This window comes from Uranotaenia lowii, chromosome 2, assembly GCF_029784155.1.
Source record: "Uranotaenia lowii strain MFRU-FL chromosome 2, ASM2978415v1, whole genome shotgun sequence".
NCBI classification, from domain to species: Eukaryota; Metazoa; Arthropoda; class Insecta; order Diptera; family Culicidae; genus Uranotaenia; species Uranotaenia lowii.
In genome coordinates, this window is record NC_073692.1 from 252,737,701 (window position 1) to 252,809,789 (window position 72,089).

General features: G+C 37.2%; 1 protein-coding gene across 1 annotated transcript; it reads left to right on the top strand.

Moving 5' to 3' along the window:
• The first annotated feature begins 3,553 nt into the window (after positions 1 to 3,553).
• Positions 3,554 to 52,965, top strand: LOC129745884 (neurogenic locus protein delta). The gene is made up of 6 exons (XM_055739256.1): positions 3,554 to 4,636; positions 14,695 to 14,997; positions 19,700 to 19,763; positions 34,551 to 34,799; positions 42,403 to 42,463; positions 49,631 to 52,965. Exons 1-6 carry the CDS (start codon positions 4,577 to 4,579, stop codon positions 51,387 to 51,389), a joined length of 2,496 nt encoding a protein of 831 aa, XP_055595231.1. The 5' UTR covers positions 3,554 to 4,576; the 3' UTR covers positions 51,390 to 52,965.
• Positions 52,966 to 72,089: the final 19,124 nt, after the last annotated feature.

The window sequence follows — 72,089 nt, forward strand, 5'->3', positions numbered from 1 at the left end:
TGTGAAAAACAATCTGAAAATGAAGTTCTTTTGCCCCCGTGGGTATGCAATTTTCGAATAAACTTCTAACAAAAATTCCGTGACGTTTTTCGTAGAGCATAAGATTTTTGTTCATTCACTTCTATGAATTTTCCAGCGACACAAAACATCCAGAAGGTTAATAAGTTTCTATACACACCACTCGGCAATTGAGTTTTCTTCAAGTTTTTGAGATATTTACAAAAGAAAACATACTAAATATGATTTTTAACAAAGAGCTAACGACTTTTTCTGTAATTAATTGTCCACACAAAGTAGTGTAAGATATTTTCTTAAAATTTATTTTTTTTGTAGGTATATTATCTTATTTGTATGAAAGTGGAATCATTCATTTTTTATTCGTCATCCAAAGGGTACACCGGAAGTAAAACGATATTAGCATCAATCATGAGCATCGCCAAAAAAAAAAACATCTTGCTTGATGAATCTAAACTAGAAAAGCGGATTTCCGATTCGGATCGAAATCGGATTCGCAGCCGGAAGTCCCGGGCATCTTATTGGGCTTATAAATAAAACAGGTAGCCGAACCCGGAAAATCCTAACAAAGGCCCTGAGAATCAAATCAATGCCATGCAGCACAATCTGTCTGCACCTTTCTCTAATCAACAAGTTTCTTTCACATATGTGCACCGGATCCTTTCTCGATTTTTGGTCTATTTTTACTCTTGATCGTATCGTTCCTGTGAAGTGTATATCTTTCTTTTTTTTTGCCCGAAATCAAGAAAGGAAGGAGATTCAAGAGGATATGGTGCAAACAACAAGAGGAATAAAGCATACCCACAAAATTCATTTCCGCACTTTCAGCAGCGAAACAGTCGGTCTTCGTTTATCGTATTGCTGTTGTTAATAAATGTATGCTTTCCCATGCGTGGAATATGCACTGCATGCACATGGGATGTGGATGTGGGAGAACGACGAGATGGTGCTGCACAAAGTGTGGTGTGTATCGTTGCAGTAGCAGCGTGGGTTCACCAGTTCAGGTCCTTTTTCCCAAACAACTTGATTCGTTTGTTTCCTTTGGATTATAATCTGCACCGTTTACGAGGAAGATGGGGAGGGAACGAATGTAGACGCCCCACGTACGTACCTATCCGATGGTTTTAGTCCATCAACAGCAGCATCCTGAAACAGAATCTTGTGGTAACACGGCAGAGGAAATCAAAACCCTGAGAATCACAAACACTATTTCCGCTGTTTGCCTCGTCAGTTTGAAACTCAATAGAGAAATCTTTAAATTTATTGTTTGTTAAATAATATATTTTTGAATGTATATTTAAATTTATAATTAACACTGAATTTAAATAGTACTGGATTTGAGATCCAATTTTCGAGCAACATGCCTGCTGAAGGACCTTCGAAGCGGAAGTAAAAAGATACCTCTGCTGTCACTTGCCCTGCGTAATATCCGGAAAGGAGATGAATGCTCATATTTTAACTGACATTCCATCCAACTAGGAGATGTAACTCGAGATCAGAGCATTTGTTCTGTGCCGGCATCATTTATGCATGATTCGATTTGCATCTGTTTAAGGAAGGTTTGTGTACCACTGTGTCGATGGCTTGGTTTTAAACCTACTTTCCTGGTTCATAAGAACAAATATATAACTGTCAAGTCTTTTAGAAAATGGTTTTTCAACAAGCTAGCATTTAAACTTAACAGGTTGAGAATAACTATTCAACTCTAGTATTTTAAGTTTTGGTGCTAGATTCTGAATTCTGATTCTGAATCCTGATTCTTATTCTGATCTTATCTTGTCTGATCTTATTCTGAATCTGATACTGTATTCAGTATTCTGATTCTGATTCTGAATTCTGATTCTGTATTCTGATTCTGAATTCTGATTCAAAATTCTGATTCTGAATTCTGAATTCTGATTCTGAATTCTGAATTCTGATTCTGAATTCTGATTCAAAATTCTGAATTCTGATTCTGCATTCTGATTCTGAATTCTGATTCTGAATTCTGATTCTGAATTCTGATTCTGAATTCTGATTCTGCATTCTGATTCTGAATTCTGATTCTGAATTCTGATTCTGAATTCTGATTCTGAATTCTGATTCTGAATTCTGATTCTGAATTCTGAATTCTGATTCTGAATTCTGATTCTGAATTCTAATTCTGACTTTGAATTCTGATTCTGATTTCTGATTTTGAATTCTCATTCTGAATTCAAATTCTAAATGCTTTTTTTTTTTTTTTTTTGTTTCGATTATAGTCGTTTTACCATCTTTTATGGCATTCGCGACTTTATTAACGTTACAGTTGGCGGATCGTTATTGAAAAACTATCCGGTACAACCGTGTTCGATGTTTACTCTTGGGCTCGAACTCACGGACATCGGCTCAGGAGACAACAGACTTGCCAACTGAGCTATATCACAAGCCCATTCTAAATGCTGATTGCAACCAAAGCTTAATGAAAAGGCAATTTTTGCAGAAAAAAGAAGATTTTTGAAAACTAATTGGTTTAAACTTTACTGCATAATACTGTCCCTTTTTCATATTTTAGCAAATTGGTCTCACCGCCACTGGATTTGGTATTTCTCGTCTTTGCCGCACAGAAATAAGAGCGCTAAAATCGTTTCTATATCACGAGATATTTTACAGAGGTGCCAGGTCGTTTTGTCAAAAATCAGGACACCGCGAAGAAAAAATCAGGATTTTTCAGGACACCCCCAAATTGCTGAAAACAAAATGCAGTTCTGCTTAGATTGCATAACTAAAGGCGAAATATAGGTGCTCAAGACGCCTCGAATTATGCAACTGAAGCGAGAATAACCTTGGCTGGCCTGCAGCTAATATCGAAAAACCTCATTTTAATGTAATTTGAATCAAAGAATCTCATTGGTTCAACTGGTTAAACTATTTTATTTAAGATTTGTTTGATGTTCTCATCATTTAACAATCAATTTAGTTATGATTTGGATATTTTTTAAAAATCAGGACAAATCAGGACATTTTAAGGGTCATTTTTCAAAAATCAGGACAATTCAAGCGTTTTTGAAAAATCAGGACGGTCCCTCAAAAATCAGGACAAATCCTGATAAATCAGGACACCTGACACCCCTGATATTTTACAACTTTTTTCTCCCTAAACTCAAATGAATGCTCTGGGTCTCTCTGGCTTCTGTTAATGGACGAATACGACGAAAACACAAAAACTAAAAATTCAGACCAAAATCATCACGGCAGATGCAGCTGCTTGCTTTGCTTGTACTCAAAACGCTCCAAGCAAGCCATCTCAAATCAACAAGAAGAGGCTTCCTCATAAAACTCGGAAGCACCTATCTCGCTTACACTACTGTACGGTATGGTAAGAACCATGCTGGTCTGCAGCTGTCAGTTGAGCATAAATGGACTGACAGCACAGACAGTACTCCTTTTGGCTCTCACCCTCTCACAAAACAACAAGAGAGGCTCTCTCCGGTCGGCCGCTTCGCTCCGTGTGTGGTGAACGGGAATGGAAATGGATAGCCAAAGGATCAGGGTCCAGTTTAGCGTCTAGGTCTCAGTGGGTTAGTTTGAAGGAAAACGTTGCGCGGTTCGGAATCATACGGTGACGGAGTTAGTTCTTTTGCTTGATTTCAGAAAGAATATTTTCTTTGGATGCGGGAACCCGTGTGCGTGTGGTTAATCTGAAAAGCTAACAGCATCTTTCTGATAAAAATATAAATTTTATCAGCTCGTGGAAGGATTCAGTGTTAGTGAAGGATTGCAGAAAATCGGCAAACAAAAACCCACTTTACCACGAGGTCGATTTAACCTTTGGCATTGTGCATTCAGTGAGGGCTGATAGATAAATCTCAACGAGTGAAGATTGTGATTTACCTGTTTCCAGTAATAATTACATCTGCCAATCGTGTGGATCTTAGGTGCTGTGTAGAATATTGGAATAAAATCGTGCCTATGAATTAATTGCAGGCAGGATTGGCCGGATTCTAGATGTCTGGAATCGCGTATGCCTAGCCGGTAAAAATAATAAGAGGAGAAGCAACAAGCCGTGGGAATAGTGAAAGATTATATCCCATCCGCTCTCTCTTTCGCATCTAAAAAGTGTTCAACAAATGCACAGTGCCGGTCATTTTTATTTGTACACAAAGGGAAAAAACTACGGTTTAGATCGTTAAAGTTGTGTCCGAATTGTATAAGCGAAGAAACTCGGTCGCAACTGGAAGAAATATGTCCCAGTGAACAAAAGAAAGGAAAAGATAAAAAAAAACTAGTGCGTAACTATCAAGGTGTGATTATCGTGATGATTTCCTGATAACAAATTTGCCATGTTGCAAAAATCAAAATAATCCAAGAAGAGAATTGGTGCCAGTGTTTTAAGTGCTGCACTACCCATATGCATTTAAGTAATGAAGTGCAACAATAAACGGTTTTTATAATCTGCCCTCTACACTGCCGGATTTATTACTACTTTTCTACTACAACTACTACTACTGCTTTCCAACACAGCGGCTTACTGATCAGCCTGATCCTTCGTGCTAATCCCGAAGGACGCAGCGAAGAAGATACAGAAAAGGTGCCCGGCACAATGAATAGGATATACCTTTTCACCACGTTATGCATTGCATCGATGTTTCTCATTAACCAGGTAAGATTTCGAGAATTTCATTGGATTATTTTAATATACATATCTCTTATTATGTCTGCTACTCGGCAATTTATAATTTCGAAAAAGGCCGGATTCAAATTTTATAACATGTTTGTAAATTCTTGGACATTTCGTCCTGTATTTATACATTTTTAAAAATATGTAATGAAATACTACAATTATTATGATAGTTTTTGTGGTTTTTATAGTGTTAAATGTTGTATGAATCCCTGAAAACTTCTTTTTTTAAAACATTTGAACTTGTATTCGATCATGATAGTTTTTGGGCAAACTAATCACTTAGTGCCCTGCCTGAGGTGGTGGGATCAAATCCAATTCCTACATCTTGATATTGACTTAGTACATTCTTACTAGCAAAGCTTATGGTGTCTAAAATTTTCTAGCCTTGAGTTAGATCACTAGTCCTAGCCGAAGCCAAAAAATATTTTAAATATTAACAACCACGAAAATATATTTAAGCTACTCAACTTTATTAACATTCCCTTAGACCAGGCGTGTCAAACTGGGGGTTCGCGGGCCGCATGCGGCCCGCCGTCTATGTCAATGCGGCCCGCGTAGCCCCGTCTCAAATTGTCGCAAAAAAACACCACTGATTTTTATGTAAAATATTACTGCAAAAAAAACTAAAGCTGAATGTACCGATTTATCTGATTTTGGCTGCGGTCCTCTACGTCATATTTTTTTTTTAATGCGGCCCGCACACCTAAACGAGTTTGACATGCCTGCCTTAGACCCATAGGGGCATAAGTGCAAAAATTATCAATTTTCAGTTAAGAGACCCACACGATTCTTCATATCTCAAACTATATTTGGTGATTTTTGCAGATTTTTAGAATTTTATCAACTTACTTTTACTCTTCAAAGAAAAATAAAAATAAACATTTTCAAAAAATATATGTATATCTTGTTATCTCGAAATAAGCTTTTATGCATCTATACCCATTTGACTCCAAGGGCCTCATATTAAAATTGTTACAACATTAGACGGGAATAAGGAAGGGAATAAATTATTCCTATGACCCCATTCAAAAAATTCAAATGCATTTCCTTTGGGTCATGAAGCACAACATCAATTTCAAATAAAAAAAAAAACAATCCTTTAACATTTATTGAACTTTGGATTTATTACTGAATTTTCTTAAATCTAAACCATTACGATTTTTTATGTAGTATGTAACTAAGCGGTAAACCAAATTAAAATAATGTTGTTTCGCTCAAATTCTTAAATTGGGGTGATTTTTGGACACACTTTTTAAGAAATCTTAGTACAAAGAAAAATAAATAATATTTTAAATTGTATCAGGCTTATCAATTCAGCTTTTGTGGCTAGAATACCTTTTAGGTGGGCTTTAGTTGGTGACTGTGTGATAGCAAGGACACAGATTTAATTCGCTTCAATATGGACGTAACCAAAGATCCTTCCGCTACTGGACGCCATCTATTGGTTCGATTTTTTCTTATAGAGACAGACTGTGGCAGAAATACCGGTGGTTGCAGATTGGTGGAGGATGAATCTACGTCATTTTTCATAACAGGTCACAGAGGGAAGAAATCTCACGGTGCGCGGATATGCATATAGTATACCTGTAGCTGGGGGTTCAGGAAAAAAGAGAGTGGTAGCAGAAAAAGGCAGCAGCTGGAAATGCAGACATGAACGGAACCTTACACGCCGGAGAAAGGTTGTGCCTGACTTGGTCGAACTGGGAATTAGGGTGCTTCTTCATTCCAGTTATCATTTCACTTCTTTTCCTTTGCATACGTACCCGACTTCGAGATCGCGGATCCTCCATCGCTGAAGAAGAGAGTGTATGAAGAGAAAGAGCACTTCACCCACCTTGTGCACATACCTTTTTTCTACACCTTTTACCTTAATACCAATATCCATTCCGTTTCTTCTGTTTCGTTTGTTTTTTATCTGTTCGCTCGATTCCGAACATTCGACGGATGCTTTACCCCGTACTCACACCAACAACAACCATCGAAAGATGATCATGAGTAATCCACACATTCAAGCATCGATTGGGACGTATATTCTATTTTGCGATCGAGGGATGATCATTTTTTCTAGAAATATTATTTATTTCATTTTGATAACTATCAAGTTCAAAATTTTAATAGAAGATGATGAGGATTTATCAAGGTCAAGATCCTTATCACTACATAAGATCTATCAATATTTACACCATTGCTGAACCCCTAGCAGCGGATACACTTGAAGCGCTCCATCGAATACTCTTTTAATAGTCTCTCCCACCCAGGCCAGGTATTGAGTACGATCGAACAGGCAGACTCTCAATCAGAGCCTGCTATGTTGTGCTCCTTCGTCAGGCATGCCATGATGTCGAAAAAAACATCGGTAAAGCCAGCAATAACAACAACAAGCCGCGCCTGCCTTGGACATCCGAGCAGGCTCCAGCGATCGGTACGTGTGGTGCTTTTATTGATGTTGCTTATACCCGTTGCTCGTCCATCAAGGCAAGGCATGCTGCTGGTGCTCTGGAGTAGAGTAATATCAAACATCACAACTCCACAGACACATACAGAGACGAAAACAGCTCTGCGGACCTGCGGACTGAATGAGTTCGGTGCCAGCTTAAGTGAGCGCGAGAGAGCGAGCTATCACGGCACGTTATGATCAGGCACATCACGGGTAAAGAGTAAAACGCGCGAGGTGTATGTATGGAGAAGAGGCTTTAATAAAAAAAAGAAGGAACGAATTGTTTTCCCACGGCACATGATTCGCCGGTCAGCAGGCTGGGTTGTGCTGCAGCTAAGCTTTGGTTACCGACCAGGCATGGGCACAGGGATGACGAACGGCGAGGAGTAAGCAGTGGAAGAAGACTACGATGCAGCAATGAAACGAAAAAACCGGTGACTTCAGCAGTTCACTGGTACTGCTGCCAGAGGTATAAATTTGTATTAAACGCACGAATTAATTTAATTAAATGAATTTTGCATATTCTCGAGTTTCTTCTGTTTTACACACGAGTCGACGAGCTCACAAGGTGTGCTCGGGGTGTGTACAGATAGACCCATTCTTGGTATTGCGCTGGATTAGTATTTTGTCAGCGAAATGAGACTATCGGTAAATATTTAGTTTCTCACTGTAAGTCGCCGTTTTTCATTGGAACTATGACGCATGCAATAGAAAGAAGAACCCGTCAGCCAACCCATCCTCCTAGAGGCAGCAGCTCTTCTCGGCGGAGGAGGACGGTATTTACTTTGCATTCAGTAAAGCCAAATCCCATGCTATATTGCAACACCCAAGGTGGGTGAAAGGAATATGTGATGGAATAAATACCCATACCGTTTAGGAATAATTTATGTCTATCTTCACTATCCGTTTAGAGAAGGTATGCTAAAATGCAAACACACATACAAACACCTTCAGATGCAATATATTTTCCCCATACACTTGCATCCGTCCCACGAAGTAATGGGTATTATACAGCCTCAGCGCTGTGTCTAGGAAATGGAGTTTGAGCTTACTCATCTAATTGATTAATAACATATGCATAACCTTCACATCTACTGACACCGATCTCACTTTATCGAGAAACTTTCAAACCGCTATAATAATGATTTAGGGAGGCAAAGAAGAAGATTGCTAGATTACTAATTTAGTTACTTCCTCTTTGATGAATTCGAAAACCAAAAACAACGATTAGGAAATCTTTACTGGCGCTACTGATTTAGTTCAGTTTTTGTTTTTTTTTTGTTTTCGATTCACTAACAACAGAGCTGCTAATTAAATTTATTTTTGAAGTGATTAAAATAATGATGCTCTTCTCCAGTCGAACGTAACTTCTCGTAGTTTCATCAGATACCTAGCTCTTTCATTTAATTGCGTTAATTTGATATAGAGTTAATAAATTGCTTTATTTCTTCTTACCCTTATGAAGCAACGTGCTCAGATTTCGTAGGAGAAGTGCTTCACTATAACTAGTTTTCAACCAGCCAGTCGTTTCAGATTCCTATATGTGTGCAAAGGTAATAATCGAATCGAAAAAAAACCAAAAACTGCCCACTCAACTTGAACGATTCGTTGAGGCGTTACAAAGCAGGGTAAATGAAGAAAAAGCTCAACTCAGGTGCAATACCGCCGCAAGTCGTCCTCGTTGATGGCTATTGCTTTTTACTTAGCAGTTTTTTTCTCTCTAGGCGAGCAACGCCGACACCAATCTCACATACGCCGTTGTCGTCCATTAGGGTTATGTGTTGTTGGTATAAGCCAACCAAAATGCCTCGGAACCCGTACTTTGGCATGAAATAACTTTATTGCTTTCTCTATTACGTGTAGATCTTATTAACGTTGGCTCGATGGCTCCAGCTTCAAAATGTTAGTAACGGTGTTCATGAGACGTTGAATATCTAAAAATTCCTGTGGAAAAAGTCCAATTCATTCCGAAACACTAATCATATGAGAAGCAGACAGTTTTGTTTTCTCAATATCATCCCCATGGCACCAAAAACTAAAGAATTTGCGACTTTCCTAATGATCATTCAAATTTCCAAAAACACAACCTCTATTTATAGACACTCGGCTCGTCTTATGTATGCCTTCTTCTACCTCCAAACATATGATCACGTTTTGATCTAAGCTATGTTTGAGAAGCACCACCACAATTTGAACGTGTCAGGAAAGACACATTCATGTGTGATTTTCCCCCTTTTCTGATTTTAGGTGGCATATGCATGCACGCACAACCTACCGTATGGTGTGTTTTCGAAACTCCGGTGGATATCTTTCAACAACTTCGACCTTCAAGGCAAGATACTGCCAAAGTTTACCTACATTCAGGTTCATCGTATGAGTGTATAAGTAGTTAAGAAATTAATTTAAACTATGGCAACGAAAACTGTTATTTAAAAAAATCAACTTTTCTTTAGTTGATCATTTTTAACAAATTGCTGGTTGTTTCCGATCTTATGCTATACATCAATCGATATTAATTATACTTTAATTACATTTTCGTTTTGTGTTATAACGCCTTATTTTTGTGACTTCAATTATCTTTATGTAGTGGCTGACGCGTGTTTTTTGTGTACTGTCGGTATTCGATTTCATACTTTCCCCAAAGTGTAAAACTTGATTCGTCTTGGAATGGAAATCTCAATACAGACGAGGCCGAGACGCGACACGTTAAACAACGAAAAGCAAACTCCTAGTGTCAGACTGCGCAGCTGGATGGAACCAAAACATCTGGTGCTCATTTTTCAATTATTAATATTTTTCGAAAAATGTACGTTTCTGTCACCGCTTCAGACCGGCGTATTTCTTATGCTGAGTTGTGTCCTACAATGATTGCGATTTCAAACAAAAAATGCATCGAATGCTGTGGCTTGGGGGTATAATATGTCGTATATCGAGATGATTATGATTATCGGACTACGCTCGCTCCCGCCCTCGCATGTAGAGAGATCAGGGCGCACAAGTTAAATAGAAAGCGGTAGATTAAGAGGTCGTTTCCGTTTGTCACGTTCGTTGCTCTCTTACTTGAAATTTAAAAAAAATGGTTCGACATTTGAAAATGAGTTCATATTTATCAAATAAACCGTATAGAGATATAAGACTTAAAAATTAGTGCAATGCATAATTCCAATTCGTAATAAAATTTTGAAACGAAAAAAAAAAAGAATAAGGTGAAAACAAGTGCAACGGAAACATCCATTTGATATTTTTCTGACGATTTGTAGTGGTTAAAGTCCATCGAAATATGTATGTGCAATACGAGAGCCGCCGCTATACGTTTAGGTCATCACTCAGCTTGGCAATATTGACCAAAATAAAAATAAACAGCTATAAAAACGAGCATCACAGAGACGAGCAGCAGCACCATTTCCAAAGAAAAAAACCGGATGGACTGCCGAAACTCATCAATTAATTCTTACCAGGTGATGGGTTTCACGTTGATGTATATCTTGCTCGATCTCAATTTTCGGAAAACACAGTTGCGAAAATTACATTGTTGTTGTTATTTATTTTTCGGTTTCATAATGAATTTCGAACTTTAAAAAAAAAAATTTAAAGTGGGATTTGAAAAGTTTGAAACGAATTCATCCTTAAATCGTCCCAGAAAATGGTATAGAATAAAATAAACAGTTTCGAGAGGCAGATAAAACACTATAAACCAGTCGAATGGCGGCAGACGTTCGTTGCATTTCATCATCATTTTTCTTTTTGGCATTGCTCCACGGAGAGTTGGGCGGTTTGGTGTTGATGATGGTGCATTTGTCAAAACAACTGATCGAGGTTCATTTTTCAGCCAAACACATCATGCGAGAATGGATGTTTTCCTGGATAGCTATTTTTTATTAGTTTTTTGTTACTTTTTCAAATTTGATATGAGATCGAAAAAAAAATCGACCATCCACTATTGTTACAAACCTAGAGTATTTTTTTCAAAAACGGAAAACAGGTTCCAAAATTTGAAAACTACACCTTTTAATAAAAAAAAATCCTTTTTTCGATGAAAACTTTCAGTTCATTGAAAACATTTCTCAGTGTTGATTGATGAAACGAACAAATTTAGGATCGAGTGGGGTTGAAAATGTATTTCCTAATTCGGGCATAGCAAACTTATTCTGTTGGACTATTTCGAATATGTATATTGAGATAACCTTTTTTGATATATGTATGTATGTATGATTTTTACAAAACTTTTACGACACCTGCAATTATTTTAATTAAACCGAATACTCCCATCATTTGACAAACGATTCGATAACATTAAAACAGAAAGCAATTTAAGTTATTGTCAATACTCAATAAAACACAAGATAAAAATCGATGATGATGCCAGTGTATTAGTTTGAAAATATAGGTTCCTAAGCCTCAGGTACAATTCAAGGAACTTAAGAACCCAACGAGCGAATGACGGCCCTAATAACAGAAAGATTGAAAGCGTCCGCTTAACCACTTGTATCAGCGAATGCTGGATTTGAAGGACTGCGACTGTTGGGCAGCACAGGGGAAGGAGATGGAAGAGACGAAAACCCATTCTTAAGAAGGACCTCAACAGAATGCAACAGTGGGGCTCTTTTCTGAGGTACTGATGGCGACTACAAAGCCGACCGAGCGAATAAGAAAATCGTGCAGTTTTTCTGGTTTAGCCAACCTGGTTTGTGTTTTGTTCCCATGATTGAATACATCTTTTCCAAAAAAAAGTGTTTTATTTTCGTTGTTTTCTTCGCCGGCGTGTTTCGTGTATTCGGGAACCTGAAACCTGGAACTCGACCAGAGTGATGATACCCGCTATCAGCGAATTATGCTCGCTCGAGAGGATGTGAAGAAGCGAACAAAATGGAAAAGGTTATAAGAAGGAACGATCGCAGAAGAAAGGTCGATGATGCTGTTTGTGGCACATATTGGCAATGAAAAAGGCTCCACAGCTGGAGCCTTTCGGTTCATATGGAAGATGGTGCAAGCGAGTGGAAAATTCTGAAAAACGGTGAAGGATGTATGTTGCGAATCTTGTAGAACCGGAACACGGCGTATAGATAGAGGCTCTTGCGTGTCAGTGAAGGCTACTGATTGACCAGACGCTACTTTTTGCCTGTTGCTGCATCTTGTGTTTTATCTGATGCACCATTCAACGTTCATTCAGAACTTCTGATCATGGGAACTCTGAACGAGTTCTTAAATTGATAAGTAATTATGCTCTTCCTTCTTTTCTCGTAATTAAATTTATAAACCCTATCGTATAGGATTAGACACAATTTTTAGCAAACTACTAGAACTTAAATCAGTTTTTTTGTGTATAAGTTTTGAATGCCTCATCATTTGCAGTGTACCTTGTTTTAAAAAAATAAGACGATTGACGCCTGCAGTATCGTGCTATCCCTAACTTGTAACAGCAGGGTACAGGCGCCTCCGTACCAGTTGCCGGCATCATTCCGAGTGGTACAATAAGAAAAAGAAAGTGCGTCTTCTGGCATTTGCAGTCGGCGTCAATGTTGCCAAGACCTGGCGACGGAAAAATTGACGCTGATAACTGTTGTGTTGTACCGAATCGACGTTAAATCATTTGAGCAATGCCGCGCACATGCTGGACATCTCCGACCGGAGACCAGATATTGAAAGTTTTTGATTTGTTCCTATTCCTCCTGGCGACTGATAAAGAAATGTGGTGCCAGAGAGCAAACGAGCAGGCAAACCTGTCTGCATAAAGGTTGTTTTTGTTGCGTGTTTACCTGGGAAGCGCACCGCACAACATGGACCAGTAAGTTGGCAAAAACTGCTGATCGTTTCCGATGCTTTTATTTTTTCGAATCGTAATTATATGATCGTTCTTTTCTGTGGTTTCTGCAACGAGCTCGGCAGTATTTTACTATCGTTTTGCAAGATTTTTACGTGTTTGCTGAACTCTTCTATCTACACATTTTGACGTATTCATGAATATTTTTAACGAAGCCACAATTCGTATACGATTTATGTTCATCTGCTCACACAAACAGCTGAACGGTATCGAACAGATGATGTTAATCGCATATTGATTATTCTAATCTATAATTACTGCTTAACCAAACATTCCGTTCGAATAGCATCGCAGCCTCCCCAATCAACCGCCACATAGATCTTAGAGATAGATTAATTTAGTTACGATCGTTTCGTTTGATTCAATGCAAACACACACACACACAATCTGTGTGTGTTTTTTTAATGCTCGTGGCCATTCGAAAGATTCCACGCTGACTCCAGCTAAAACACTCGCCAGGTGACGTCCTAAACACCTAGTTCTTTCTTTTTATGCTTTTTCTTTATTGTTCGTGCGCTTGCTGGTTTTTTCGTACAACTGCCATCGATACGGTTCGGACAAAGGCAACCGGCGGCCCATATGCTGATATCGCCGTCTCCAGCTGTGAACGGTTGTTTCGGAAAACGTAATAGAATGTTGGTATGATGCTGAGGCTCCGGGCGATGACCACCACCTAAGAGCACACCATCATAATCATCATACTTGAGCCAGTCCTCCAGCAGACCCGCGCGGTTTCTCAAATCGTCGTGTGCGTCTAGTTTTTTCGAACTTTAATAACTCCATCAATTTTGGTCGATAATTTTTCGAATTTGTGGACACGAGGAAAAGGGAGGAAAATAGCTGAGAAGATTATTTCGTTCGGTGATTAATGAGTGTTAAACGTACGGGCCATGTTCCGAAATAGTTTCTATTTTATCCCCTTGCAAAGATCGGACATTGGGGCGTGCGAACAATGTGAATGGAAAGTTTTTTTCTCTCTATTTTAAGGCGCATTTGATTTACCGGGACAAACTGTTGCTCTTGTTTGCCGACAACCAGTTGTCTCTTTAATTATTAATTATGATAATGAGTTTTGTTTTTTCCCCAATACCTGGAGATATTTTATGATGATTGTTCCATATAGAGAGATCAAACTCAAACGCGGAAACGAAGCGCTGTGATTCCAAAAGATACAGATTCATTCTTTCTTCTGTGTTTTTTTCCTCTCCGGTATGCCTTAATCTTCTGATAGAGCCCTGGCTGTGCGACATGAAAGACGATAGTGGTGATCTAGAGCTACCTTAAATTTTTCTCACATAGTTCCCATCAGCAAAAGGAAGAGACACCCAAAAGAAAACGCGGGGAAAAATGTAATTAAATATATTTTTGACTTTAAGTTTTGTTTTATTCATTTCTCGGAATCTTTTTCCTAATTAAGACTGTTTTATAAGTAGTCTCTGGTACTTTTAATCGTCTTGTTGGGTGTTAAGGGCAAAAGTCAAGTATATCATCTTGTCTCTGAAAACGCTTGCGTGATTCAGCGCCCTACTTGATACTCAGAGGCTGCGTTCGGTGGGTTCGGTCCACGCGGCCCAGAGATGGGATGGGATGCTGCAGACGACCACAGTAATTCACATCAAACTGAAATCTGCGATATGTTGCTTGCCTGCCTCATAAACTGTTTATTTTATATGAGCTTGTTTCTGGGTGGAGATAAACGATGGGTGTATCATAAAACAAAGCAAAAAATGCTCAACGGCTCTAATCGGAACAATCTACTTCTTTCATTTCTCATTTCAGATCGAAGGCACTGGACTGTTTGAGCTAAAGCTCAAGTACTTCAAAAACGAACGGGGAGTGGATAATGAGGGTGCCTGCTGCTCCGGAAGGTCCGATTCCAATGGCAACTGTATCGGGGCGTGCAAAACCAGATTTCGTGCGTGCTTAAAGCACTACCAAGCCAAAATTGATACCTCATCGCCATGCACGTTCGGTGATGTTATTACGCCGGTTCTGGAAGGAAATTCATTAAATCTCACCGAAAAGAGTTGGCAAGAAGGATTCGAGAATCCGATTCGCTTCCCGTTCGAGTTTGTCTGGCCGGTAAGTCATAATTTTATTTTTATTATTAAGTGAATTGGATGGAATTTTGCATCAACATTTTTCGCTGAATTTTTGTCGGCCTATTTCGAAATAGGATTCTGATAAAATATATTTTCTGTTTTTAAGTCAAAATCTTTACTGCTAATCAATTTTCGTCACGCACAATATGCGTAAATTAGAAAGGAATAATAAAACCATTCATCACCCTCGGCTAACGGTTTGCCGGTTCTATTCCTTTTTCTGATAATTATAATGATTTTGGCGTGCGTGTCAACACGCTTTACTGGTGCTGGCTATTGAGTTATTGAGTTTGTTGCGTATAAAAGCTCTACTTTTGCAATTGGTTCATGAAACACTCCAAAATCCATTCAGGTCGTACATTGACGCGTTGACCCGACCCTTTTTTTCTGTATAGCCAGCCGTTCGTCGCCATTGCGCGTCTTAATACAAACTGGAATGACAATAATCTGACTTCGAAAAATTACTTTTCATTAATGAAACGCAAAACATGATAGCACACTGATGGTGACGACTTCCACCTCTACAAACCATATGCAAAAAATTGTGCGTATTCTTTTTCCACTGCAACCATTTCTTCGTAACTCGCAACAAGCCAAACGACGTGAAAGAGCAACGAGGAGAAAAACATCTGCCATTCAGGTTTTCCTGCTGACATGTATGTGGAATGATGTACAGACGAAGCTTGTCGCGCAGGTTTTTTCACTGTGTGCGGAGAACCGATGATCGAACGCGTTTTTTAAAAGTACCCCCGCTTGATTCTTGGGCTCATAATAATTCCTCGTTTACCCTTCCGAATCCTTTATGATTCCACTTTCGACAAAAACGCCTGACGATTCCTGAGAAATGTGAAAGCTGCTGCTACATACCTAGTTGTTTTTTTTTTCAATGAAATTTTCAAATATCCTTGAAAATTCACGCATACACATAACGTCAGCACACGTGCGAGCATAGGTGAGGTTTTTAAATACCATTCTAGGCACATGTTACGCGCAGAACGAAGCCAGAAAATACAAAAAATAAGTATACTGCTGGCTTTCGGTCATTCCCTACATGTTTAATCGTCATCGTGTTCTTCAAACTAATGACGAAATAACAGTAAGGAGGGGAACTCCCCAGAAAGAGGATATTACCATTTCCCGGTACTTACCATAGAACAAACGAACGTTGTATCAGCGCGCGCGCCTCTGTAGTGGTGTAGAAATTGAAGCCGTTTCGTAAAAGCTAGGGGACTCTAGACATCCGTTTAGTTAGGTAGGCACTTGGTTTGGGCAAGGCAAAGCAGCGCGCAGCGCACATCAAATTTGTGTAACGATTTTTTGCCCTACAAACACCAATACTTGCACCCTTCCTTCGAACCCACACGTGTTCCGAACTCGTTAAGCGGCGGACCCCGCAGTAGCAGCAGCAGCAATCGTCGCGGAGGGTTTCCTGCTTATTTTTGCCAAACACCCTGCACCGGTTGTTTTGCCGTTGATGATGTTCAGGATCGACTAACGTTTTTTTTCGTTTTCGTTCGTTTTGCTATTGAAGAATTGCATTCCTCACTATGTTATGATTATGCACGTTGTTACCACCAACAACTTGTCTTATTAAAGGTGATGTTTTAAAACCACCGATGCACACGCATGTTTACACGTGCGGCTCATAAACTGTGCTTAGCCCTGGAAGACAACAATAGGGTGAATCAAAGCTTTTTTTTCAAGAAATATCGTTACTAGTTAACATATTTGCATAGACGGATTAAGCTGTCGACATTCACATTACTTTTTAGAAAAACCTAAAATCTCAGCTCGACTTTAAAAAAAGAAGGTTATTTCCGTTATTGAACATAAATGAATCTTCCTAATAATCAGAGGTCTCACAAGTTACAACTTGTTTACATTTCAAGTGTTAGGATTTAGTAAATGAAAAAGTGTACTAGGTACATATTTTTTTTACCTGTACATACTTAGGATAATGAATAGTCAATGTTTGACACGGTGTAGCCCTAGCGAACTTGCGCAAAATGGTATATATTGTAAGCGGTTAGGTGTTAATAAATGCATCAAATTATCAAAAAAAAATCCAAACAGCCTTGCTCGTTTCCAAAACAAGTCATTCAATTTTGAATGAGCATTATCTGAAGTTTTTTTTTAAATATTTTTCACACAATTTAGTTCAACTATCCAACTAACGCTCTACAAAATTTGAAGACTTTACAAGGATTGGAAACAAAGATACGGCTGTTTCCGTAAAAGAGAGAAATTTGGATTTGCTTCGCTAAAATCGCTGTACCATTGACAATTTTCATTGAAAAATCTTGAAATTTGGGCTACAGATGTAAAAAATGCATGATCTTGTTTACCTGGCCAAGTTTCATCAAAATCATTCACTCGATCATAAACGGTGCCGGTTTGAAAAAAAAATTAATTATCGCCCAACAGACGATTTTTTTTTGACAAAAAAAAAAAACAAAACAAAAAAATTAAAATACAGCGAATTTTGCGAAATAATTCCAAATTTCTCTTTATTTACGGAAACAGCTTTTTCCAGTCAATGTAAGTAATTCGAAATTTTTTGGTAAGTTAGTTGGATAGTAGAACTAAATTGTGTGAAAATTTCATGAAAAAATATCAACCGAGAGAAATGGCAGCTTGTCAAACTTGAGAGAGAGTGCGCAGCTTCACGAGATTTCATTTTTTTTAACGCAACTGTAAATCTCAGGATGCCAAAATACAAAAAAATTAAATCAACTTTCAAATTCACTTTTTAAAATTTTTCTACTGTTACTGAAACAGCTTTGGCGGTTGATTCATTAAAAAGTACGGTTTTTACATTTTTTGTGGCCATGATCTAAAGAAATTTAAAAAAATATTCCCATACGTGTTACATTATAGTTTTTAACTTCTGCTTTCTCAAGAACTAAGTGTATTTTTTTTTCGAGCACTTATTAACTGACTTACAGCCTTTTTCCCGGAGCATGTTTTTTAAGATTTTTTTCTTCTTAGGCTGTGAATAACTAAAATAAATGATTGTAGCGGAATATTTGAGTAACGTTACAGACTTTCCAAAACTATGAATTTTGTAAAAATCGGTTAAGAAACAAGAGAGTTTTGGCGGAAAAAGTTTTAGGGGTCATTTGACTTACCACATACGTTTTTCGAAATCCACAATTTAAAAAAAAATTATAATCCTAAAAATACGTGCATATTGAACATGAAAAAATTTTTGAAGAAAACTTTCCAAAAAATCTATTAGTATAGGAGTTCAAGTCATTTGAAGCTTAAAAAATGTCATTTGACTCCCTCCGCTATGTTTAGTGTTAAAAATCCTCTGTTAAAAAACGACAATACATATACCTTTTGAAGTTCATTGTGTGGCCCTGATCTGTACCGTCTGGTCAACTTTGAGCAAATCACTGGAACTTTTTTGCCTCTTAAGTGAAGACCAGCCTCAAATAACCTCCAACTGAGAATGTTGAAAAACTACACCGCGTGTCAAAAAACGATGACTTGGAGGCGAGGCGACACATAATCGCGACAGACGCCTCACAGATGGTGTTTCGTCTGCCTTAACAGTGTCTGCTGATCTGACATGATCCTTGCACTCGATACACTGTGAAACAGTCGCTCTTTCGATACCAGCCATACCGAAATTTCCGTTTTTGTCGCGCTACCAACGACTATTTGAATTAACATCGAAAGCAGCATTCCAGCATTAACATTGCTGGAATCATGTTACTATTTTTAAACTGTTGATACTTTTTTTTGCGACCTTGCGAATAATATTGTAAGTCTTATTTGATCGAAATAACCATGGGAAGACAAACTTGCATCAAATGGTGGTCTCAAATGGGTTTGAAAGTCGGCAACATTGTGTTGTACTTTATGTAGGAGCTACTTTTCATTTGATTCAGCTATCTGTGATGTTTCATGAAAGAACCATCTTTAGTGCCGCATTTCTCGATCTTGAGCTGTCGTTGAATTTCGAGACGATTCGGTATTTGAATACCACGTCTTTCGCTGCTCGTTTTGTTACGGTTTTCAATGTCAGACACATTCCTGATTCGGAAATATATCACACGCGCTTTATAAAACTAGACTCCGTTGTCTAGTGCGTCGATTGAAGTTTTGCATGGATGTGAGCCGTAGGTGCTATTTTCGTCACGATGAAAGCGCCCGGAAAATGTATATGGCAAAAAATAAATTCCAATACCATATTCACACTCGCGGAACAAAGCATATCGTTTTCTCGTTTCCCAAATAAACAAACTCAATTTGTTTATTTGTTTGTTTGTGGTAAAGTGAAAATGAACTGTACTCGTTGTTTGATTTGTAGCGCATCTCATCGCGTCCCTTCTCGTTGTTTAGTAAACAAATCTCTGACACTAATGAGAGTACAACGTCAGTGGGTATTTCATCTCATCAATTTTCAGGCATCGCGAAAATTTGCTCATTGCGTTTAATAATATTGCACTCGATGCTCCAGTTCGAAAACGAAGCTGCTAATTTATGTCCTCCATAGTCCGTCCGTCAATTCAGTCGTATTTTCGAAAATTTAAAATGGTCAGAAGTTTTCGGAATGGGTTGAATTTATTTTCGAATCAGAAACTTAATCATTCACTTATTTATTCATTAGTTCCTTTCATGCTCTCGGGATCTGTCTAAAGCCATGCACTAATTTGGATAATTTCTTGTTTCAGGGAACCTTTACGCTTATTGTGGAAGCTTGGTTGGATACGAACGAAACGACAACGAGATCACCTGGTAAGTGTTTTTCGTGTTACTGTGATTAATGTTCAGCTTTGAACAAACACCATTTTGTTGTTAGTTTTCCCAATCGTGTATGTAATATGCGATATCCAAACCTGAAAAATAAAGTCACAAGTCAGCAGCAAAAGTTAATCCTGAATAATGATTAAATCTGTCAGTTTAAGGCACCTAATCCCCGGAACTTCGATTCCGTTCCAGCATTTGCCAACGTTTAATCGCATTTCCTTCGCAATAATCGGGCTATCCAAGCAAAATTGTTCCGGTTGCGCTAACTATCGTAAGGATTCTTCTTCCATGCCCTTTGATTCGGAATCAAAAGATTCTAGAACACAGCTCATGCTTAAGGCCTTGAAATCGGACTGGATCGAGCGAGAGACCATCCGAATCGAAAAGCAAATAAACGAGCGTGCAAAACGGAAGAGCGGGGAATTGCATAAAAGTGATTCCTATTGTGTGGCGCCTCAGAATAACAAAAGAGATTCCATTTCAAATAGAAAAATGTCATGTATAATCCCTTTTCTTCCGCTTCATTCTTCATGGAAAAGCGGGGAGCGTGTATCTTCATTTTTTCCTCCATTCTTTTCGCTCCGGATATCAACCGCCAACGTTGTCGACTCGAATCGGGTTCCGATAGTCGTCCGCCATGCCGGTATTGGCACAACGCTCTGTGCCATGCCCGATAAAGACATTTGGCCTGTGCTCTTTTTTTAGGGTCTGGGTCGTTCCCGCCAATGCAACGTTTTAACCTCCAGAGCGTGTTACAGAACAAAACTTTTCTCCAGTGTTACAACAATACACACGTGAGACGGTATGATGATGATGATGATGCGCCCTAAACAAGATGGAGAAAAGGAGGGATGCCAAAGCTCCGCCGTATCCATGGATGGATGAATTGACCGAAACGAGAGGAGCAGGAAAATCGTTTACGTTTCGTTGCAGTTGCTCGTGAAATTTCCGGTCTATAGTTATTATTTTTCTCTTTTATATTCTACGTTCTTGACGACGCTTCTCGGTAAAGAACGGAGCAAAATATAATATTCTTGTGCAGCCAGCCTTTAACTTCGTCTAATTATTCATTCATTTTTACATATATTTCCGAAAAATTAACTGAAGCGTGATATTAAGACTAGCTCGTCTTAGTTGCTGCTCGGAGCAAGCAAAATAAACTGCAGAAGCATGCAGCGAGGAAGTAATCTTAAAATACCAATAAATTACCAGCCAAAGCAAAATGGGTTACATCCAAAAGGTAGGGAAAATACAAAGCGTCCCGTGGCAGGTAGACTGTGATTTGCTTGCGGTCTATCAGGTTACAGTTCTGTTCAGATTATGCCAGCTCGCTTCCATCCGCTCCCTTAGGAAGTCCTACATATTCCGCTTAGCTAGTATTTTCCATTGTTTCCCCAACTTCCTCTGCTCTTTTTTGAAATTTTGAAGCACCGAAATCACTTGTGCCCTTCATGCATCAGCCCACACATCATTACGCAGCTCGATGCGATGTGTACAATTGCAGGAGGAAACTTCCTTTCCGCTACTCTTATGTCGTTGTTTTCAAAATGAAAATACGGCAGCTGACCTGTTTACATTGAACACATGGCCCCTGAGTTGTTTTTTTTTTCAAAACTGCGGCAAAAAAGGGCGAAAAGCAAGGAAAAATTCAAACTTTGAGGATGAGCGTCTTAAGACATTCTACCACTCAAGTGTAGGAACCTACCTACCTTGGAAAGTTACTACGAAAAATTAATACAACAAACGATGATCTATTTTTTCACATTCAATTGCATCAAACTGCTAGAACAGCGGAAACGGTCCCCTCTTCTAGTCTAGTATCTTAAGTTTATGAAAGATGAGTGACATCTTGCTTCGACGGATGATCAATTTTGTCCCTTCCCATTCCGCTGTTCATGATCGCATCTCATTCTCGAAACTAGAACCGGATGTGCCCAAAGATGATTTAGGTAGGGAGGGGTGGTATTCGTTTTTTTCCTGATCCTGATCTACAGCCATGTTAATCCATCTTTTTCTTGAAGCAAGATATTTTTTTCTGTTTTGAAATTAAGGTACCATTTTTTTTTTTCATAAGACGCATACTCTAAGCTGTCGAAGTGGTTTGATTTTAGAGTGTATGTGTTGTGTAGGATGATGCCGAAATAGAAAGACATCATTCGAACGGTAACAGATGTTCAACTTATTACCAAAACTTAACAGAAGTGTTTCGATTCAATACTCGATTTGTTCAGTTTGTTGATTTGAATTTCTCTTCCCCGCAAATATAGCATCGCACCAATGGGCAAAAGTTAATGAATGCTCGAAGCGGTAAGATTGATACTTCATCGCATTCCAGAGAAAAAACACGGTTTCTTCTTATCCTTGTGTGCTCTACCTTTTTCCACGACTTGGGCTTCTTGGCGAATGTATCGTTTAGCCTTCTCGCTGCATACTTGTTTTAGTATGTTGCTGAAAAAAAAACGGCAGACAAGAGTTTCTGGTACAAAACGTAACCCTCGAGTGCGCCGACACTGCCGTATACATTTGAGGAATCTCGCCACCCGGCCGAAACGTGGGCTCCCCACAGTTTGTTTGGAATGCTTATTCGCGTCCGACTCATGCTCTCGCTAGATGCTTTCATCTTTATTTTTGTATAAATACTTGGGTTGAACTTTTCAGCGATCGATGGCAACCAGATACATTGTCGTTATTGACCAAATTATTGGAGTTGGAAAACCGGACGAAATTTTGCCATCGAAAGGCAACAAGTCAAGCAACAGCAACGAGATATCGATTCGCCAAATAAAATTTGTAAATATTTGAGAAAATGTATGTATTGCTGGTTCTGCATTGCAAAGAGCGAAATAAATCTTTCCCTTGCCAGTCCTTGTAAAACCTGTAGCGGAGTGGTATAAAAAATAGCATATGCACTGTCAGCTTAGTCCTCAGCCTCACAGCACAGTAGCTTCTCAGGGCTCTCCGTCGAGTTTTTTTTTCTTCAGATATTCAGCAGAGGTAAAAGGGGGTAAGGTTATCCCTGCCACGACATTCCAACCATACCGGTACACGAGAAGAAGAGAGAGATCGATGACATACTCCGTCCGAAGGAGAAACCTAAGTATGGGAGGCAGATCCACAAGTTAATCGTTAAGCTTCTCCTTCTTCATTCTTCGAAGCCGGTTAACCAGATCTGGCTGGGTACACTTAGCCACCCCACAAGTACACCACGATCAGACGCTACAGAACCGATCCGATTTGATGCCGGTCCCATTGAGTTTCCTCGTTACCGCGCGCTACCTGACCTAGATGAGCCGTTGCCTCTCTCTCTCTCCCTCGGACTGATCAGTTGCAACACTTGACATGTTTTCTGCATACTTTTGCACAATGCATAAACATAGCTACCTACAATAACACTGAGTCCATAACCAATTCATACGTACTTAGTTGATACTACACGAAGCAACGGTCAGAACTGTTTTTAAATATAACTTGCTTCAACATGTGCATTTGATTTTAAACTGCAATCGAACGAGTTTTCTGTGAGCAATTTTGACGTTCCACTTGCTTCGTCTACCTACACTGACGGAAAAAAAGAATTCGACATTTTGATGTGAATAGATTATCGGAAATGTTCTTTATCTAAGGGCATGAAATTTCCTCAACTCAACTCTTCTTCCATAAGAAGGAGAGAATAAATTAAAAAACGAAAATTTCAACAAAACACTGAAAGTGTCGAATACTTATGTCCATCAGTGTACATGCTGAAGTCCACTTTTTTACGGGCACAATTTTCACGATAGATTGCGTGGATTGTTTTCTCAAACCCCTACATACACTCTTAAGGCTTTTCACGAATTGCTGAAATTATATGTAAGACGACATTTAATTGAATAGTAAAGCCAAGTCCAACAGAAATTCACTCTATCGAAGAGGACACGTGGTGGATTCACCCATCCATAAAGATCCGTTTGAGTGAGCAGCACAAGATTCTTTCGTTAACTTCACTTAAGTGAATATAATGGAGAGCAAGGTGAATGAGCACATATGAGCACACATACAGCCGTCCTTCCTACGCAGGTATATGGATACTCATTTCGAAAAACTCCTGATTAAATCAACTGGTTGATACTGTTGTCCAGTTTTTTTTATCAACCCTCATATCCCATGGATAGTAAGATAAAAAGATAGTTGGCACAGCCAAGCGATGGTTTGGCAATAAAAAAAACAGTCTAATACTGTAAAAATTTCCCAACTCCGCGAGCCGTCGTCCGTCATTCAATAACAACTTCGATAGTACATACTTATCGCATGGAATTTGATTTGTGAACCTCGCAACCGGTTGATGGTGATGGGACGACTCTAAGCGATGGCAATCAATAATGCGCTTCTGCCGCTGCGTCGCTTATGGGTTTCAAAATTTTGTCCGCTTCATCTACATCCATCAGAGCTTGACAGATTGATAGATTTCGTCCGCAGTTACGAATGGTGACCGACCATGTATCGGTAACAAAATCCTATCATTCAACGCCCACCACCTGCAGGTGAGTGGTAGCCAAAAATGGATAAACTGAATTAAAGGTTGAATAATTTTTGGGGAGCCTCTGTTAATACACAGCATCGCCCAGTGATCCAACACTCGAAAAATCCAGCGAACAAATTTTGATTCGTCAACTTTTTCTCTGAATCTTATAAAAATTGTTCAATAATCATGATTTTACTGAAAACAACTGATAAATTCGTATTTTAATTGAAATAGTTTTTTATTTTAATTTTCACCGTAAGAACTTGAACATTTTAGATAGCTCAGCGAACTATTTACTGAGCTATCTAAAATGTTCAAGTTCTTACGGTGAAAATTAAAATAAAAAACTATTTCAATTAAAATACGAATTTATCAGTTGTTTTCAGTAAAATCATGATTATTGAACAATTTTTATAAGTTTCAGAGAAAAAGTTGACGAATCAAAATTTGTTCGCTGTACTAAATTTTCTGTAATAAAATTTAATGAAAACAGATTGACATGGCAACGCTCTGGTGCTGAACACTTTTCAATTTTTCATTAATAAACGAGTCAACATAGAAATTTTATGTTAGATGAGAACTTTTGAATAATTTCGCAAATACTGATCAATATTTTAAAATTAAGATATGTAGATTTTTTTCTCAAATTGATTTTTGATTTTGAAGACTTCCGTCCTTCATTTTTCTTTTCAACGTAATCTCTGTTACATTTCAATGGCATTGCAGAGATTACTTCATGTACAATAACTTTATATTAAAATCATACAAAGCAAAAGTCTAAAAACGTAAAAAAAAGTTGGATCTCACCAGACAGGTTACCGTCGACAGAACATATTCTTCGCTGATTCTGAACCATACATCTAAAGTTGGTAGGAGCCAGACTGATAATGTTTTGATATCGGAACCTACTGAAACAGAAGTTTCTGAAGATGATTTGTTTTTTTCCCACATCCTATATTTCTCTTTCCAGAGCACACTTCATAATTCTTTACGCTTTTGCGGGTTTTTCAACTGGATTCGGCGTTGATTCTTCCTTATTTAAACTATTTTCTTCCTTAGTTAAAACGACTTTTTTACGGAGCGAAAATTTTTGACGTTCGCGCGAGTCAACGCCTACTCGAACTCTATTCTAAATGGTTTTTTAACACAAAAAACTTCATTAAAATTAACACAAAAAAAAAAACATTTAATGTTTTTTTAAATTTTTTTTAAGGTTTGCTTTATTTTTTTTTATTTTTTTTTTCATATACTAGGTATTTAAAAAAAAATACCGTTAAAGTTTCTTAATATTTTTAAACTTTCAATTGGTTCTCATGAATTTTGACCAGCAAAAAGTTCCTATGATTTGACCATTACTCAGAAAATTTTTTGAGAAACCGTAATTTAATGTTCCGGGAGTTATTCCTGATAAAAAAAACACAGAAATTCATATTAGGTATTCCTGATAAAAAAAATTCACAGAAATTTATATTGATAGAGCTTCAAAATATGATATAAATGTTTTATGAATGATTTTTTTTAGAAAACTGAACCTGAAGATCCAATAAAATCAATTTAGTCCGTAATTTTGGAGGTTATTTGCTTAGAAGTCTAATTTGTCTAAAGTCTAAAAAGTGGTCCTACTCATCGAAATCGTTCTTCAAAAATGGCTAGAAAACGCAGCCCAATTTATTTTTTAGTCCAGAAATGTGGGTCTATCTTTCTTATCTCTAGTTGAAGTTTTAAAACCTAAAAAAATATCGCGTTTTGCAAGTAGATTTCATATAAAGAATTTCAACTTCATCCCTAAACACTAGTTTTAATTGAATTAGGTAGGTATAAAATATGCATTACAAAAATACAGAAACCATTTTAAAGCAAACTTCATTCGCGATTTTGTCATCCATTCGTCGTTCAATGTAAGCTAATCTTTGCGAAGATTTAAAAAAATATGCTAACTTTTCAAGAACTCCTAAACGGGTAAACTTATGAACAAGGTTGCCGAAATCACAGAAAAATCTGTAATTTCACAGAATTTTAAGCAAATTTTCATCACAGAACCAAGAATTTTGAAATATTATTTCACAGAATTTTTAAATGGATTCCAAAATTATATTTTTTTGGCCAATTTAAAATTTATATTTCTTACTTTGAATTAGATTGGTAATGTTATTTGAATTTTCCCAACTAAAATGTAACAAAGACCCAATTTATCATGGATTTTCAATGAAATTAAAGTAAATCGAATCACAGATAACCATCACAGAATTTTTGGATAAAATTACAGAAAGTCTGATTTTTTTTCTCAAAAACACAGATTTTTTTTTGGCAACCTTGTTTGTGACTATCAATTTTATGGTTTCATGTAAAGAGACTGTAAACGAAGAGACGCCATCTGATCCCTTTCAACGTAATGAGCTTGCAACCCTGCTGTAGGGCTGCCTTTAAGACTGCTTGGTTCTGCTCGATTGGAATGACACTTGACAGAAAAGCAAAAATTCCAAACGTGACATTTCGTCTCTTTGTTTACTATCACCCTTATTCTTGTTTTCGATCGAATGACATTCGTTCGAAAGTTTTGCTATTTTGTATTCTTGTTTTCGTTCGAACGAATGCGAACAGTTCGATCTTTCGAACATAGTTCGTACGAATAAAACGTAGCATTCCGGTTTTCGATCGAACGTATTTTTACTACCACTTAACAAACGCAAGTCTACTGCTGCGAATGCCAGGCGTTTTATGCAAAAAGGATCCTTTACCACCAATAAAATTAATGAAAAGTAGAAAAGTACCATTGGGCAATGTTAAAGAATGAAAATAAACGATTTTTAAAACCATTTTTTAGAATTAAGCATAATTATTTTTATTCCAAATGTTTCTTTTTACATTGGATTTCTGCCTTTATTTATTTCTAACACTCAAACCTCCTTCGGTGGGTCAGCTTTTTTTCCATCAAGGGATTTTTAGCATCCATGGCTTATTCTTCCCGATATGGGGCAGGTTTTCAGAAGCAGCAGCAGCACACCTACCACCGATTGGAATCGACTCCGGTTCGTTAAACAATCGAAGCTCAAATTCGACCGTTGCGAAATTTTTCCGGGCCAGAACCGATGGCTATAAAATGTCCTTGTTTCTCCGATCCGGTCTAGCCTGCCAGGGTTTGTTCAGCTCCATATTCTTCTGAACTTTTGACTTCAATTGACGAATTCTGATTTTTTGTGTCCGCCCGTTTCCTATTCAGAGACCGGCCCGATGGATCGAAAGTGAGACTTGAGTATTCCGCTTCATACAGATTTCAAATCCGACCTCCCTAAATTTCACTGAACTACAAAAATAAACAGTTGTTTACGTTGTGTTGTCATGGCGAAATTTGTTTGTTGACACATTTCTGTTGTTCGAAATTTCTCGTTCGATCTGGTAACACCAACATCGAACGTATCACGTTCGAACGAAAACAAGAATACCTTTTTCGAATTCGATCGAAAGTATCCGTTCGAACGAACGACAGATACGTCGTAAACAAGAATAAGGGTGTATAGGCTCGTTAGTTTCATGTAGCCTGAATGTACAGGAAGTCCAGGAACACGATGAAATGTTTGAATTGATAATTTTAAGTGCTTCAAAAATCGACTTTCTGCCAGTTTTTCTGGGTATTGGACCACTGTGCGTCGCCTGCATATCTAAGGCTATCAGGTATCAGGTATCAGAATGGGGGTAGGCTTAATAGCGGCACGTTATCCAAACATACGGGAAAATTGTGCCTAGCCTTTTTTTTATTCAAGATTTCATCATTTACCTGAGAAACCTGAAAAACCTATAAAAGGAAGAAATAAATTCAATCTATTTAAGATGGCATAAAGCCTTTCCACTAGGGATTATTAGCATTAAAGCTCTTTTCTACATTCGGTAAGGAATGATAGAATGTTTTTTAAGTTTAATTTCTTAAACTCAGATTCGCTTAAAGCGTAAGATCCCAGAGTACGAAAACGTAGTCTGGCAAATGAGGGACAGTTACATATAAGATGGAAGGGATCTTCCACATCTGATTCACAACTACCACATACTGGAGATTCAGCACGCTGAATGTTGTGCATGTGATAGTTGAGTTTACAATGACCGGAGAGTGCTCTGATCAAGATGCTGCAATGAGATTTATTTAAAGTTAATAAGTAACTCGATATGATTGGAGATGGTTTTTCTAAAAATAATTTAGTTTGACGACAGGTGTCCAACTCTTCCCAGTATTGTTCATGCTGGTTAGAGGACCAAGTTTGAATTTGGTTTCTGAACCAACATGGTGATATTGGGACAGCCGGCTCTGGTCCGTAAAATTCCTTTTCCGACCCAGCTCTAGCGAGTTCGTCGGCGCATTCGTTTCCAAAAATTCCCTTATGTCCGGGTACCCATAGAAGGTTTAATCCATTGCCTTCAGCAAGTTCTTCGATTGCTTTCCGGCATGTGATTACCAGTTTTGATCTAGAACTGGAAGCACTGAGTGATTTGATAGCTGCTTGGCTATCTGAACAGAAATAAATTGTTCTGAACATTATCTTCTTTTGAAGTGCAATTTGCACTCCATACATAATAGCATATAGCTCAGCCTGAAAGACTGTACAATATTTTCCTAGAGGTTGAGCATATTCTATGTTCAACTCGTGACAGTAAATTCCTGCACCTGCACGGCCGTTTGATAATGAACCGTCAGTATAGAATACAATATGAGAGGACATTTGGTCCTCTACGAAACCTGATAACCATTCTTGAGGAGAAGGAAATTTGACTTTAAACCCCATGTAGGGAAAACTACTCGAGAGTGTTAAATCGTTTGGCGCTAGATTAAACTTGTTTAATCTAACTAATTCAGGCCACACATTTGTATGACTCGATGATCTTTCGATATTTCCTGACAGCCAGAGACCAACTGCCTGTAGACGAAAAGCACATGAGAAGGCTTCCTGTTTTAGGAACAAGTGTAGAGGTTTGATTGAAAACAGAGCCTCTAGTGCTGCAGTAGGAGTTGTAGTGAACGATCCGGACATCCCCAAAAGACACATTCTTTGAAGGTGATTTAGTTTAGTCCGAACTGTTGCAACTTCTCCTTTCTGCCACCACACTAGACACCCATAGGCCAGAATTGGTCTTACTATTGTGGAATAAATCCAGTGAATATGTTTGGGTTTGAGTCCCCAGTTTTTTCCGATTGCACGTCGGCATTGTCCGAAGGCCATGCATGCTTTTTTGATTCTGAATTCGATGTGATCAGACCAGTTTAATTTGGAGTCAAGAATGACACCCAAATATTTAACTTGATCAGACACGGTGATTTCGGAACCATAGAACAGCAGAGGGCGCACCCCGCGGGTGATACGTTTTTTAGTAAATAAAACAATATTAGTTTTTAGAGGATTAACTGAAAGTTCTACATGAGAACACCATCGTTCAACAGAGCGCAGAGCTTGTTGCATTATATCAAATAATGTGCTTATACACAAACCTCTTACCAGCAGAAGATAATCATCTGCGAATCCATAGGTTGGTATTCCACGGTCATTGAGTTTTCTCAACAAGCCGTCTGCAACTACGTTCCACAAAAGAGGTGATAGTACACCTCCCTGTGGGCAACCACGTGTGCTAACTTTTGTTATTGAAGCCTGTCTCAAAGACGAATGAAGATTCCTGTTACTTAGCATTGCGCTAATCCAGTTAGTTATAACACTAGGCACTCCATGAAGTAGTGCCGCATCCATTATTGATGTAAACGAGACATTATCAAATGCTCCTTCTATGTCTAGAAATGCTCCTAGACATGATTCTTTCTGTGAAAAACTATTTTCAATATTATGTACTACGTTGTGCAGAAGAGTTAATGTTGATTTTCCTGTTTGGTATGCATGTTGTGTCGCATTAAGCGGATGTTGGACAAGGCTTTCTTGCCTGATATGATGGTCAATTAAACGTTCAAGTGCTTTTAATAGAAATGAACTTAGACTAATAGGACGAAAGCTTTTGGCTTCGTCGTATGATGATCGTCCCCCTTTAGGGATGAATTTCACGGCTATCTGCCGCCAAAGTTTAGGAATATATCCATGAGCAAAACTGCTTATCATTATTTTTCTTAATATGTGTTTGAAATGATCGAAACCTTTTTGAAGCAAAACTGGAAATAAACCGTCACTTCCAGGAGATTTGTATTGAGCAAAACCATCGATTGCCCATTTGATCGATTCTGTAGTAACTATTTTCCGAGCAAAATGCAAGGAATCTAGACTTCCAGAAAAGAACTCAGGCTCTATCGGTGAATCTTGATCAACACATCCTGGAAAGTGAGTATTGAATAGACAACTTAATGTTTCTTCGTCGTTTGATGTATAATCACCACTAGGGGTTTTAAGGTATGAAACCTGATAATCTTTTGATTTGGCTAAGACTTTATTTAACCTACTTGCTTCGTGCAAGCTTGAAATGTTTGTGCAGTAGCTCTGCCAACTTGAGCGTTCGGCAGCTCTTGTTGCTTTCCGGTAAGCTCTGCGAGCCAACTTGAAGGCATCAAAACCTTCCGTGCGCCTTCGGTTCCAAGAGCGTCTGCAGTTTTTTCGTAATTTACTGAGATTTGAGTTCCACCATGGTGTACTGTTTTTGTTGAATTTCAACGTTCGTAAGGGACACGCTTCTTCATAAGAATTCAAAATAATTTCGGTGGTTTTTACAACCACTTCATCCAACTCAGAAGGAGTAGTAATTTCAGGTGTATATCCATGAAATTTAATAGCAATATGCTCCAAATATAGGTCCCAATTAGTTGTTCTTGGGTTTCTGAATGTAATTGTTTCTAAAAACTCACCTGAGTGTTCAAAATAGATAAACCTGTGGTCAGAAATCGATTCTTCGTTAGGCACATGCCAATTTGAAATTTCCTGAGAAATTGTTCTAGAACAAAGTGTGATGTCAATCACCTCTTCTCTGTCACACCTAACAAAAGTTGGTTTATTTCCTACATTTAGAATTTCTAAATCCGTGCTGCTTAAATATTCCATTAAATTTAAGCCTCTCAGATTGATATCTGAGCTACCCCATACAAAATGATGGGCATTGGCATCACAGCCAATTACAAGAGGTATATTTTGTGTTTCACAGAATGAAATGACATTTTTTAAATCATCCGTAGGGGATGATTGTTCATATGGTGAGTATGCTGAACAGTAGACGTATTTTCTATCAGGCAGCGAAACCTGAACGACGCAAGTATCTCTTGTTGTTAGATTGGGTATAAGTGTTGCATTTAAAGAATTGTTTATCAATATACATGCACGAGGCATTATTCGGGCATTAGTCATTCCAATTACACTGAACACAGTAAAGTTTGGTTTGAGCAAATTCCCTAAGTAAAAAGTTCCATTTCGGAAATAGGGTTCTTGTACCAAGGCGATTGATGCAGTTCCATTAAGGATTAAACGACATAAGTTCAGTGTAGCGGTTCTTTTGTGCTGCAGATTTATCTGTGCAACCTTAATAGAAAGCATTTCTATCAAAGAATTCCACACATATTCCCATCACACACAAGAACCCCTGCACCTTCATATCGACGCATGAAGCGGGGTATCCCATACAGGATGAAAATTTTAAAATCGTGTGTATAATCTGAATCCCACGAGTTGCCAGGAAAAATACGGCCCTTTGCACCAGTGCCTGGCTATAGTGCAGACCTTAACAACGTTCTGCTTAAGATAGGATTATTAAACACCCTCCTACCCCCACTTTGGGGCCCGCAGGCACAGAACCACCTTGAAGCGGGTGTTTACAAAATTTAGGAGAATACAACTCGTGCATGCACATTAATAGCAATAAGCACAATTGGTGAATCCTCCCTGAAGAAACTTGGCTTGGAACCAAGCCAAGGTTCCCCCCTCCCAATGTGATAGTCGCATTTGAAGAATGACTAACGCATATGGGAAGTACTGGATAAGTCGCCTTTTACGACGTGGACCAGTATCCCAGTGGTAGTATTCTATAAGCCGCCACCACACAGCCAACTTTTGACTTCAATTGACGAATTCTGATTTTTTGTGTCCGCCCGTTTCCTATTCAGAGACCGGCCCGATGGATCGAAAGTGAGACTTGAGTATTCCGCTTCATACAGATTTCAAATCCGACCTCCCTAAATTTCACTGAACTACAAAAATAAACAGTTGTTTACGTTGTGTTGTCATGGCGAAATTTGTTTGTTGACACATTTCTGTTGTTCGAAATTTCTCGTTCGATCTGGTAACACCAACATCGAACGTATCACGTTCGAACGAAAACAAGAATACCTTTTTCGAATTCGATCGAAAGTATCCGTTCGAACGAACGACAGATACGTCGTAAACAAGAATAAGGGTGTATAGGCTCGTTAGTTTCATGTAGCCTGAATGTACAGGAAGTCCAGGAACACGATGAAATGTTTGAATTGATAATTTTAAGTGCTTCAAAAATCGACTTTCTGCCAGTTTTTCTGGGTATTGGACCACTGTGCGTCGCCTGCATATCTAAGGCTAACATTTTGTTGAAAACAAGACTCTGCAGAGATAAATTTGGGTCAAAAAGGATTTTTCGAAAAAATATTCATTGAAACTTATGATTATCCTTATAATTGCAAAAGTAATACGAACTTCAATGAGCCAGATTTGACTTAAATGAGGTTCGTCGCTGATTAGATCATTGAAGTTTTTCGCTTCCCTACACACTAACGAGCACTACGAGCAGCGGTTCGAAGGTTTCCATATGGATGATATACAACGAAAATGAACGAATGTTTAAATTTAAAAAATCTTTAAAAATTGTTATATTTTTAAACTGAATAAATTTTTTAAATCATAATAAAATCAATAGTCCAAAGTAGAGAAGAATCTCAGTAAAAAATCTAAATCATTTGTTTTTCGCTTTAATAAGAATGATGGCACTGCAGACAACAAACATATTATTTAAAACAAGCCAACAATCAATGAGTTGCTCATAATTAATTCAGCAGTTCTTCTCATACATTAACATCATTATCGTTGTATCAACTTTTTTCGAACATCGACAACGTTTTTCAAATCCCAAGTTCCGACTAATCCCAGTAAAAAAATAGGTACGATGGTTGAAGTACTTCACGTGCCTGGTACCGGTGCTCTTAAAATGCGCTGTTGGGACCAACGTATAAGCCTTTCAAAAAACCCTACGGAGAAGGGAAGGCAAAATGCAGGCAAAACTGCAGGTGTTTTATATTTCTGGATGCGAGCAGCCAGCGCTTTCCCCACCGGCGCGCGCGATTCCTCCTGCTGTGTAAGTTCACCCAAGAAGCGACGGCTGGCTGTTGTGCCACCAGCGTTGGACGAATGGTTTCTTCCATTCGCATGACTGTTTTTGCCCTGACTTTGCTACATTATATTTAAGGTTCCTCTGCGTATGTATAAGACAGAACACACGTTGTTGCGATTGGGGAAACAAGTTTTCTACCATCAGCAGGTTTTTCTTGATCATGTGTCTGTGTGGCGTTTATGAGTGCCCCCAATTAAGGAGCCACCACCACTTGCCAAAAAGAAAACTTCCATCCTTTGATCTGCACAAAAACAAGAGCTAAAAGCGCACCATTGATGAATTTCAGACCGCTACTCAAACTTTGACCAAGCCAAGAAACGAAAGAAAAAAAACTAAATAGCCTTTCCATTCCCCTTTCGCGGCCTCCAGGACGCCACACATTCCTCACCAGCCGAAACAGCAGAATGCAAAAGAAATAATTTGAGTGAAACACAAAATTGGTAATTCATATTCCCATAATGTGTTTCCTCCCGTTCTTTTGTTTTCTGTAGGCAGACAGCTCGTTTCATTTTCTCACCATTCCTTACACCTCGCCATTACCTTACTTACTACACCCCATGACCTTCACCCGTTCGAATTTAGTTAACAACATCCTCCCATAACATAGACCAAATATGAATCGCTTTGCTCAATCTCTGGTGGGGGGAATATCTGGGTTAAAACATGTAAACAGCAGTCAACACAAAGGTGCTTTCTATCGAAAACGCGGCATTAAAGAAAGAAGCGAAATTCGATTAATTATTCCATTATTGGCTCTCGCTTAACGGTGCGCATGGTCAATCGTTTTGGTGTAACCTTCGATCTTAACTATCGATCGTCGATCGATGATTTTCCGCCTCATATTTCAGACTATGGGATACACTTTCCTTTAACAATTTTTTGTCAGTCATATTTGAAATTGAAATTCCAAGAACTAAAACTAATAGAACATATTTTTATCAAATGCTTTTTTGCAGGAATCCTGATCTCGCGGCTGTCGATCCAACGAGTGCTCGACGTTAAGCCGGAGTGGACCGAGGACAGCCACAACTCAACCCACACATCGATTCAGTACGCATTTCGAGTCACCTGCGATCCGTCCTATTACGGATCTGGATGTGCGAACCTGTGCCGGAAACGTGACGATCAGTTTGGCCACTACACTTGCTCGCCGACCGGCGAAAGAGTGTGTCTGGCTGGATGGAAAGGCGACTACTGCACGACCCGTAAGTATCCTATATCTTTTAGCTAACAAGCAACTGATGTCAAGAATCGTAACCGTACCTATAATAAGAAGTAAATTACCACAGCGCCCATTCTTGATGATGGTGACCTGATTCCGGTTCATCTTGAAACAAGGTTAAACATTTTTAATTGATTGTGGGAGCCCACGCGCTCCTACTCATTATTTACCTTACTTGCGGGGCATTCGCCTATGCCGTAAATAATGGGAAGCACCATCTGAAAAGAAAGTGTAAGCAACATCACGGAGATCACCGAAAATGTGCAAAATAACCGTATTCAACAGTACCGCTGCACGTCTATTTACCTTGCCCGGGAGCAGCATTTAAACTCACACTTACTTTTTTTCTTGGCGGTAATTAAGAAACAAGGTAATCTGCATTTTCAGGCGTTTGCATGCACATCCACTCATACATTCGAAAATGTAAAGGTGTAGTGATTCGTATATCGTGCAGCAGTCAATTCTCCATTTCAAAATAGCAGAAAGAGACAGCCGCCAATTGTTGAAATTGGGATACGCTCAAAATCATCCAAATAGATACGAAACCGAAATGTCTGCGCAGAGTAACACCAATATTTCGTGAAAGGCAATTTTTGAGGCTTCACTCCAAAAACCAAACAATACAATTCAGTTAACTTTTGGTGAAACTGTTGAGGCTCCCAACGGCCTCGACGAGATCAGCAGTTATGAATGAAAAACGTTTTCTCAAACGCCCGACTCCGTTGAATAGGTTCGATTTCAGGTTTCGGCCGAGCTTGGTTCGGTAATTATCAAATAAAGGCAAGAATGAAAGTGTTGAACACTTTTTTTTTCTTTTGCTTTTGCGAGAATGCTAGATCAGATCAACGATAGATAAGCCATTGGAACGATTTTAGCTAACGAATCGTGTGAACGAATTTCGAGCAATTCAATAAACAGAGAAGAAAATGGCATAATAAAATCTGTGCCTTATTCGGAGAAATTGATCTGATTGAAAAAAAAACTTTTGCTAACAGTATAAATTTCTGTTGAACAAATAGTTCAAGTCTGGAAAAGTTATGTCAACGGTATTCGAATATAATAGGATTCGACCAGACCAAACTGCAAGAGACGAAATCTTTAATGTTTATGAGCCAGAATAGATAGATTATAATTCAAGGAATCAGTTTCAGTGAATCATATTCACTTTTCAACCTAAAATGTGAATTGCATAAGATCCAATTGCCGTTGTTTCTAAATTTACCATAAGACTTAAGACATTTTGACATAAGACGATTTGGGGTCATTTTTTAATTGATCAAACCCTGGAATCTAAAAGACTTATTTTTGGTTCGAGACTCATACATGATCTTTTGCCGAATTTTTAAGTAACGTTTACATGAGTAAATTTGAAGTTTTAGGTTTGTATGGGAAGATTGAATATTTTGTACTGAAAGCAGGCATTGAAAAACAATAAATTCAAATGACATCACTGCTGCGTGGCTAGCGAGATATTGCATGACTACTTTTCAATGCAATACTTTGCGTAGCACCAGCAGTGATGTCAATTGAATTTATTGTTTTTCAATTTCAAAAAACACCCCTGTTAAACGGTTAATACATTTTTTGCCTAATAAGATACGAAGATACGATCTTAGTCAAAGTTGTTCAGCATAAAATTTGATTTAGAGCATTTATAAATTGGCACAAAAGCCAATAACAGGCTCGGTTCCATAGAAGAAACAAAAATGGTGTTGATTTTTAGTACAAAATATTCATTTTTCTCATACAAAGCTTAAAGTTCAAATTTACTTATGTAAACGTTTCTTAAAAATTCTGTAAAAATCATGGATGAGTTTTGAACCAAAACGAAGCTCCCAGGGTTTGAGCAATTGAAAAATGATTGCCCCAAATCGACTCAGTCTACTATAAATGTATGACTCAAGAATAAAATGTTAACAACAGAAAACTGTTGGCGCTTTTCAAAGCGCGGAATATGGAAAAGTGGAATTTTAGAACGATAAATTTCGTTGAGAATCACAATCAAACGACAAACAATGAGAGTAGAATGCTACAAGCAAAACATACAAATCATCCGTTGAACCGAGGCTATAAATTCTGACAATAAGCAGCCGAAGCAGCAACGGCAGCTTTTATTAAACGTGCCGGCTTCCATTCATACCTGGCCATCATCTGCGTGTGTCCCCACGGTCTAGTTTTGGAACGAAATATGGATATTTGTTACGACCTGGGTGCGAGAATAGCAACAACAATTAAATTTCCATTTAAATCTTTGAGAGTCAAAGCTTTATCGGGGCGCTAACGCGCGCTTTGCGATATAAACACCCTATCTCGGACTACGCTGCAAACGTGTTAATTTAATATGCTATTTTAAAGCGTTTATCTACATAATATGATTTAATCCGTTCCGTCGTGGAATTGAATCTTCACTGGTCAATCGGATGGAAGCCGGCAGTAAACCAGCTAGGCGCTGACGGCAAAGAATGGCGCAACAGACCAAAAACGATGAAAGAATCGCGCTGCTGGATTTTTAAGCTGCGCTTTTCATCTGCTTGGACCCCGCGGAATTGGCAGATCGGCAGAAACACTGTTGCGGGTGTTTCTTGCTCCACTGTTTGTTGCCTGAATCCATCAGCAGCAGTGAGAACACAGATCGCTTAAAGTGAAGATAAATAAATCTTACCGCGGGCAGAAGTTTCCGTTTGCTTTTAAATTCTTTACCTGGGCAAGAGAAAACAGTCCGACGTTATCCTCCTTTGTCTACCTTCGGAATTCTCTGCCGTCGTCCCTCGCTTTTTGCCGCCTCACCCACAATCTCCTCCTTCGGCTGGAATGGTAGTAGAATTTTGTCTTCAGATGTTGTTCTGTTACAGTACGGCTCGATTTTTTAGGAGGATTTCTCATCATCTTCCCACGCCGCTGGCCGTGATTTTCGTACATGCTGCTTCCACTTCTACTGTGTTCCGTAGGACATAAAAACTCAGTCAAGTTAGAGTTGTACTTTCTTTCATACCACTGCTCTCAAAAATACCAATCCGAGAACATAGTTTAGCTGGGTAAAAAAGAATCGGAGATGAGGTGCAGCAGTATGTTGGAAAAAATCGGATGCAGCGTTGCCTTCAGCTGTTCGGCTTTTCCAAAACAGCCTAACCTAAGCAGAACAATCAGGCAAGAAGCAGAAGAAGTGAAACGAAATATTTCTCGAAAGGAAAGAAACCTTTTGTCCCCGGTATTTGTTGCTGCCGTTGCTGTTGCTTTTCAAGAAAACTTGTCCTTGGAAAAGGATCCTCTCAGAGAGCAATTTTTTGTGTTTCTTGAAAATTTTGGGATGCCTCAATGGCATCCTAGAATTAATTTTCTTCCAGGAAAAAACTTGTTCTGGTAGAAGATTATTGCCTGCTCTGTGTTACGCTATCCTCGTTCGCCCGGCAACAACAGCTGGTTTCGAGAAAGAATGGAAATGCACAACTCCTTGAGGAAATGGGATAGTAGTGTATGAACTGTTTTTATCTGTGGCATAATATTTATCTACCTAAAACATGTTAAAATATTTTAAGTCTAACTGAAGGCCAATACATTCTGTTCTACAAATCTGAAAGAAAAGTCAAAGTTAAACTTTTATAAACTTTGATGCTATAATAACCCCATATAATAGTCCCATATTCATCCAAAACAGTTTTTAAGACATACAATTTACTGAACGATCTTCGATCTCTCCCATTTCTGTAAACTTTTCAACTACGTTTTAACGTTTAAATTGAAAAAAGCCTTTATACACCACTGCAAGCGGCTGAAACATAGAAAAATTCCAGACTTTAAGTATAAAAAATTGTAGAAAAAAAATCGAAGGTAGCATTGTGCGCCGATCACAATATTGCGATCTCCTCTAGATTCTCATCCCGAAGAAGTTCCGCCGCTTACTCTCTTCCTATATTCGTTGGGAACATCCAGCCAGCCAGCCAATAGTCCATCATTCACCGAAGAATAACTTCCCCAAATATCTCCCACGTATGCCGGAAACAGCTTTGTTTTGGCTAGGCATATGAGTAATCGTTACAAATTAAACTTAATTACTATAATCAATCGGGGCAAGGCTTTACCTCCTACATTTGCGGCCGCGGATTGTACCTACAACAGTGGAGTGTTGTATAAATGTATGTAAAACCTTAATTCCCATATCGAGAAATGCGCGGAAGCTGCGTCTTTTACGTTCCAGTACTGTGTGGTGTGAACTCTTTTCTGTACAGCGTAATATTGCTTTCTTCATTTCCCACCCGAAATCGAAGATGATCTACGCCCATCTTAGGATTACAATCTTCCGATCAAGTGCTGCCCACCGCCAGCAGCATACCTGATCATCCATGATTTACTTATATGTGTTTTAAGTTTGTTGTTTTTTCTCCACTATTTTCTATTATTTGTTATCCCGATGATGGAGGAAAGAGGGTGCGATTCCATTTTCGAAATCTCATTGATTAGCGTGCAATCATTCCAGCGGGTGTAGCCAATCGGAGGAGCTGGAATAAAAATTGGTTTTCCTAATTTACAGATTATCAGCCGCGACCCAGAACCGATTTTTTTTCTGCTGCGGCGTGTGTTTTAACGCGCCCGTCCATGAAAGAATGAGCGCTTCTGAAAATAAACGGGAAGAATATTGGTTCTGAGAATGAGCTTCTTTTATCTTTCTGACTGCGGCTGACGGATGCTGATGGACGGTGATCGAAAAATACATACGCCATGAGTGAATTTAGTTTTTTAATCACGAGACGATGAGGTTTCTTTTTTACTTCTCGCGCCTGTCTCAAATTTGCTTTAGCTTCTGTTCGCTGACGGTTGGTTGGATGATTTTCCTAAATGGGATATCAAAATGTAGCTGTTATTCTGTTATATAAGTTTTAATAACATGTCTTATCCAACTGAAACAACCTGTGCCATAAATAAGCAAATATTCGCATTCTTCGAAAACAGCCTTTGCCTAATCGCAAAGCCGAATCATATCTCATCAATTGTTCCTGCGATCGATCGGTGTATCCCTTATCGGACTGCGAAATCAGATTCTCGCGCATCAAGATGACAGGATGATTCATTTATCTCTGAGCCGCAGAGCTCGTGGTTGCTGTGGCTGTTGACTCTGAAATGTCGTATGTTGATGAGGCGATGCTAACTCGAAAATATTTATTGAGTTTTTTGTTTCTTCCATCGCCCGCGATCGGTTCGATTCGGTCCCGTGCTCGGTTTCCAGTTTGGTGGTAGGTACAGGGAAGTTGCTTCACGTTTTCCGCCGCAGCTTGCAGGCGGTCGTTTTGTTCTGCTCTTGGTCTGTTTGGACAATCAAATACTTCCCGAAAGCGCACCTACCGTGGTTTGTGGAATGGAATTCTCTTACCCAGTGAAGAGACCGGAGAAGTGAGAGGGTAACACGATTAAAACTTAAGTCGACCGACTGTTCTCACTGGGCTGGTTGGTCGGTGGACAATCAGCAGAAGCGCTTCAACTAATAAAACAACCAAGCCGCTTTCCAAAGGACGTGCGAGCATCGAAAAGAGATAGCGAGAGTGAGAGCGCGGTAAAAGAGTTATTTATAATAGAAATAAAATAAACGTATATAAAAAAATCGTTTCAACTCGCTTGTTGATTTGAATATGATCATTAATTATCTATCAAATGATCGGCCCGATGACCGGTGAGCCGCGATGACACGGATCCATTCTTCGCGCGGGTCTTATGCTGATCTACAGAAAACGTTTGCCTCCATCGTTGATAAGCCGATATTTAGTCCAATGGATGAATGTGGATGTGGCTTTGAATGCGCGGCAGATGCAGCCATACACAATGCTGGTACCGATCATCGTCCATTCACCGAGATGAGCCCAGACAAATATTGTGTCATCAAATATTAACAAATTATTTTGAACGAGAAAAAACAACGATTGTAAACTGATATCTCGCCACCCCATTTATCGCCGTCACACCTCTGCTTTATTGTGAATGATAGTCCTATCGGATCTGTCCGAAAAGATCTATCGGAACAAAGGTGATCGAGGAGTTTGGTTTCGTAAATCCTGCTGCAATAAATGTAGCTACGCCTGAAACTTCGAACATACTTAGAAGCGCAAATATTGAGTTTTTTTTTGTTGGGATTCCTCGATCGGCGATTGAAAGTGTGAGCCTTAAATACACTCCATTGGATAAGAAGTTTTTTTTTACCATGTTCGATACCTGGGCGAGGATGGTGGAGAATAGGCAGCACAAAAAATGACCAAAATATAACGAAAGTAAACTTGATGTAAATGATGCACCCTTTCACTCTGGCTGGCGTGATAGGAGCGACACGTTCAGCCGTTATAAAGTTTGGGAAGCATGCTCAATAACAATCGGTTGTTGAAAGACGGTTCCGCTTCTCTACACAAACTTTTTTTTATGACGTGTTTGTAATTTGATCAAAGAGGAGAACTAGCTTTGGGCGAGTTTAACTTTCTATCAGCCAAATGGAAACGTCAATTGATCAATAGGAGGTTAGTTTGTGGCTGTACCGTTGCTGCCAACGTATTTTCACTGCTTGGCGCATCGATAGATATACTTTTCATCGTGCATTCACATCAATAATCATTCAGCCGGTGTTTTCGGTGTTCAATAATTACATAACATCCCGAGCGCAGATAAAAAACAATAATTTATCAGAAAACTTTTCATTAAAGAATGTTCAGCCCGTCGTTGTTGTTGTTGCTCCTGTGTAAAAAAAAACCTTGCTAAAATGTATGGACGAAACGGGAAGGCACGAAGTAAATTTAATGAATTTAAAATGCAGCTGTCGCTGAGCAGCGCAAAAAGGCAGCAGTTGCGTCTGATGGTGGCGCGAGCACTCTTGTTCGTCTCCATCATACTTTCACGTGTGGCTCGACGTCGTCATCATCATCATTGTCGCCGCCGTCGTCGTCGTCGTCGTGGTCTCCGGGAATAACGCCACCAATTTCTAACCTCCTCCTGTTGCCATCCTTCTTCATTTCGCGGGCAGCAGTGGCATCACCATGGTGGTTACTGGCGAATGAAAGCCTGGTTCTGCCCTTGGCTCGACGACTCGACGATGGCGCGCGGTAGCAGGTTCACTTCTCCTCCGGTGCACACTGATAAGTGGCATCCGTCAAAGTGTGCCTCAAAATGTACTTGTTTTAAATCATTCGGTTCGTGTGTGCATTTGATGCGATACTCGCGGCAAGCTGGCGCGCGACGCGTTTGTTTTTTCTTCGTACGCGCCATCAATAACCAGCATGATCTTATTTCGGCGCTTCTTTCCACCCAACAACCATCCTCTCCCATATCTATGCGGTTAGGTGCAGCGTTTTCTCGAACTTAAATCTACTAAGTATGTTGGTACCTACTCTCTAACCGGTACCTTCGGACGGAATAAATTCTCTGCTAGATCACAAACGGTTTCTACTTTTTTGTTTTTATGAACCACACTATAAGCGGCCGGCGGATCTAAACGCGTCTTGTATGAATATTCATATTTCCGGTTCGATTGGATCGAGGGACAGAAAAAAGCTGCGGCAGACCATGTTCTAATCGTTATCTCGTTCTTATCGCTTTTTTTCCTTCTTCTCTTCCAGCTCGCTGCACTCCCGGATGTGATGAACAGCACGGCCACTGCAACAAACCCAACGAATGCATGTAAGTATAATGACAAGTAAAAGTTACACTTAAATTCTTTTTCAACTGAGGGAAAAATATGATCCAAATATTTTCTAAGCTTTTCACTGGTTGTTTACTGATTTCCGGAAAATAAACATCTATATTTCTGATTTAAATATGGCTACTTTGATGCTTCAAAAAACAGTACCTATCACTCATTGAACTTTGATCAAAACTAGCTGTAAACGAGCTTTAAACGAGCGTTGATCCATCTATAGTAGATACATTGAATATTGAATTTAACTTGTAGAAAAACATTTCCACATAACGTGCTTATCGTACTTTTCTAAATGGAATGAATCATCCAATAGGATGAAAAAAAAGGATGAATCTATAACGGTAAATTTGTGTTAGGATCGTCTTCAACATACTTCACATATTGAGCAAGCTACTGAGTACATGCTAGATTAAAAGTCCCAAAGACAGAAAAATATATTGTAAATCTGTTATTTGGGCTTTTAAGCAACACACTTATGAATACGCCATAAAATCTCTTTCATTTACCTAAAATTTCAAAAGTTAAAGTTTAAATGCCTCATTCAAAGAAGACCCTCGCAGGCAAAATTCGATAGCGACGGTCTGCTCTTTTAGTACCGCGAGCTACTTACGCCATGTATCTCAACGTAGAAAAAATAACACACTGGACACCAACTACGATTAGCAACAGCAGAAAAGAAGGTCTGCCGGGGTTACCTGTCAAGATCGGTGGAAAAAAAAGTATATACATATACGACTCTTCGTGAGTTCCTGCTAGTAGTGGACCCCGCAATAGAGAGCGGCGTTCGATGCGGCCCCCGATTCCCCGAGGGAGATTTAAGCTGCCGGCCACCACTAGTTACTGGAAGCAACTTACCTGAAGTAAGTGTGCAAGTACATTACGAAGACGGAACGGGGTTAATCTGGTCCGCCAACTGCTGCCGGTATGCATTCAGTTGCTACAACTTGGAAGTTATTTAAGCTCTAACCAACTATGGTGTTGCCACTTTTGTAGAAATAATTTATCGATAGTTCTAGTATTTAGAAAGCTATTTTGAGTTTTGGTATCCAGATAAGTTTTAATAATTTTCAAAAGTGAGCTCATCAAAATTTAATTGTTTCCTTAACTTGGCATCACTGGCCAACCAGAGCCCACACTCTCGTTCATTTTATCCCAGCAGCCAGTCGTTTTAAACGTTTGGCACCTTGAGATGGTAAGGCACTTGCCTTGAGGTCTCAGCAAATGCGCTTCATCAATTATTGAAATGTTAGCAAAACCAGTTGTTCCTTGCCGTAGCAAGTGTCGCGCGAGATCTTTTCAGGTTGTTGCGAAATGTTGCGAGTACAGATTAACAAATAGAGTTGATTTTTGTCAATGAAAGTATTCCAGTAATTAATAACAGTACCAACGTTGTAAAACAGCATGTAAAGTTCTTGGTTTGTTATTCTTAGTTAAGGGTGGTTTAGAGTTTCACTAAATATTCTTTCTTCAACGGCGTTTATTCACATTTAGAACTACCCAACGATACCAGGTTTATTTTATTCGGGTAAATAGAACGGCGCTTCGCTATAACAAAGACTAGACTATCCATATCAAATGGTGAAGAAAGCCTTCTAAAAAGTGTTCCAAGAAAAAGAAGAACTTTAAAGGGGGGCCTAATCATGACATGTTAACCTGTTGTGCAACATACAAAAGAGGCGGCCGCTGCTGCTGCTGTTTGTTCGCTCTTGTCTAGTCCGCTATACATACATATTTGAGGTAGATTTTCGCTACAGACGAACGGAGGCACATGTTCTCTCCTATATTTGATTGGAAATGGCTGGCGAGATCTGTTATGATATTTATCGTTCCAAAGTTCGAGTGGAGAAACCAGAAAAGTGGGCAAAGGGAAGCCGTGATTCACGGTCGGCAAAGTCAATGAAGAATGTCCACAGGAAGACATCCCCGGGTTCCTTGACATGGCTTGTTGGTTCGACGGCTCGCGGACCATCGAGGTGAAAAATGTATATCTTCCTCCGTTGAACGACCATTAAAATTGATTTATCGATTTTATCGATTTGTCGTATCTTCACGTTATAATCTATATATTCATTCAATCGCGAATCGACTAATACCAACTCAGCCTTATATCCGAGGCCTTTATCGGGGCTCAACCCAAGAGGAGCCAATATAAAACAAGAGTGGATCAGCGAAGAAATTAAAATGAAATAAATAAACGGTGTTCGCGGTTCGATCACAGCCAATGCCAAGTTGAAGTAGAAGAAAAAGACGAAAGCGAAAAAGAATGAAAATACGGTCGACGGGGAAGACGGGGAGCAGTGCTCTGCTGCCTGCAACCGATCGGGCCGTTCCGTGTTGATTGCGGTGGCGCGCAACGGAAAGGAAGCGCGATACAATTTTGGAAGAAATTTCTCACGCCTTTTTCGTCGAGATCCTCACGGATGGAGCTTAACAACAGAGCGAACCAACTCCTACCTACTCCCGCCGAACAGAATGCGCATGAGAAAACCGAGCCTGATGGCGATTGTTTGGGCTTGTTCAAACATGTCCCGGAGTATCGGTTGGCTGGCCGGTTGATGGTAGAAAGCGCAACTGTTGTTTCTGCAATCATCATCATCATCATCATCATCATCATCACATGGTCGATCGTCCTGTTCTGGTTTGCTCATGAGATATTTGTCATCGGCATTCTTTTTTTTTCCTGGTCGGCATTATTTCCTTTTATGAGATCCGATATATTGTCATGAATAAGATCCCATTAGGAATCCGATTAGTGTCATCATTTAGTACTAAGCAAGCTCGCGAAATGCTCGGATGCACATATTCATTATTACTGTTCGATGAAGTACCAGAGGGACAAAGAAGGACCCGTACTTTTTGAAAACTTTATGCGTATTTGTCAATACAAAATACGAACAACTTTTAGGGGTTTCAATCGCGAAGTTTATATCAATCAATTGATAGCTCTAAACTCTAGAGCAGTCATATACACGTGCAATAAATTTGCTATGAATTTTGTTTCAACTACTGTTATTGACGATATGCAGCAAACTGATTTCGGACATTCGGAACTAACAAAAGGGTGATGATAGCTGAATTTTAACACGGTTGTATGTATGTATGTATGTATCGTTCCCCCATCGGTAGCAAGGTCCAGCCTATGTCTGTGTGGCTTGGCCTTCGAATTGCTTCTCAGGCTTCCACGGCCGATGGTTCGTCGAGGGAAGGCATCCAACCTTCAGAGACCTACAATGGTTGGCAATCCACTCCGCTTGCAATAGCCTCTTCAGTTTATCCCCAGATGCATTCCCTCTGAAATATATGATTATTAATACAATGAAACACATCTTACCTGTCGGCAACTTATGGGATTCGAACCCACAAAAGTTTTTCTTGCCGATACCGGGAATCGAACCCAGTACGCCTGGGTTACCAGACTCGAGCCAGCCTATCCACTAGACCACATCAGCATTCAGCTAAATTTTAACACGGTTGTGTATACAAATTGTTTCTGAAATTGAGATTTCTGTTAAAACTGTTGAACTTCGGACAGTCTTGTAAGAAAATCACTAATTAACTTATTTCAGTGCTTGTGGCATACGCAAAAACCCTATTTCTTGGGGTTTCTAACAAAATTCAATTATCTAATTTTTAAATTTGAACCATGAAGAAATTTTTCCGATAGAGATTGATTCTGGTGCATGTGTTAGACTATGTTAGTCGGACTAATCCTGTACTTCAGGGATTAATATTCAAACTATTTGAATCAAAAAAAAGAAACAGTTCAGGAAAGTTGTTAGATAATGTTTTTTTATTCTATATTTCTGAAAAGTTTGCGGCACGTTACTTAAATTCATATCACATTTTAAATTGTAAAGAAAGGCAGGGAACAGGGCTAAATTCCTAGATTTACAATCTACCGCGTCAGCTTTAACAATGCATACTCGGTTGCCTCCCCCTTTTTATTGCTGTTGCGTTTTGGGCAATGATTTTTTTGAAACTTATCTGAAACAACATAAACCACTAATGCACCAAAAAGGGGTCGAAATAGTTATTAAAATTCATTCCCTTCGTTTTGCCAATTGCCTTGTGGTTTAATAAGAAACGATATTCCAGCTTTCTTTCACACACTGAACATTCTCACTCTCAGCAGTTGGTATCCGAATGCTAGTTGATGTGATGTTAAACATTTGTTCCGGAAACAATTCCTCAAAACCAAGTACGGTTCTAAAACTTATTAACATTGAAGATTATAACTTACGAACGGTTTCTTGACAATTTTCAAATAATTCTCTATCCAACGATTTGATTCCGAAAGTCTGAACTGGAAATATTCTGACGTTGGATTGTGTTTCCAGGCCGCTGAAAGTTGGCATTTTTTTTTTTCTTCAGAAAACTAATGCCATATTCGTTTTCATCTGGTGGAAAGATGGTTGTGCACCATCTGCTGTCAACTTCATATAAAAAAAACGCTTTGACAGCACTTGGTGCACTACCGGTGCACCACCAGGATGAAAACGAATATGGCATAAATAAACTGAAAATTGAACAGCGATTAGCTTAAATAATATATCAACAGTAAAGTAATTCACATTTTCCTACCATATGCTCCTAACAAGGGTTAGTAAATATCCAGTCCATTTAACTCCGAAAATTTGTATTTTTCTTTTATGTTTTGAGAAATTACTACGAGTTTTGACATTTGACTCGATAATATCATCGCAGCTTCCACTGAGTGTCGTTCCAAGCTGCAAATCACCAATAACAATTTTTAGAAATTTATTTTCGATCTAAAAAAACACATCTTTTCGTGGCAACAAACGTCTTTCTGCTCTTTTATTTCCAAAGCCTCCTTTGATTACTAAAAAAAAATCATATACTGAATGAAACTATCGATCTTTTACCTACATTTTCAACTCTTTGAAAATTGAAAAGCTAAACTAATTCCCAGAGACATTTCCCGGAAAGTTCCGCCACTCTGAGAAGAACAGATGGAATGGTTGTAAAATACCTAAAATACGTATAATATTGAACCAAAACAAAGAATAGATTTCACACACTGCCACTAACGGTGAGCCCGCGCGCTCAGCGAGAAGATAATTGTATTCAAAAGAAAGAACAAATATTATTCTACATATTCATAAGCAGCAACGTGAGTCCAATGCAAAGTATATACAATGGCAACCCAAACAGTTGGTCGATCGGTTGAACGCTGGGCTGAGCCCCTGGGCGCATGGCGAGGTGACGCTCAATCTCTTCTTCTTCGCTTGATGGGTGCTGCTAAAACACCCAGAAGCGGATCGATTAAGCAGCAGCACTGTGTCCGTCCATCTCCCGAAACTGTGGGAATGAATTGAAAATTCTGTGCGAGTCTTTCTGAATTATAAAGAAAGGGGCCCATATAAACAAGTGCGTTATGCATATGAATGAATCGACGTTGTTCGAGGTACAGCTTAAGCGTTTTAATGGGGGTGGGCGGGCAAGATGGAGAAAGTGCCAAAATGTATCCCAAATTTCGGAAGGTGCTAATTGCAAGGTATCAAAATTAAACGATTGTAACGATATTGAAAATCAATTAGGTTGTTGGTCCACAGCAAGTAATGAGAAGCTATTCCCAGCCAGAGCCATCTTTTAAATGATACGCCATGAAATCTGGTCATTATATCAGAAGAATGGGAAAGCAGCAGAGAGCTTTTTGTAGCGCAGCTGGTGATCTCGCTGGGGGCAATCATTGATGTACCAACTACCAATACAATCTTTTTGTACCACTATTGACACCAGCTCAAGGTATTTGTTTACTCGCAAGCCTTTTCTATTTAACCGCGGTGAATTGTTAGCTTATTTTTATGAAACCACAACGGAAAGGGAAGCATTCTTCACCTTCTTTTTTGTTCGCCCATATTTTATTTCGGTGCTTTTACTAATTAGACAACCGTGTGAGTCTTTTCCATTAGCAGCTACTTCACAATGTTGGAAAATTTTCTTTCGAGGATTAAAGCTACGTTCGCGTGACTATTGAGGGCGAACACCATTAGGCCCGAAATTCAATCATTTCTAATTGAGACTGATGCGTGCTCTGCTACTTGAGCAAAAACGAAATAGTTTCTTTAAAACAAAAGTTTTTCGCACTCATTAACCTCCGGAGGACGCTGCTACATTGTGCCTAACATGAGTTGTCATTTTGATGCTCGGTTAGAAACACGCGTTTTGACGCGTGGTTAAAAAAAATGGAACCAATTTCAACTCTACGTTTTTCCAATTCAGTCCAGAGATTCATTGTTTAACGAGTTTGGTTTTCCGATTGATTGATTGTGTACGGCGAGTACCAGTCAGAGATTTCACAAAATTGCTGCAGCGAAGAAGACACGCGGAAACATTGGCGGAAGATCGATGCGCTGTTATGGGCTGAATAGATCGATACTGCTGTGCTGGCTGTGGAGCACCAGGACTTGAACCCGTACTCCCCGCCGCTCACAGGTCACAAGACTTGTAAACGAAAAGCGAGCACAGTGTAGAAGAAGCACAGAGATCGTATTAGGAGTTATTAAATTGCGCGAACTGCAATTTCATTATTGTTATTATTGTCGACTGACACGCCTCCTCAGGAGATATTTCCCACGGCACGAGACACGGCCGAGGAACCAGTCCCGGATGGAATATTGCTACTATTGACGTTGTACGCTCGTCGCTGAACTAAACTTGTTGAGCGAGCGCGTTCGATCTTTTCGGTCGTCGTCGTTGTCGGTTCGGCGAGATGTAGCGTAGCATGGTGGTGCACTTTTCGCCCACGAACAAATGAACGCCAGAACGATGGCAAAGGTGTGCACCCAATTTTTGCAATTGTTCAAAGGGGGGAAAAAGTTTCATTGAATCCGTTGTGCTACATCGACATCAGTCAGGATGACTCAATCACCACGCTTGGCGAGAGCATCCTCAAATATTAATCATAAATCAACTAGAACTTGAACGGAACCAGATTTCGCTCATTCAATCTTTTGTTGGAATGACTCAACCAGCTTAATGTTTATTTTTTTTGGAGTACGTGAGCCTGTCAGTTATAAGGATATGAACCACTCAGGATGTTTTAAACGTATTTCAGCAGTTATAAGTGATTTTATTTTATTTATAAAAAAAACAATCTTTAATTTTTTTTTCTTTTTCTATTACAGTTGTCAATCCGGCTGGAAGGGAGCGTTTTGCAACGAGTGCGAACCCTATCCCGGTTGTATCCACGGAACGTGCAAGAAGCCCTGGGAGTGTCTGTGCAACGAAGGCTGGGGAGGGTTGTTCTGCAATCAGGATCTGAATTTTTGCACTAATCACAAACCCTGCCAGAACGGGGGAACCTGCTTCAATACCGGCCAGGGGTCGTACACTTGCAAGTGCCCACCGGGATTCACCGGAACCGAATGCGAGACCCGAATCAGTAACTGCTCGGCGGAACCCTGTTTGAATGGTGGCCAGTGTCGGAATAGCCTGGACACTAGCGGGTACCGTTGCGATTGTCCCAAGGGCTGGATCGGGGAGCACTGCGAGAAAGAAACTACCACGTGTGCCGAGAAACCGTGTTTGCATGGAACGTGCAGGGATACGAATGTGGGGTTTAAGTGTGAGTGTCCGGCTGGATATAGTGGAACGGCGTGTGAAGTTCAAGTTGATGAATGTAACCCGAATCCATGCGTAAACGGTGGATCCTGTGTGAATCGCGGCGATTCGTTCAAATGCCAATGCTTGAGTGGCTACGGAGGTTCGAAATGCGAAAACAACATCGACGACTGCCAAGGAAATCCATGCCTAAACGGTGGTTCATGCGTAGATATGGTGAATCAGTTCCGGTGTCAGTGCATTCCTGGATTTATTGGATCGTTGTGCGAGAACAAAGTAGATCTTTGCTTGACGAAACCTTGCGCTAATGGTGGAGCATGTACCAACTTGAACAATGACTACCGATGCAAGTGTCGGCCAGGATTTACCGGCAAAGACTGCAGCATAGATGTTGACGAATGCAGCTCGTCTCCATGCAAAAACGGCGGAACATGCGTCAATCGTGTAAACAGCTTCCAGTGTGTTTGCGCCGGAGGATTCCGTGGATCAACTTGTGAGGATGAAGCTCTTTCAGCCAGCTGGGGAGACTCGCCAACTGGTAGCATTTCGGCTCACATGGCTAGTAGTCACCATGAGGCGCAAAGTGGTCGTAGCGATGGACTGAGCAGTGGACAAATAGTTTTGATTGCCATATTTTCAGTTGCAACGCCATTGGCAGCGTTCATCGCTACCGCCGTTGTGATTTGCATGAAACGCAAACGAAGGAGGGAACAAGAAAAAGACGACGCCGAAGCCAGGAAACAGAATGAACAAAACGCCTCCCACATGACGCATCATCATCACAGTTCAATCACTTCTCCCAAACGGAGCAGTAACGGTGCGCTATCGAATCTAGACACATCGCACCACATGATCAAAAACACCTGGGACAAGAGCATCAACAACATGTCTACTTCAGCAAGTTTGGATGATGGTTGTCTCATGAACAGCACCTTATATGGTACCGGATACACTGAAGCTAATGCTGCCGGTAGTGAGCAATGCTATCAGGCTGCTGCCATCTCCACCACCCTACAACGTGCCAAATCGCAGAAGCAGTTAAATACTGATCCCATGGTGATGCATCGGGCGTCTCAGCTAATCAGCAGCGGAGGAGGACCTTCTTCGAATGTTGCCGGTGGTGTTGGGTCTTCCGTTTCAGCTACCACATCCTCGGCGGTAGTGACCAGTTCGACCACCAGTAGCATGCCATCATCCAAAGATATGCTGCTCGACAAACGGATATCAGTGCTGTCCGATGCGCCCAGTCTGTGCAACTCCCGGTGGAGCGCTGCCCCCACAAACCGACAGATTGTTGGCCCATGCAGTCCGCCGCATGTGTAGGATTTAATGTAGATTTTTTTAAATTACGAACACTCCTTTTTATGTAAAAGATCTCTTTCATTTTCGATTAGTAGAAAATACACTACCAAAGTGTATTTTAATAATGTAATGCATTAAATTATTATCCATGATTACGGTATTTGAAAAAGCCTTAAAGTTTGTAACAATTTGAAATGACACAAGAGAGAATTTTCGTTTAAGAACTGATCAGATAGGTAGTTTTTTTTCTAAAAAAAAAACCTGCACGCCAAAACAAATTGAATAAAATGATAAGTTTAACTTTTGCCAGAAATAGATCATTGAGCATACAAAAAAGCTGAAATTGTAAATGATGAATTTTCCAATGACAATTTCTTTATAAGTAATAAAAAATCAGTCTATATTTTATACCATACAATTACTTTTGATCAATCAATTACAACTTTATGAAATAGCATTTTGGAACAAATACAAAAAAAACAAAAGAGCCTCGCCAAATTCGATTTCCGCATCGGAATGGGATATCGAAAATAGTCCCGTTATAGTTGAACTGCTTTAATTTGTTTATCAAAATATCAACAATGATCCGTTACAAGGCCAGTTCTAACATTAATGTTTAGAAAAGTGAATTTGTTTCCTTTGGCAGCAAATTGAAGAAAACGCTTTCTAAGCGCATTTGTAAATACGCAGCTGTACATTATACCTTCTTTGTCGCATTCTCTCTACCTTTTTAAATAAAACTTAAATAACATAGTCTTTATTGTTTACAATACGAATGATTTTTTGTAGAATATTTATAAATTGAGCCCCGTGTACATACTAACAATGACTGAAAGGAAATAGTATCCGGACGAGCGTTTCTCCATAGCCATACCCGTATTCTTCAATGCTGTCTTCCAACTGAGATACATTGGAGGACATTTTCTTTCAGCGTGGCTGAAACATTTCTTGGTAACTGTTTATTCACGTGCATCTATACTGTAAAATTCCAGCACATCAATAAGTCATATCTGCAAATAATTGTTATCACAAAACCCATTCATATCATGCAATCTTCCAAATTGTAAGCGTTTTGATTTTTTTTTAAAGAAACAAGTCTCTAACCATTGCCACCCACAGAATTGAATCCTAATAAACGTGTAACCATAAAATATAACAAATACTGAGTTCTGCTATGCAGGATTCCTAATATTTAAACAATAATAATAATTTATTTCAAATCGCTGGTGGAATCATTTCAGAACACTAAAGATAAAATTATTCAAATATCAAAAGAAATTGTAAATGTTTCGGTTTGACATCATTTGATTAAACGCAAATTGTTTCGGTCTTTTAAAGAAAATTGCATATCAACCAAAAATATATTTGTCGACTCATAACAGAAACGTTAGAAAATATTACCAACTATTTAAAAAAAAAGATCTCTTCAAATGGACAAATCTGACACGTTCCACTGGAAAGCAAAACGAAAATAAATTCATAGCGTTACTCAATCATCCAAACAAGTAATCAATTCCACACCCTAGGGCCAGTCATATCAGATCGTCTAACAATCATTAAAAGTGATTGTTCACACTAACTACATACTCACTTTCATCCACAATTCGTTTGTCTAAATTAATAAATGCATGATACCTAGAGCTGAGCCGTGACAAGAAAAACGATCCTATACAGTGTAATGTGTGACTCACATTTGATCTTTGAAAGAATTGGAAAAACGTGAGAGATAGGAAAAAGTATTGTGATCCATACTTAATTTTAACAGAAATGCAAAAAACCGCAAACATTTTAGTCCGTGTAAGCTGCAGTTATTATTATTACTATTAATATTATTATTATTATAAAGCCTAGTATTGAAAATTAAAACACGTATAAACAATTATTGCTGTAGGAAGTGAGAAGTGACAGCAGTAAAGAAGAAAAGAACTAAGTCAAATCTATAGTTTACATGTTTTTTGTAAATTGGTACTTTTTATAATATATTGAACAATTGACTGAATTTAAATGGATTTATAAATAAAAGAAATAAGCAATAAGTGAAAACAAAGTGTTATCAATTTCTGGATCCGAAAATCGTCTGAATTATCACAATCTTTTCGAAATTTTATATGCTAATGGGTTTGAATTAGTATGCATAAATGTATTTAAATTTTATTTTGCTTTTTCTTAATTGGTTGTTACTTTAATGGTTAAGTTATAAATTTATTATCTTTATTAGTTTATTCCAATATTATTAATTAAACAATTACATAATAAAGTTCGGGATTTTTAAAGTAGTTTTTCTTCTATATCATGAATGATTTACTTATTTAAAATTATTTTGATTCCTTAATTTGATTCATAATTTCACATCTTGTATTCTTATTTTCTATCCCCGAATAAGATGGCGCTTAACTTGTCAAAATTACAGTTGCATAATGTTCATGATTGAAACAACATCAAACACTAATTTTGCTACCACTAAATCAATCAACCCAGATAAGTGGATAATAGCGCAAAATTATAGTAAACTCCAATGGTAGTAAATTAATTTGATACCTGCATGTACCTACCTATGGTGACATAAATTATTCGAGAGTAGGTATAACATGCACTTTTTGCAATGAGCACATGGAGCGCAATTTGCAAATAGGTTGCAATCTAGAGGTGGTTTCATCTTTTTTATTATTTAGCTAAGTACTTAGAGGTGTGCTTAGTTCAAAACATATCCGTATGACACCACCGCTGAGCGCTGCAGTTTAACGTGCGCTTTTTTTTTCCTTTGTAGGCTAACTGTGGGTTGCTAAACTAAACGTTCGTTGCCGGTACCTAAATCGTTTTCTATGACAAGTTGCTCGCTCGCTTTTAGTTGGTTAATAATTGACGGAACAAAAACTATTGATGCGCAGCCTAAGCTGGATTAGCAACTGAACATATGTGAGGTAGAGAAAATCAATCTGCTTACGTATTAGAAGGTCTGATTCTTCATAGCAATTTCCCAACTACGAGGTCTTTCGATTTATGAAGTCCACCATTTTACTCGGATGAGGTTGAATCAGTTTATTTATATCTAGGTGTAGTTACGTTTGTACCTGATGATTTCGCATTGATCTATGACCTGATGACTTCATAACGATGAATCATCACGATAGATGAGAAGTTTTGAACAAGACTCATCTTTTACAATGCAATATTAACAAAAGTTTTTGATGGTTTAAAACAAAAACTATATAATGGTTATGAAAAAGTTGGTAAAATTACATATCAACAATCACAACTCGATCTAAACCACATGTTAGTCATTTGAATGATTATAACACATCTTAAACTTGATTTTTCATCATGGTGATCTATTATTTTCTGCCCTGTGTGGTCCTTGAAAATAATTTTAAAAAAATAATCAAAACTACATTTTGAGGAAAAAAAATCATTTTAAGATTTTGTTGGTCGAACGATGACCTGCATTTTTGTCATTTGTGGAATTTTTATAGTTATTGTTATATTGTTATTTTAGTTAATTTTTTAATTTTGCAATTTTTAGCATTGTGGACACAATGTGAGAATATGAATCTAAAAAAAACCTCTTGAACTGTTGGAATTTAAGTTTAAAACGATTTTCACACCGCGGGTATGTTTCCAAAATGTTGCACAGGTCATTTGTTTAGTCGAAAATTGAAAATCAAAGCCGAAAGCCCGCAGTTACTGTGTGGGAGGTTAATAATAGGTAGGTAGGTACTTGTGGTCTAGTGACATATTTCGCTACAGACAGAGAGACGATCGATTTCACACGCGATACTGAAAGCATGCAACATCAAACAATAAAATTAGCATAAAACCTACCACCCTCTTCTATAGTTACATAGGTATCCATACCTAGTCGTTGGAAGAGAATATGGAGGGGGTTTTGGGTTCGCAGAGACATTTGAAATCGAAAACCTTGCGTTTTCAGCAACACGCTCAACTTGGGGTTGTTGATTTGGCGATTCTCTCGTAGATACCCCCGAAACGTACATGCCTACCTGCATACTCGCGAACGTATCTCTGACCTATCTGTGTACGAAATTCCGATTCATAAAATAACGGGCGTAGAATTCGACAAAATAACGACACATTGCATAGCAGAGCTTAAGCCGGGTTGACTATTTTTTGCCATTCGCGTATGCATCCCAACAGCATTATTTATGTATTATAATAGATTTCACTCTCTCGCCTGTGTTAGATTGGAAGGAGCAGAAAAAGAATGGAAAAAGGCATTACTGTATAAAAAGGGGTGTTTCACGTCGAGTATCGAGTGTATATTATAATGCCACAATAAAGATACTCCTACAATAGTTGTCACGCTGCTCCGAATCGAAGTTCGATGATCGTTTGCGACATTTGACGTTTTCCTTTATATTTTTACTTCTTACAATAAATTATAGGCGTTTTCGATTTGATTAAGCGAAAGAGAAAGTTGAGGCCCTTACTTGTATTCAAATATCCTACCTACAATTTTTCAACAGAAATCGAATGTCTTACTTTCATTATCATTATGAAACTCTCGCCTAAAGCGCTCGACAATGAGAAAATCGCCTGTGAAATTTTAGTTTAAGTTAAAAGAGAATGAAAGAAATCTAGGTAAGGAAAGAATATAAATTGAAAAACAATCCAAGGCGAAAAGAATTAATAATCAGAGTTTTAAACTAATTGAAATGAAATGCAGAATAAAAATCAGAGTTCCGAATTTCAGAATTTTTTTTTTTTATATTATTTCTCTTCATAATAAAAAAAAAAAAAAAATTCGGCTATAAAAAATCAATTACAAAACATCGTTCAAATAATCGAAAATAGTTAGGCCAAGATTTCTGACCGTTGACCGTAGGCGACAACTCAATCCAGTTGGAACTTGCGCACAAAACGAAAATAAGAAATCTACCTAGCCATCGATCGAACGATAACGCACAATAGAAGGCTTAACAGAGCAACCACATGCTAAATTTTTTGTCCGTTCGACACATGTGCATTCACATGGCGGTCGAACCATCCATAATTAACTGTATCGAAAAACGTAGTGCCTTCTCTATTGGGTACTACTTCTTCAATACAGTTAATTGTTGTGGGACAAAGAATTTAGTATGTGGTCAAGCTTCTATTTCAAATGCTCTTCGCTCTTTTCACCACCTTAGAATTTTCTTCTGATATTCTATCCGTCTTTCATTTCAACTCTTTAACCCTCACCGATAAAGCCGCAAATTAATTTTTCATAAAAGAATTTCAGAATTGAAATTTAGAGTTAGGATTCAGATTTCAGAATCACAATTCGTTGAAAAAATGAGACCATTAGAGAAAATTTGATTTTTAGAAAAGTAAAAAAAATCATTTGGAAAATGTTGGAAAAAATAACGAATGTAGGATTAAAAAATATTGTAGGATGCATGTAGGATCTAGAGTGTCCATTTCCCGGCCATTTTAGCGTTCCCGGGAATCGGGAAATCTGACGATCCTTTTCCCGGGAATTCCCGGGATCCCGGGAAAAATTGAAAATGAAGTTTCAACAATGAAGATTATAACCATCTTCTGCGTATTTTTAAATTAAAGGTAGTACCTAGTTTTGCAAAACATTTCAAACTTTTTTAATGCCTAAAAAATTCAATAAGCATACTAAAGACCCAGAAACAAAGCACTTTAACCGACAAACTGGTCTGATTCTAGCTGCAAAAACTTGAAATAATTGAGAAAGACTTCCCACTATCGATTGAAGTTAGTTAGCTAGACTTCAGGTTATTCATCAATTATCGTAAATTTTCAGATAACTATCCATTTGTTTTACAATGTCATTTTTTCTGATGATTTTGCTACTGTCTATAGTATTCGAAACGGAAGTTCAAAATGATGAATGTTGCAAAATAAAATATTCAAATTCTTTCCGTAGCGTTTCATTATTGGAATTGTTTGGTTTTACAGTCTCTTTGGTGTTTTTCACTTTTACATTTAGTTTTCGATTGAAAAAACATTTTTATCAAGTTCAATGTATTAACCAGATTTAAGAAAAAATTATTTAAAACTAAGCCATCAAGGTAGAACTGGTAGAACTATCATTTTCCTCACTCAATCTTATTCACTTTTTCCGATTAAGATCGTGTAAATTTGTAGTAACTCAATGTGCTAAATTACTGGCTTCGGGAATTCCCGGGATTTTTGAGGCGTTTCCCGGGATTCGGGAATTCCCGAATTTTTCTAAATCCCGGGAATTCCCGACCGGGAAATCCCGGGTAGGACACTCTAGTAGGATCTATTTGCCTTATTTTTTTAATATCTCAATTGACTGTTGATCGAGTTTACAAAATTGAACATCAAATTAAAACTTCAGAATGCATTCAACTACGCTCAAATTTTTGGATAGATCGACTTATTTATGTACAAGATACGCAATGTTGTATAAGAATTTATCCTTTCAAAAATTTAAATATATGATTAAAATTCAATTTTTTATGAAAGTCAGATTATTTATAATGAATGTAGCTCTTCAGCATTTCATCAATCTTCATGAAACTAGAACATCACGTTGATATATTTCCCAGAAACATGCCAGGTGATCTTCTTACCAAATTAAGTTTCAAGAAGTTATGATTGTTTTTCTCTGGTAATAAGAACCAAATAACTATTTACTACTTGAGATGACTCCGGTCTTGTCCGAAGGCAGATTTTAGGATTTTGGGTTCAAAATTTCCTATTGTGCAATAAGTTGAATTATGTAAATATGTAAATATCCTTCCAGAACATTGAATAAGCGGGAAAAAACTAATAAAAATCGCTTCAAAAGCTGACACATTTGAACAAAACATTCTTTAAAAAATGTTAGTGGTTAATCGGAACAAATAACAAAATATGATTTTTTGCCGAAAAATTTTCAAGTTTAAAATTTTGCGTGATTCAAAAAAATCAAGGTTTTTCACGCGACCTCCGACCAGAAAAAATCGAAAAATATGATTTTGTGCCGAGAAATTTTCAAGTTTAAAATTTTGCGTGATTCAAAAAAATAAATTTTTGCCGAAAAATTTTCAAGTTGAAAATTTTTCGTGATTAAAAAAATTCAAGGTTTTTCGCACGACCCCCGACCAGAAAAAATAGAAAAAAAAAAAGATTTTTTCCCGAAAAATTTTCAAGTTGAAAATTTTGCGTGATTCAAAAAATTCAAGGTTTTTCGCACGACCCCCGACCAGAAAAAATCGAAAAAAAAGATTTTTTCCCGAAAAATTTTCAAGTTGAAAATTCTGCGTGATTCAAAAAATTCAAAGTTTTTCATGCGACCCCCGACTAGAAAAAATCGGAAATCAGATTTTTTAAATCACGCAAAATTTTAAACTTGAAAATTTTTCGATTAAAAATCTTTTTTTTCGATTTTTCTAGTCGGGGGTCGTGCGAAAAACCTTGAATTTTTTGAATCACACAAAATTTTCAACTTGAAAAGTTTTCGGAAAAAAATCATTTTTTTCGATTTTTTCTAGTCGGGGGTAGTGCGGAAAACCTTGAATTTTTTGAATCACGCAAAATTTTCAACTTGAAAATTTTTCGGGAAAAAATCATTTTTTTCGATTTTTTCTGGTCGGGGGTCGTGCGAAAAACCTTGAATTTTTTGAATCACGCAAAATTTTCAACTTGAAAATTTTTCGGGAAAAAATCATTTTTTTCGATTTTTCCTGATCGGGGGTCGTGCGAAAAACCTTGAATTTTTTGAATCACGCAAAATTTTCAACTTGAAAATTTTTCGGGAAAAAATCATTTTTTTCGATTTTTTCTGGTCGGGGGTAGTGCGAAAAACCTTGAATTTTTTAAATCACGCAAAATTTTCAACTTGAAAATTTTTCGGGAAAAAATCATTTTTTTTCGATTTTTTCTGGTCGGGGGTCGTGCGAAAAACCTTGAATTTTTGGAATCACGCAAAATTTTCAACTTGAAAATTTTTCGGGAAAAAATCATTTTTTTCGATTTTTTCTGGTCGGGGGTAGTGCGAAAAACCTTAAATTTTTTGAATCACGCAAAATTTTCAACTTGAAATTTTTTCGGGAAAAAATCATTTTTTTCGATTTTTTCTGGTCGGGGGTCGTGCGAAAAACCTTGAATTTTTTGAATCACGCAAAATTTTCAACTTGAAAATTTTTCGGGAAAAAATCATTTTTTTCGATTTTTTCTGGTCAGGGGTCGTACGAAAAACCTTGAATTTTTTGAATCACGCAAAATTTTCAACTTGAAAATTTTTCGGGAAAAAATCATTTTTTTCGATTTTTTCTGGTCGGGGGTAGTGCGAAAAACCTTGAATTTTTTGAATCACGCAAAATTTTCAACTTGAAATTTTTTCGGGAAAAAATCATTTTTTTCGATTTTTTCTGGTCGGGGGTCGTGCGAAAAACCTTGAATTTTTTGAATCACGCAAAATTTTCAACTTGAAAATTTTTCGGGAAAAAATATTTTTTTCGATTTTTTCTGGTCAGGGGTCGTACGAAAAACCTTGAATTTTTTGAATCACGCAAAATTTTCAACTTGAAAATTTTTCGGGAAAAAATCATTTTTTTCGATTTTTTCTGGTCGGGGGTTGTGCGAAAAACCTTGAATTTTTTGAATCACGCAAAATTTTCAACTCGAAAATTTTTCGGGAAAAAATCATTTTTTTTTCGTTTTTTTCTGGCCGAGGGTAGTGCGAAAATCCTTGAATTTTTTGAATCACGCAAAATTTTCAACTTGAAAAGTTTTCGGGAAAAAATCATTTTTTTCGATTTTTTCTGGTCGGGTGTCGTGCGAAAAACCTTGAATTTTTTGAATCACGCAAAATTTTCAACTTGAAAATTTTTCGAGAAAAAATCATTTTTTTTCGATTTCTTCTGGTCGGGGGTCGTGCGAAAAACCTTGAATATTTTGAATCACGCAAAATTTTCAACTTGAAAATTTTTCGAGAAAAAATCATTTTTTTCGATTTTTTCTGGTCGGGGGTCGTGCGAAAAACCTTGAATTTTTTTAATCACGCAAAATTTTCAACTTGAAAATTTTTCGGAAAAAAATCATTTTTTTCGATTTTTTCTGGTCGGGGGTCGTGCGAAAAACCTTGAATTTTTTGAATCACGCAAAATTTTCAACTTGAAAATTTTTCGGGAAAAAATCATTTTTTTCGATTTTTTCTGGTCAGGGGTCGTGCGAAAAAACTTGAATTTTTTGAATCACGCAAAATTTTCAACTTGAAAATTTTTCGAAAAAAAATCTTTTTTTTCGGTTTTTTCTGGTCGGGGGTCGTGCGAAAAAACTTGAATTTTTTGAATCACGCTAAATTTTCAGCTTGAAAATTTTTCGGGAAAAAATCATTTTTTTCGATTTTTTCTGGTCGGGGTTCGTGCGAAAAAACTTGAATTTTTTGAATCACGCAAAATTTTCAACTTGAAAATTTTTCGGGAAAAAATCATTTTTTTTCGATTTTTTCTGGTCGGGGGTCGTGCGAAAAACCTTGAATTTTTTGAATCACGCAAAATTTTCAACTTGAAAATTTTTCGGGAAAAAATCATTTTTTTCGATTTTTTCTGGTCGGGGGTCGTGCGAAAACTTTGAATTTTTTGAATCACGCAAAATTTTCAACTTGAAAATTTTTCGGGAAAAAATCATTTTTTTTCGATTTTTTCTGGTCGGGGGTCGTGCGAAAAAACTTGAATTTTTTGAATCACGCAAAATTTTCAACTTGAAAATTTTTCGAGAAAAAATCATTTTTTTCGATTTTTTCTGGTCGGGGGTCGTGCGAAAAAACTTGAATTTTTTGAATCACGTAAAATTTTCAACTTGAAAATTTTTCGGGAAAAAATCATTTTTTTCGATTTTTTCTGGTCGGGGGTCGTGCGAAAAACCTTGAATTTTTTGAATCACGCAAAATTTTCAACTTGAAAATTTTTCGGGAAAAAATCATTTTTTTCGATTTTTTCTGCTCGGGGGTCGTGCGAAAAACCTTGAATTTTTTGAATCACGCAAAATTTTCAACTTGAAAATTTTTCGGGAAAAAATCATTATTTTCTGGTCGGGGGTCGTGCGAAAAAACCTTGAATTTTTTGAATCACGCAAAATTTTCAACTTGAAAATTTTTCGGGAAAAATTCATTTTTTTCGATTTTTTCTGGTCGGGGGTCGTGCGAAAAACTTTGAATTTTTTGAATCACGCAAAATTTTCAACTTGAAAATTTTTCGGGAAAAAATCATTTTTTTCGATTTTTTCTGGTCGGGGGTCGTGCGAAAAACCTTGAATTTTTTTAATCACGCAAAATTTTCAACTTGAAAATTTTTCGGAAAAAAATCATTTTTTTCGATTTTTTCTGGTCGGGGGTCGTGCGAAAAACTTGAATTTTTTTAATCACGCTAAATTTTCAACTTGAAAATTTTTCGGGAAAAAATCATTTTTTTCGATTTTTTCTGGTCGGGGGTCGTGCGAAAAAACTTGAGTTTTTTGAATCACGCTAAATTTTCAACTTGAAAATTTTTCGGAAAAAAATCATTTTTTTCGATTTTTTCTGGTCGGGGGTCGTGCGAAAAAACTTGAATTTTTTGAATCACGCAAAATTTTCAACTTGAAAATTTTTCGAGAAAAAATCATTTTTTTCGATTTTTTCTGGTCGGGGGTCGTGCGAAAAACCTTGAATTTTTTGAATCACGCAAAATTTTCAACTTGAAAATTTTTCGGGAAAAAATCATTTTTTTCGATTTTTTTCTGGTCGGGGGTCGTGCGAAAAACCTTGAATTTTTTGAATCACGCAAAATTTTCAACTTGAAAATTTTTCGGGAAAAAATCATTTTTTTCGATTTTTTCTGGTCAGGGGTCGTGCGAAAAAACTTGAATTTTTTGAATCACGCAAAATTTTCAACTTGAAAATTTTTTGGGAAAAAATCATTTATTTCGATTTTTTCTGGTCGGGGGTCGTGCGAAAAAACTTGAATTTTTTGAATCACGCAAAATTTTCAACTTGAAAATTTTTCGGGAAAAAATCATTTTTTTCGGTTTTTTCTGGTCGGGTATCGTGCGAAAAAACTTGAATTTTTTGAATCACGCAAAATTTTCAACTTGAAAATTTTTCGGGAAAAAATCATTTTTTTCGATTTTTTCTGGTCGGGGGTCGTGCGAAAAAACTTGAATTTTTTGAATCACGCAAAATTTTCAACTTGAAAATTTTTCGGAATAAAATCATTTTTTTCGGTTTTTTCTGCTCGGGGGTCGTGCGAGAAAACTTGAATTTTTTTTATCACGCTAAATTTTCAACTTGAAAATTTTTCGGGAAAAAATCATTTTTTCGATTTTTTCTGGTCGGGGGTCGTGCGAAAAACCTTGAATTTTTTGAATCACGCAAAATTTTCAACTTGAAAATTTTCCGAAAAAAAATCATTTTTTTCGGTTTTTTCTGGTCGGGGGTCGTGCGAAAAAACTTGAATTTTTTGAATCACGCAAAATTTTCAGCTTGAAAATTTTTCGGGAAAAAATCGTTTTTTTCGATTTTTTCTGGTCGGGGTTCGTGCGAAAAAACTTGAATTTTTTGAATCACGCAAAATTTTCAACTTGAAAATTTTTCGGGAAAAAATCATTTTTTTCGATTTTTTCTGGTCGGGGGTCGTGCGAAAAACCTTGAATTTTTTGAATCACGCAAAATTTTCAACTTGAAATTTTTTCGGGAAAAAATCATTATTTTCGATTTTTTCTGGTCGGGGGTCGTGCGAAAAAACCTTGAATTTTTTGAATCACGCAAAATTTTCAACTTGAAAATTTTTCGGGAAAAATTCATTTTTATCGATTTTTTCTGGTCGGGGGTCGTGCGAAAAACCTTGAATTTTTTGAATCACGCAAAATTTTCAACTTGAAAATTTTTCGGGAAAAAATCTTTTTTTTCGATTTTTCCTGATCGGGGGTCGTGCGAAAAACCTTGAATTTTTTAAATCACGCAAAATTTTCAACTTGAAAATTTTTCGGGAAAAAATCATTTTTTTTCGATTTTTTCTGGTCGGGGGTCGTGCGAAAAACCTTGAATTTTTGGAATCACGCAAAATTTTCAACTTGAAAATTTTTCGGGAAAAAATCATTTTTTTCGATTTTTTCTGGTCGGGGGTAGTGCGAAAAACCTTGAATTTTTTGAATCACGCAAAATTTTCAACTTGAAAATTTTTCGAGAAAAAATCATTTTTTTCGATTTTTTCTGATCGGGGGTCGTGCGAAAAACCTTGAATTTTTTGAATCACGCAAAATTTTCAACTTGAAAATTTTTCGGGAAAAAATCATTTTTTTCGATTTTTTCTGGTCGGGGGTAGTGCGAAAAACCTTAAATTTTTTGAATCACGCAAAATTTTCAACTTGAATTTTTTTCGGGAAAAAATCATTTTTTTCGATTTTTTCTGGTCGGGGGTCGTGCGAAAAACCTTGAATTTTTTGAATCACGCAAAATTTTCAACTTGAAAATTTTTCGGGAAAAAATATTTTTTTCGATTTTTTCTGGTCAGGGGTCGTACGAAAAACCTTGAATTTTTTGAATCACGCAAAATTTTCAACTTGAAAATTTTTCGGGAAAAAATCATTTTTTTCGATTTTTTCTGGTCGGGGGTTGTGCGAAAAACCTTGAATTTTTTGAATCACGCAAAATTTTCAACTCGAAAATTTTTCGGGAAAAAATCATTTTTTTTTTTCGTTTTTTTCTGGCCGGGGGTAGTGCGAAAATCCTTGAATTTTTTGAATCACGCAAAATTTTCAACTTGAAAAGTTTTCGGGAAAAAATCATTTTTTTCGATTTTTTCTGGTCGGGTGTCGTGCGCAAAACCTTGAATTTTTTGAATCACGCAAAATTTTCAACTTGAAAATTTTTCGAGAAAAAATCATTTTTTTTCGATTTCTTCTGGTCGGGGGTCGTGCGAAAAACCTTGAATTTTTTGAATCACGCAAAATTTTCAACTTGAAAATTTTTCGAGAAAAAATCATTTTTTTCGATTTTTTCTGGTCGGGGGTCGTGCGAAAAACCTTGAATTTTTTGAATCACGCAAAATTTTCAACTTGAAAATTTTTCGGGAAAAAATATTTTTTTCGATTTTTTCTGGTCGGGGGTCGTACGAAAAACCTTGAATTTTTTGAATCACGCAAAATTTTCAACTTGAAAATTTTTCGGGAAAAAATCTTTTTTTTCGATTTTTTCTGGTCGGGGGTTGTGCGAAAAACCTTGAATTTTTTGAATCACGCAAAATTTTCAACTCGAAAATTTTTCGGGAAAAAATCATTTTTTTTTCGTTTTTTTCTGGCCGGGGGTAGTGCGAAAATCCTTGAATTTTTTGAATCACGCAAAATTTTCAACTTGAAAATTTTTCGGGAAAAAATCATTTTTTTCGATTTTTTCTGGTCGGGTGTCGTGCGAAAAACCTTGAATTTTTTTAATCACGCAAAATTTTCAACTTGAAAATTTTTCGGAAAAAAATCATTTTTTTCGGTTTTTTCTGGTCGGGGGTCGTGCGAAAAAACTTGAATTTTTTTAATCACGCAAAATTTTCAACTTGAAAATTTTTCGGAAAAAAATCATTTTTTTCGATTTTTTCTGGTCGGGGGTCGTGCGAAAAAACTTGAATTTTTTGAATCACGCAAAATTTTCAACTTGAAAATTTTTCGAGAAAAAATCATTTTTTTCGATTTTTTCTGGTCGGGGGTCGTGCGAAAAACCTTGAATTTTTTGAATCACGCAAAATTTTCAACTTGAAAATTTTTCGGGAAAAAATCATTTTTTTCGATTTTTTCTGGTCAGGGGTCGTGCGAAAAAACTTGAATTTTTTGAATCACGCAAAATTTTCAACTTGAAAATTTTTCGAAAAAAAATCATTTTTTTCGGTTTTTTCTGGTCGGGGGTCGTGCGAAAAAACTTGAATTTTTTGAATCACGCTAAATTTTCAGCTTGAAAATTTTTCGGGAAAAAATCATTTTTTTCGATTTTTTCTGGTCGGGATTCGTGCGAAAAAACTTGAATTTTTTTAATCACGCAAAATTTTCAACTTGAAAATTTTTCGGGAAAAAATCATTTTTTTTCGATTTTTTCTGGTCGGGGGTCGTGCGAAAAACCTTGAATTTTTTGAATCACGCAAAATTTTCAACTTGAAAATTTTTCGGGAAAAAATCATTTTTTTCGATTTTTTCTGGTCGGGGGTCGTGCGAAAACTTTGAATTTTTTGAATCACGCAAAATTTTCAACTTGAAAATTTTTCGGGAAAAAATCATTTTTTTCGATTTTTTCTGGTCGGGGGTCGTGCGAAAAAACTTGAATTTTTTGAATCACGCAAAATTTTCAACTTGAAAATTTTTCGAGAAAAAATCATTTTTTTCGATTTTTTCTGGTCGGGGGTCGTGCGAAAAACCTTGAATTTTTTGAATCACGTAAAATTTTCAACTTGAAAATTTTTCGGAAAAAAATCATTTTTTTCGGTTTTTTCTGGTCGGGGGTCGTGCGAAAAAACTTGAATTTTTTTAATCACGCTAAATTTTCAACTTGAAAATTTTTCGGGAAAAAATCATTTTTTTCGATTTTTTCTGGTCGGGGGTCGTGCGAAAAAACTTGAATTTTTTGAATCACGCAAAATTTTCAACTTGAAAATTTTTCGGAATAAAATCATTTTTTTCGGTTTTTTCTGCTCGGGGGTCGTGCGAAAAAACTTGAATTTTTTGAATCACGCAAAATTTTCAACTTGAAAATTTTTCGGGAAAAAATAATTTTTTTCGGTTTTTTCTGGTCGGGTATCGTGCGAAAAAACTTGAATTTTTTGAATCACGCAAAATTTTCAACTTGAAAATTTTTCGGGAAAAAATCATTTTTTTCGATTTTTTCTGGTCGGGGGTCGTGCGAAAAAACTTGAATTTTTTGAATCACGCAAAATTTTCAACTTGAAAATTTTTCGGAATAAAATCATTTTTTTCGGTTTTTTCTGCTCGGGGGTCGTGCGAGAAAACTTGAATTTTTTTTATCACGCTAAATTTTCAACTTGAAAATTTTTCGGGAAAAAATCATTTTTTCGATTTTTTCTGGTCGGGGGTCGTGCGAAAAACCTTGAATTTTTTGAATCACGCAAAATTTTCAACTTGAAAATTTTCCGAAAAAAAATCATTTTTTTCGGTTTTTTCTGGTCGGGGGTCGTGCGAAAAAACTTGAATTTTTTGAATCACGCAAAATTTTCAGCTTGAAAATTTTTCGGGAAAAAATCGTTTTTTTCGATTTTTTCTGGTCGGGGTTCGTGCGAAAAAACTTGAATTTTTTGAATCACGCAAAATTTTCAACTTGAAAATTTTTCGGGAAAAAATCATTTTTTTCGATTTTTTCTGGTCGGGGGTCGTGCGAAAAAACCTTGAATTTTTTGAATCACGCAAAATTTTCAACTTGAAAATTTTTCGGGAAAAATTCATTTTTTTCGATTTTTTTCTGGTCGGGGGTCGTGCGAAAAACCTTGAATTTTTTGAATCACGCAAAATTTTCAACTTGAAAATTTTTCGGGAAAAAATCTTTTTTTTCGATTTTTTCTGGTCGGGGGTCGTGCGAAAAAACTTGAATTTTTTTAATCACGCAAAATTTTCAACTTGAAAATTTTTCGAGAAAAAATCATTTTTTTCGATTTTTTCTGGTCGGGGGTCGTGCGAAAAAACCTTAAATTTTTTGAATCACGCAAAATTTTCAACTTGAAAATTTTTCGGGAAAAAATCATTATTTTCGATTTTTTCTGGTCGGGGGTCGTGCGAAAAAACTTGAATTTTTTGAATCACGCAAAATTTTCAACTTGAAAATTTTTCGGGAAAAAAATCATTTTTTTCGATTTTTTCTGGTCGGGGGTCGTGCGAAAAAACTTGAGTTTTTTGAATCACGCAAAATTTTCAACTTGAAAATTTTTCGGGAAAAATCATTTTTTTCGATTTTTTCTGGTCGGGGGTCGTGCAAAAAAACATGAATTTTTTGAATCACGCAAAATTTTCAACTTGAAAATTTTTCGAGAAAAAATCATTTTTTTCAATTTTTTCTGGTCGGGGGTCGTGCGAAAAACCTTGAATTTTTTGAATCACGCAAAATTTTCAACTTGAAAATTTTTCGGGAAAAAATCATTTTTTTCGATTTTTTCTGGTCGGGGGTCGTGCGAAAAACCTTGAATTTTTTTAATCACGCAAAATTTTCAACTTGAAAATTTTTCGAGAAAAAATCATTTTTTTCGATTTTTTCTGGTCGGGGGTCGTGCGAAAAACCTTGAATTTTTTGAATCACGCAAAATTTTCAACTTGAAAATTTTTCGGGAAAAAATCATTTTTTTCGATTTTTTCTGGTCGGGGGTCGTGCGAAAAACCTTGAAAATTTTTCGGGAAAAAATCATTTTTTTCGATTTTTTCTGGTCGGGGGTCGTGCGAAAAACCTTGAATTTTTTGAATCACGCAAAATTTTCAACTTGAAAATTTTTCGAGAAAAAATCATTTTTTTCGATTTTTTCTGGTCGGGGGTCGTGCGAAAAACCTTGAATTTTTTGAATCACGCAAAATTTTCAACTTGAAAATTTTTCGAGAAAACATCATTTTTTTCGATTTTTTCTGGTCGGGGGTCGTGCGAAAAAACCTTAAATTTTCAACTTGAAAATTTTTCGGGAAAAATTCATTTTTTTCGATTTTTTCTGGTCGGGGGTCGTGCGAAAAAACTTGAATTTTTTGAATCACGCAAAATTTTCAACTTGAAAATTTTTCGGGAAAAAATCATTTTTTTCGATTTTTTCTGGTCGGGGGTCGTGCGAAAAACCTTGAATTTTTTGAATCACGCAAAATTTTCAACTTGAAAATTTTTTGGGAAAAAATCATTTTTTTCGATTTTTTCTGGTCAGGGGTCGTGCGAAAAAACTTGAATTTTTTGAATCACGCAAAATTTTTAACTTGAAAATTTTTCGGGAAAAAATCATTTTTTTCGATTTTTTCTGGTCGGGGGTCGTGCGAAAAACCTTGAATTTTTTGAATCACGCAAAATTTTCAACTTGAAAATTTTTCGGGAAAAAATCATTTTTTTCGATTTTTTCTGGTCGGGGGTCGTGCGAAAAACCTTGAATTTTTTGAATAACGCAAAATTTTCAACTTGAAAATTTTTCGGGAAAAAATCATTTTTTTTCGATTTTTTCTGGTCAGCGGTCGTGCGAAAAAACTTGAATTTTTTGAATCACGCAAAATTTTCAACTTGAAAATTTTTCGGGAAAAAATCATTTTTTTCGATTTTTTCTGGTCGGGGGTCGTGCGAAAAACCTTGAATTTTTTGAATCACGCAAAATTTTCAACTTGAAAATTTTTCGGGAAAAAAATCATTTTTTTTCGATTTTTTCTGGTCGGGGGTCGTGCGAAAAAACTTGAATTTTTTGAATCACGCAAAATTTTTAAACTTGAAAATTTTTCGAGAAAAAATCATTTTTTTCGATTTTTTCTGGTCGGGGGTCGTGCGAAAAACCTTGAATTTTTTGAATCACGCAAAATTTTCAACTTGAAAATTTTTTGGGAAAAAATCATTTTTTTCGATTTTTTCTGGTCGGGGGTCGTGCGAAAAACCTTGAATTTTTTGAATCACGCAAAATTTTCAACTTGAAAATTTTTCGGGAAAAAATCATTTTTTTCGATTTTTTCTGGTCAGCGGTTGTGCGAAAAAACTTGAATTTTTTGAATCACGCAAAATTTTCAACTTGAAAATTTTTCGGGAAAAAATCATTTTTTTCGATTTTTTCTGGTCGGGGGTCGTGCGAAAAACCTTGAATTTTTTGAATCACGCAAAATTTTCAACTTGAAAATTTTTCGGGAAAAAATAATTTTTTTTCGATTTTTTCTGGTCGGGGGTCGTGCGAAAAAACTTGAATTTTTTGAATCACGCAAAATTTTCAACTTGAAAATTTTTCGTGAAAAAATCATTTTTTTCGATTTTTTCTGGTCGGGGGTCGTGCGAAAAAACTTGAGATTTTTGAATCACGCAAAATTTTCAACTTGAAAATTTTTCGAGAAAAAATCATTTTTTTCGATTTTTTCTGGTCGGGGGTCGTGCGAAAAACCTTGAATTTTTTGAATCACGCAAAATTTTCAACTTGAAAATTTTTCGGGAAAAAATCATTTTTATCGATTTTTTCTGGTCGGGGGTCGTGCGAAAAACCTTGAATTTTTTTAATCACGCAAAATTTTCAACTTGAAAATTTTTCGGGAAAAAATCATTTTTTTTCGATTTTTTCTGGTCAGCGGTCGTGCGAAAAAACTTGAATTTTTTGAATCACGCAAAATTTTCAACTTGAAAATTTTTCGGGAAAAAATTATTTTTTTCGATTTTTTCTGGTCGGGGGTCGTGCGAAAAACCTTGAATTTTTTGAATCACGCAAAATTTTCAACTTGAAAATTTTTCGGGAAAAAATCATTTTTTTTCGATTTTTTCTGGTCGGGGGTCGTGCGAAAAACCTTGAATTTTTTGAATCACGCAAAATTTTCAACTTGAAAATTTTTCGGGAAAAAATCATTTTGTTTTGATTTTTTCTGGTCAGCGGTCGTGCGAAAAAACTAGAATTTTTTGAATCACGCAAAATTTTCAACTTGAAAATTTTTCGGGAAAAAATCATTTTTTTCGATTTTTTCTGGTCGGGGGTCGTGCGAAAAACCTTGAATTTTTTGAATCACGCAAAATTTTCAACTTGAAAATTTTTCGGGAAAAAATCATTTTTTTCGATTTTTTCTGGTCGGGGGTCGTGCGAAAAACCTTGAATTTTTTGAATCACGCAAAATTTTCAACTTGAAAATTTTTCGGGAAAAAATCATTTTTTTCGATTTTTTCTGGTCGGGGGTCGTGCGAAAAATCTTGAATTTTTTGAATAACGCAAAATTTTCAACTTGAAAATTTTTCGGGAAAAAATCATTTTTTTTCGATTTTTTCTGGTCAGCGGTCGTGCGAAAAAACTTGAATTTTTTGAATCACGCAAAATTTTCAACTTGAAAATTTTTCGGGAAAAAATCATTTTTTTCGATTTTTTCTGGTCGGGGGTCGTGCGAAAAACCTTGAATTTTTTGAATCACGCAAAATTTTCAACTTGAAAATTTTTCGGGAAAAAAATCATTTTTTTTCGATTTTTTCTGGTCGGGGGTCGTGCGAAAAAACTTGAATTTTTTGAATCACGCAAAATTTTCAACTTGAAAATTTTTCGAGAAAAAATCATTTTTTTCGATTTTTTCTGGTCGGGGGTCGTGCGAAAAACCTTGAATTTTTTGAATCACGCAAAATTTTCAACTTGAAAATTTTTTGGGAAAAAATCATTTTTTTCGATTTTTTCTGGTCGGGGGTCGTGCGAAAAACCTTGAATTTTTTGAATCACGCAAAATTTTCAACTTGAAAATTTTTCGGGAAAAAATCATTTTTTTCGATTTTTTCTGGTCAGCGGTTGTGCGAAAAAACTTGAATTTTTTGAATCACGCAAAATTTTCAACTTGAAAATTTTTCGGGAAAAAATCATTTTTTTCGATTTTTTCTGGTCGGGGGTCGTGCGAAAAACCTTGAATTTTTTGAATCACGCAAAATTTTCAACTTGAAAATTTTTCGGGAAAAAATCATTTTTTTTCGATTTTTTCTGGTCGGGGGTCGTGCGAAAAAACTTGAATTTTTTGAATCACGCAAAATTTTCAACTTGAAAATTTTTCGTGAAAAAATCATTTTTTTCGATTTTTTCTGGTCGGGGGTCGTGCGAAAAAACTTGAGATTTTTGAATCACGCAAAATTTTCAACTTGAAAATTTTTCGAGAAAAAATCATTTTTTTCGATTTTTTCTGGTCGGGGGTCGTGCGAAAAACCTTGAATTTTTTGAATCACGCAAAATTTTCAACTTGAAAATTTTTCGGGAAAAAATCATTTTTATCGATTTTTTCTGGTCGGGGGTCGTGCGAAAAACCTTGAATTTTTTTAATCACGCAAAATTTTCAACTTGAAAATTTTTCGGGAAAAAATCATTTTTTTTCGATTTTTTCTGGTCAGCGGTCGTGCGAAAAAACTTGAATTTTTTGAATCACGCAAAATTTTCAACTTGAAAATTTTTCGGGAAAAAATTATTTTTTTCGATTTTTTCTGGTCGGGGGTCGTGCGAAAAACCTTGAATTTTTTGAATCACGCAAAATTTTCAACTTGAAAATTTTTCGGGAAAAAATCATTTTTTTTCGATTTTTTCTGGTCGGGGGTCGTGCGAAAAACCTTGAATTTTTTGAATCACGCAAAATTTTCAACTTGAAAATTTTTCGGGAAAAAATCATTTTGTTTTGATTTTTTCTGGTCAGCGGTCGTGCGAAAAAACTAGAATTTTTTGAATCACGCAAAATTTTCAACTTGAAAATTTTTCGGGAAAAAATCATTTTTTTCGATTTTTTCTGGTCGGGGGTCGTGCGAAAAACCTTGAATTTTTTGAATCACGCAAAATTTTCAACTTGAAAATTTTTCGGGAAAAAATCATTTTTTTTCGATTTTTTCTGGTCGGGGGTCGTGCGAAAAAACTTGAATTTTTTGAATCACGCAAAATTTTCAACTTGAAAATTTTTCGGGAAAAAATCATTTTTTTCGGTTTTTTTCTGGTCGGGTATCGTGCGAAAAAACTTGAATTTTTTGAATCACGCTAAATTTTCAACTTGAAAATTTTTCGGAAAAAAATTATTTTTTTCGGTTTTTTCTGGTCGGGGGTCGTGCGAAAAAACTTGAATTTTTTTAATCACGCTAAATTTTCAACT

Coding starts and splice junctions, on each gene's coding strand:
- LOC129745884 (XM_055739256.1), top strand. CDS start 4,577: ATGAATAGGATATACCTTTTCACCACGTTATGCATTGCATCGATGTTT. Junction 14,998..19,699: donor CGTTCGAGTTTGTCTGGCCG/GTAAGTCATAAT, acceptor TTCTTGTTTCAG/GGAACCTTTACGCTTATTGT. Junction 34,800..42,402: donor AGGCGACTACTGCACGACCC/GTAAGTATCCTA, acceptor CTTCTCTTCCAG/CTCGCTGCACTCCCGGATGT.